The 56,655-nt window shown below is 50.5% G+C and overlaps 1 protein-coding gene and 1 long non-coding RNA gene across 5 annotated transcripts; one reads left to right on the forward strand and one right to left on the reverse strand.

The window, feature by feature from the left end:
• Positions 1–7,152: 7,152 nt before the first annotated feature.
• USP36 (ubiquitin specific peptidase 36) lies at positions 7,153–51,846 on the reverse strand. Of its 4 annotated transcripts, none has more exons than XM_023211650.2 (21): positions 51,684–51,846; positions 49,539–49,702; positions 46,445–46,706; positions 45,632–45,853; positions 41,246–41,356; positions 39,278–39,380; positions 33,322–33,389; positions 32,058–32,128; positions 30,990–31,072; positions 29,702–29,813; positions 25,209–25,349; positions 24,541–24,641; positions 23,588–23,729; positions 17,855–18,532; positions 17,047–17,177; positions 14,335–14,928; positions 13,250–13,461; positions 11,154–11,255; positions 10,397–10,512; positions 9,880–10,031; positions 7,153–9,379 (listed from the first exon to the last, which is right to left on the reverse strand). In XM_023211650.2, the coding sequence occupies exons 3-20, from the start codon at positions 46,695–46,697 to the stop codon at positions 9,900–9,902; spliced, it is 3,372 nt and encodes a 1,123-aa protein (XP_023067418.2). In that variant the 5' UTR covers positions 46,698–46,706; positions 49,539–49,702; positions 51,684–51,846; the 3' UTR covers positions 7,153–9,379; positions 9,880–9,899. The 4 variants fall into 4 exon arrangements, with proteins under 4 accessions (XP_023067418.2, XP_023067417.2, XP_023067419.2 ...); XM_023211649.2 differs by having other exon boundaries at positions 13,250–13,464; XM_023211651.2 differs by having other exon boundaries at positions 13,250–13,464; positions 45,632–45,849; positions 51,684–51,825.
• Positions 9,321–10,844, forward strand: LOC111542344. Its single transcript, XR_002731514.1, has 2 exons — positions 9,321–9,448; positions 10,036–10,844. It is a non-coding gene; the product is annotated as an uncharacterized LOC111542344 (long non-coding RNA).
• Positions 51,847–56,655: the final 4,809 nt, after the last annotated feature.

The following is a 56,655-nucleotide window of genomic DNA, read 5'->3' on the forward strand; positions in this document are numbered from 1 at the left end:
GCCGGGCGAGGTGGCAGTGGCAGGCGCCTCTAGTCCCAGCTACTCGGGAGCCTGAGGCAGGAGAATGGCATAAACCCGGGAGGCGGAGCTTGCAGTGAGCTGAGATCCGGCCACTGCACTCCAGCCTGGGCGACAGAGCGAGACTCTGTCTCAAAAAAAAAAGAGAGAGAGAGAGAGAGATGAGGCTCAACTGGGCATGCCAGCCTTCACTTGCCCAATCACTGTGTAAGTGATTTGTACACCCTGAGACCAAGTGAAAGGGATGACCTCGAGGTAGCAGCTTTTCTAGAAGCCAGCCTCTGACACCTCCCATCCAGGAGTAGGCTGAACAGTGGTTAGACAGGCCTTTAATTCAGGTGTCTTCACAAAGGGAATAAATAGAAGACAGAGGACTCAGCAGCTCTGCCAGGGAGCAAGCCTCCTGGACTTGCTAATTCTGCAGCATAGACCTTGCAGGGAAGGTGGAGCACTGGTGAAGAAGGGGTGTTAATCCCCACAAAAGGCTGCAAAGCGAACTGCTCACACAGGCTTGGATTGGGGTATTGTCTTGCTTTGAAAACCCCCAGATTTTATTTTGCTAAAGCTTGCAATTTCTTCTGTGTGTAAATGGCACTTAAAATCTGTTTGTAATGGAACTTGATTGTATCCAGCTGTCACCAACTGTTCCTGTGCCACCCAAAAGACAGCTGGCCACGTGCCACGGTTTGGGCGTTCACTTTACAAATAGAGGAGGTAGTGCTCTAGTTCCTGCTAGACTTCACCAAAATGTTTTCATTCACGCAGAAAAACAAAGGGGGTGCGGGTAGGGCTCGGGGAAGGCAATGTGAAGGGGAATTAGTGCAGTGTAGACTGTGGAGCCACTGACTTTGGAGGAGGGTGGACTGGCTGTTTTCTGAGCAGGGTCCGAATGCACAGTCACAAAGCATGCTGCCTTCAGCAGCTGCTCCAGTTCACTCATTCAACAAATATTTACTGGGTGACTGGTAAGTGCTGGGTCTTGCCAAGAGTAACTGTGTAGCCACATAAGACAGAATATGGCAGAATAATACCTTCTTTTTTTTATTTTTTTTGAGACGAAGTCTCACTCTGTCATCCAGGCTGGAGTGCAACAGCACGATCTCGGCTCGCTGCAACCTCCACTTTCCAGGTTCAAGTGACTCCCCTGCCTCAGCCTCCCTGAATAGCTGGATTACAGGCACCCACCACCACACTTGGCTAATTTTTGTATTTTTAGTAGAGACAGGGTTTCTTTTCTTTTTTTAAGATGGAGTCTCACTCTGTCACCCAGGCTGGAGCGTAATGGCGCAGTCTCGGCTCACTGCAACTTCTGCCTCCCGGGTTCTAGTGATTCTCCTGCCTCAGCCTCCCAAGTAGCTGGGACTATAGGTGCCCACCACCACACGTGGCTAATTTTTGTATTTTTAGTAGAGTTTCGCTATGATGGCCAGGCTGGTCTTGAACTCCCGACCTCATGATCCGCCTGCCTCAGCCTCCCAAAGTGCTGGGATTACAGGTGCAAGCCACTATGCCTGGCGTTATTATTATTATTATTATTATTTGAGATGGAGTCTTGTTCTTTTGCCCAGGCTGGAGTGCAGTGGCACGATCTTGGCTCACTGAAACCTCCGCCTCCCAGGTTCAAGCAATTCTCCCTGCCTCAGCCTCCTGAGTAGCTGGGATTACAGGCATGCGCCACCACACATGGCTAAGTTTTGTATTTTTAGTAGAGATGGGGTTTTGCCATGTTGGCCAGGCTGGTCTTGAACTCCTGACCTCAGGTGATCTACCCGCCTCAGCCTCCCAAAGTGGTAGTATTCCATTCGTGAGCCACCACACCCAGCCAGAATAATACATTTTAAAGGGGGAGGGGAAGTACATTAAACACTGATCATTTGTAACATAGTAACAACAAAAAACTACATGAGATACATTTTAACAATCTCAGCTCTTCCCATGGGATAATAAAGGTAGACATGCATTTTATTTTTATTTCTTTTAAATTTTTTGTAGAAGCTGGGCGCGGTGGCTCACACCTGTAATCCCAGCACTTTGGGAGGCCGAAGCGGGTGGATCACGAGGTCAGGAGATGGAGACCATCCTGGCTAACATGGTGAAACCCCATCTCTACTAAAAATACAAAAAATTAGCCAGGTGTGGTGGCGGGCACCTGTAGTCCCAGCTACTTGGGAGGCTGAGGCAGGAGAATGACGTGAACCTGGGAGGCAGAGGTTGCAGTGAGTTGAGATCACGCCACTGCACTCCAGCCTGGGCGACAGAGTGAGACTCTATCTCAAATAATAATAATAATAATAATAATAATAATAATAATAATAATAATAATAATAAAATTTTGTAGAGACAGGCTCTCACTATGTTTCCCAGGCTGGTCTCGAACTCTTGGGCTCAAGTAATCTTCTCACCTCAGCCTCCTAAAGTGCTGGGATTACAGGCATGAGCCACTGTGCCTGGCCAACAAATTCATTTTAAAACGGCCTTAAAAAAATCATTGGTTTATGTAAAATAACTTGAATTCCCTACACACATTTCACAGCAAGTATTTGCCATGTACTTAGACCGTGTGTTGAAATCTGGTCTCATGATGGTAAGAAGCTACCTAAATAACTAGATCCTACTTAAGGGACTGGCAATCTTGTGACCAGTTTTTCTCACTCAATGTCTAATGGATATTTGGCAGCTGCGTCCTGTTGCTTCCTCTAATCAACACCCTCCTAAATGAAGCAGACAGGGAGAAAACCAATGAAAACACACATGCAAGACATGTATCGTGAGCGTGACAGCTGACAGTCATGATTTGAATCTAATCTGCATTTTAGAGGAGAAAAGCAAATTCATGATGCTAACTCATGGCAGACCCCTTAGAACACAGGTCTTGATCCCAATCTGGCTTTCTGTGCTTTTCCTTTTTTTTTTTTTTTTTTTTTTGAGCTGGAGTTTCACTCTTGTTGCCAGGCTGGAGTGCAGTGGTGTGATCTCAGCTCACCGCAACCTCCACCTCCTGGGTTCAAGCAATTCTCCTGCCTCAGCCTCCCAAGTAGCTGGGATTACAGACATGCGCCCACGACACCCGGCTAATTTTGTATTTTTAGTAGAGATGGGGTTTCTCCATGTTGTGTCATGCTGGTCTCGAACTCCTGACCTCAGGTGATCCGCCTGCCTACGCCTTCCAAAGTGCTGGGATTACAGGTGTGAGCCATCGCGCCTGGCCCCGGCCGTCTTTCTATAGGAAGTCATGCTTCAAACCTGACTCCAGCCTGGCCCTACTTTAATCCCTTTAAAGCAGGAAAAACATACAGCAGTTTCCCCTTGAGAAAGCAACTTGCATAAGCAACAATTCAGGACAGATTCTGCTAAGAACAAGCACATTTTAAATCTCAGGCCCCTCTCATGGGGCAATGTCCTCAGTGCCTGGAGTGCTTTCTGAGATCCCAGAACAATGGGCCGGACAGCTGCCCAGAGGCCTCCAGGGGGCTGTGGACGGCTGAAGAGGCAGGGGGATCTGGATCGCAAAATAGAGGAGACTATGTTCTCTGAACAGGAGTGGGAAACCTTATGTCACGAATGATTGGATTCTGGTTTCTTGCCTTAAAAGATTGTCCTTGAGGCTGGGCACAGTGGCTCACACCTGTAATCCCAATGCTTTGGGAGGCCAAGGCAAGAGGATTATTTGAGGCCAGGATCCTATACTGAGGGGCACCACTTTTGAGTGTCTACAGTAGACATCCCGACACAGGGTGATTGGTCGACTGTTCAGTGGGATGTGTTGACTGGATCAGCTGATTCTGGGCTTGATCTAGAGTGTGCATCAAATGCAACCGACTCACATCTTAGAGGAGCTCTCTGGGGTGCGGAGGTGAACAGTGTCAAATCGTGGCAAGAAGTCGGTGGCAAGTGTGGGAATTAGGTCACCGAAGAGTGATGATGGCAGAAGCTAGACTAAGAACCACGGAGTCAACACAGAGCAAACTGTTGACTAAGGGAGAGGGTGGCTGAGAGGGGACACAAGAAAACGCAGGCTTTTTAGGACGGGAGACACCTGAACATGTTCCTAAGGGAAGGGAAGAGTGAGACACGGGCACAGACAGGGTAATGAATGGAGCAAGGTCCCCAGGGTGGAAGAGGTTGGCCTCAAGTGCACAGGCGGGGTGCCAGCATACACAGAGGGGGCACCTCATCCAGCATCTCCAGTAGAGGTCCCCAGAGGATGGAGGAACAGCCCCTGTACTACACTTCCTTCCCACTCTCCCACACCAACCACCCAGCCCCTCTGGGAGGCATCAGATCAGAACAGTGGGTCTGCCCAGCAGCAGCCCTGGGGCCTACTGGACACGCACATTCTCAGGCCTCGTCCCAGACCTGCTCAATCAGAAGGCCGGGGAAGGAGCCCGGAAACTGGTGTGTTAAGAAGCCCCCGGCAATTCTGGTGCTCACTGGAGTTTGAGACCAGGGACCAGGACCGCAACTCTCAACTCTGCTGCTCACTACGATCCCCCTGGGAAGGTTTTAAATGCTGATGCCCAAGCCTCACCCATAGATTCTGATTCTACTTCTGTCAGTATCGAATGCCTCTCCCCAGGTGCTCCTGCTGCCCCACGAACACTGAGAACCCTGAGGTAAGAAGGAGAAGGGAACAGAGGGAGAGGAGATGGCTTTAGCTTTGGTTTTCCCATGTTGTTTAATTTTGGGGTGGGATGAGAATTCTTGAGGTAGCATCGGAAGTCACCTGCCAAGAGTAGTGGGCACGTACACGATGAGACAGCAAAACAGTTTTGCAGGGATCACTGAAAAGAATGGGAGAGACAGGAAGGAGGTGCCTGAAGACCAAGGGCAGAAATCCCAAAAGGCAGGCAGAGCCTAACGAAGAAGGGCAGCCAGACAGCCCTGAAAGCCAAATCCATGGCACCCGGATGATCTTCGCCAAGGGGCATCCCCAGTCCGGATGTGGAAGGAGCAGGGGGCCGAGCCAAGCCGGGATCTGCACGAAGCAGCAGCAGGGCCACCTCCAGGCAAGCGTGTGAGCTCCTGGGAGTCAGCTCAGGTGATAAGACACAGAAAGCTGCCCCCCTGCATGTCACGTGACCTGTGTGCCCACAGTTCTCCTTTACCACCACCCCCTCGGTGTACTCATCATCCTCATCTACTCACAACCAACTGAGGTTGTCCAAGCTACCAAGACTCGAGGCAGCAATTCTCACAGCACCATCCAGTGTCAAACTGGCCTGAAGGTCACTGTCACAGTTAAAATGAGCCCTAATAGTGTGTTAGAGACAAATGGATGCCCACCTGATTGCCCAGTGTCCGGACACCTGGGTTTTTTCCGAACTGGAAGACTCGGAGCTCACCCACTGCCTACTTCCCATGCCTAGGATCCTCCCTGGGTTCCATTCTGGTAACATGCCAACACGTCAACTGTGTCAGACGGAATCTCTCACCACCTAAAGGCCTTCCTGAAACCATCAGTGAGCCACCTGCTTCCCTGGCTACCACTTGGCCTCTAAACCCAACTAACCAACCCAGCAGAAATCATCTTAAACTCCACCCAGAACCTTCCACCGTATCTGTCACCTCACCTCGAGTCAGTCCATCTCCTGAATATCCAAGTGACCTCACTTCTAGCCTCTGCTACTAATGCCAATCTCTTAGCTCTAGCCTTAGCCACTTCTCAGCCAACCTAGTGGCTGGTCATCCTCACCTGCTGTCCTCTGCGCTCCACCGGCCGCCTTTCAGGCCATCAGACATCCTGGAATCCACTATCAGCCTCAGGAGTACCTTGGTACATCAGATCTTGGTAACCCTTCTTGCCCAAACTGTCAACCAAAACCTGCCCTGGACTTTTGCATCTGACTTATGGTTAGCCAGCTGAGTCCTGCTGGCCGGCTCCCACTTCCAACCCCCTTTCAGAATGTCACCTCACCCGACGGTGCTTCACGCAGAGCTCATGACAGGCTCCTCATGGCCTCCCGGCATCTCCCTAGCAGTGCCCGCCCTGCCGTGGAGCCGTCAGTCCTGCCCGCCCTGCCGTGGAGCCGTCAGTCCTGCGGTGGGACTCTGCGTGTGTTCACTTTTACACTCACCCAGAAGTGGCCCTAGCGTTTGGTAAATGGCAGTTAGAATGGAAAAGCCTGTCGGGCGCGGTGGCTCATGCCTGGAATCCCAGCACTTTAGGAGGCCGAGGCGGGCGGATCACGAGGTCAAGAGATGGAGATCAGCCAGGTGCAGTGGCTCACGCCTGGAATCCCAGTACTTTGGGAGGCCCAGGCAAGCGGATCACAAGGTCAGGAGTTAGAGACCAGCCTGGCCAACATGGTGAAACCCCGTCTCTACTAAAAATACAAAAATTAGGCGTGGTGATGCGCACCTGTACTCCTAGCTACTTGGGAGGCTGAGGCAGGAGAACTGCTTGAACCGGGGAGGCAGAGGTTGCAGTGAGCGGAGATCACGCCACTGCACTCCAGCCTGGGCAACAGAGCTCGGAGACTCTGTTTGGGAAAAAAAAAATAATGGAAAAACTACAGCCTCACCCATGTAACCACTGCACCCAGCGTTGGTGTCAGATCACCACCTCTCCAAGCCTCAGAAACCCCTCAACCGCTGCCCAGACTACAAGGCAAATGCCTTCAGATACAGCCTGGCTGGCAGGAAGGCCTCTGGGTCAGCAGTGTGCCCCACTCTGCCACCCCTTTGGTTTGGGTCCAGGAGCTGCCTCACCTCACTTGCTCTTACTTGGCTGTCCTCATTTTGGGGTGTCCAGCCAAGCCCCTAAAAATACGCGAAAACATGATGCCCTGTGTTTGCTGGACACCCTGGGGTGGAAAAGCTTGCTTCCAAGTTGCTGAAGGGAGAGGTGGGAAGCCACACACATCAGGGAACAGAGCTGCAGAGCGGCATTCTCAACAGGACCCGATGCACTGCAACCCTGCAACCCGCCTGCGCCCCGGGGGCATTCGGCCTCCTGGTCACCCATTCACTAGGGCTGCTCTTGCCAAATGTAACCTCGTGGACACTGGGCTCCCTGCAGGGACCTACCTGCCCCTCCTAGCCCAACCTCAACTTCCAGGACAGGTGGAATCAGCGAGACCCTGGTGGGGATGTACCTTTAAAAAAAAATCAAATGAAAAAACAAAGACCCAGAACTCACAAAAACAGAGTGTTTTATTGCACCAGCATGTGGGGCTCCCAGGCCCCTGGAGAGGAGGTGCAGAGGATGGGACACAGACCTCTGCACATAGACAGGTACGGCCATGCAACCAGGACACAGGGCAGGTGAGTGAGAGGACCCCGGAGAGGCAGCTGCTCTACGCAGGCCCCACTCCCTCCAGCTCCCTTCCCAAGCACAAAATTAAACAGACCCAGATCCTAAGTCAACCAAGTGACTGCTACGATATAGGCTTGGGTTACTGATATTTACTTACACACGTGCACATGACCTAGAATTTGAACTCGTTTTCTGGGCCTCACCTTTCCCTTCCCTATCTGGTTGATGACTTCTGTGGAGGGAAGGGACGTGACTCTACCCGACACTGATAAACACTGCAGAAAGTCGTCTCGTGCTCACCACTGCCCAAGAGTTAGCGAATGTATGTTCCTCAGGAAAAAGTTTTACAGTTATCTAGTGGAGAAGGGAAGAGACTGATTTGGAGGAGAGAAGAGAAAGAAAAGGAGACAAATTCCGTGCTAGCAGACAACTAACATTTTCAACTGTAGAGCATCACATGAAAAACACGGCAGAGGGAACAGTTCACACAGGAATGCAAGTCACCACCCCGAGAGGAAAAGGAACGCACCCTGCCCGTGAACGCATGTGCTTTCCCTCCCAGATAAGTTACGAAGCCAGAGCACGGAAGTCAGGCCCTCATCTTTAACATTCAGAGATCGGTCTGCAGGAGAGCAGAGGGCACCCTGACCAGCTCAAGGCAGACCTCCACTCACTGCTGCTGGGACAGAGGTGGCCACAGGAGCTTGATTCTCTCCTGCCCTTCTAAGAAAGTGAAACGTAAAAACAGAAGAAAATCCAAAGAGACACCCACCCACATGGAAAAAAATAAATGTATCTTCCCATATGAAAAAAGCAATCCCATCTACACAGCAGTAACCACCCAGGCCCCGAGCACGAAGGCAGGACGCAAAGCTGCCCCTGGGAGAGGAGGTGCAGACAGTGAGGCAGCCACCCAGGACAGCAGGACGCCTCTGGCCCAGCAGAGCCACATTGAAGGAGATGTAAGTCCAACACCACGTCCATCTCCACCTGCGACGACTCCAGGAGGAAGGGACGGGGACAGACCCAACAAGGAAGGATGTTCACGGTCACCTTCACACTTCCCACTACTATGAGGGCATTTGTCTTTTTCTTGAAAATATCACCTTCTCTGAGGATTTCCTGTATTTATTAAATTACAAGTTAGCAGGCACAGCTTAAGCAAGATAGAAAAGTAATCTTCTTGACTTATACAATCATTTAAATTCCAAAGCACTCACAAAATTGAGCAAACAAAGCCACTATTTGCATATTTGGGAAAGGAAACATATTGCTAATGGAAGCCACAGGACTGGTCAAAAATAAATGTTTTGTATTAAGTAGTAAAATAAATGGAAAACTCTAGCCCAAGGCCTCCACCTCAGAAGACCTGTGGGGTACTGCAGCTGCAAGGGAAGCTACAGCACGGTCGTCTCAGAATAAATAGCAGCCTGGAAAGCAGATGTATTTGCAGGTAATACCGAGGGCTCCTCCAACCCCAAATAGCCTCTGCTCTCCAGGACAGTTGAAAGTTACTCACAAGGAAGGGGTGCACAGTAGGGCCACCCTCTCAAGTTCCATAAAAGGGAGAGCTGGCTGGGTGGAGTCGACTCTTCCTTTCTGAGGACAGGTAAGGCCAACAGATGAAGGGGCCCCACTGAGGAAGCAGGGGAGGGTGGGCTCAGACACAACGGTGGTGCCAGCCCCGAGGAGCAAGGGATGGCTCGCCAAGAGCCACCAGCCATGCACCAGGAGATCACCTGGGGGACGTGTGGCCACCGTCCCCCACTCTCTCGATAGCCCCAACCAGGGGGGGAGCAGCCTCTGCCAGCACAGACCACCGTCTATGAACACAAGAAGGCACAGCCCGGCGAAGATGTCCAGCAGGCGTGCAGCCACCTCTGCTCACACACACACTGTCGTTTCTCTTGCAGGGCTGGTCAGGAATGTCACCAAAGAGGTTCCGATATAGAGAAGCCTCAAAGCCTCTACGTCGGGTGGTCTGTGGACACTGGTACCGGGAGAGCTCCTACCATGGCAGGCTCACAGCGCAGCAGAGCCCACACAGAGAGCTCCCTCAGGTCCAGACGGACAGCTCCCAGGAAGGGACACCTTGTCTCCAGGAGGCTGCGGAACAAAGCACGGCAGTCCTGACAGACAGAAACGGGACCCCAATCTTCCCACTGCCATCCTTGGGTATGAGTCCAACCCAGGAACCCAGTGCGTGACATCTCGATGCGGCTGGCAAACCCCACACGCTTCTGCAAGTGACTAGGACACGTGCCAGATACATGCACTGCCCACATCCTCCACACACCCCACATATGCCCTTCTCCAAGTAACCAGGACACACGCCACAGATGCCAGGTGTACACACCCCACACCCAATACACACTACACGCACCCCCTTATACACACGCATCCCACACACACCCTTCTCCATTCAAGTGACTGGGAGACACACCACAGACGCATCCACACCAGACACACACCACCCAACACACATGTACCAGATACATAGCCTACATGCATCACACACATGCATGCCACACCCCACCACACCCCCATACACAAACACGGCACACACACCCCCACCTCACCCTCACACCCACGCCCTCGGAACCAACCTCCTTCCACAGGGGCACAGTCAACGGCGATAGCTGAGGCTGGCAGCCTTCGCTGGGTGAGTCACAGACCAGAAGTTCCGTCGAGTCTGAAGTTTCTGGAAGGCGTTGAAGTTTCTCCTCTTCTCTCTCTTAAATTTTTTAATTTTCTTTTCCTAGACCAAGAATCGCAGGCATCACAGTTCCCAAAAAGGGCTCTTTCCTGGCCCACGGGGCTCCATACTGCATGCAGGCCACCAGCTTCCTGCACACAGGCCAGGCTCCCGCAAGCTCTCTGGAGACCCACTCTTCACAGTGACCCCTGCGCACGGCGCCCTGCTGTCCCCCTACTGATGCAGGGGAGGAAGCTGCAAGGATGCATTCCCTTTCCATGGCCACATGCCCGGACAGGCCTGGGCAGCCTGGCTCTTCTCGCGCTTGGCCACTTCATGCCACTGCCGCCACCTCCAACTGCCCCGGCCCTGAGCTGAGCCACACCGCCCTGCTCCCTCAAGCCTGTGGTCAGCATCACGCATCATACCTTCCCTCGGTCAAACTCTTCATCCCAGTCATCAACCACGGTCTCAGTCTGGGCCAGTCTGCTGTCTTCAATAGCATCCTGACTGACCGCCGACATCTTGCCATCCCAGGTCAGAACTACCGGGCAGACACAGGGCTCAGCATGAGTGCAGGTTCCCAGGTACCCTGTGGCTTCACCTCAAGAGTCATTTACCAACTAGTCTACCCATAATTAGTCACCAATTTTGAGTGCCACCTCGTGGTGAACAGAAGGACAAGAGGAGGACGGCTCGACGTCCGAGTGTGGTCGGTCAGCACGGAACCCCCAACACCACCCTCTTAGCTAAACGCTAAACCATGGCCACAGACTTCAGTTCTCTCTAAACCCATGCCCTCGTCTGAGAAACAAAGATGTCATGTTTGGCCTCGAAGTCTGAATAAAAACATGCTCTGAGTAAGAAGTGACATTACCTAGGTTGGAAGAGCTTGGTCACTCTGCCCCTTCCCTACCCAAGACCCAGAATGTGTTGGGTTCCTCACCCTGCCCCAACCCTCAGACGCAGCTGTTCTGGATCCTACCATGGACAGAAGCCACCTTCGTGCCACGGCCGAGGGTTTAAAGAGGATTCCAGCCAGTCTTGAGATTCCTCTTCCCATTCTCAAAGCCGAGCGATGCCCGCCCTCCACACTCCCAGTACACCAGGATCCATTCCACAACCTTCCCTCCTCCAAAACCAACCAATCAAAGGCAAACGGAAGTCCTGTCTCCAAACCAGTACCTTTTCTCCCATAAGCTTTATCAGATGAGTATCTGAGCAGTTCCTGGACCACATCAGACTCTCGCTCTCCATTCCAAGACACAGGAGGGGCCTGGCCCAGCCCTGCAAGAGGAGGAGCCAAGAAACATTTACAAACGTTTAATATAACCCACTGGGGAAGCAACCACACACCTTAAATTATAGCAGAACTTACAGTAAGTGGATGCCTTTTTTTTTTTTTTAAAGACAGGGTCTCACTGTGTTGCCCAGGCTGGTCTCAAACTCCTGGGGACTCCTACTGGCCTCCCAAAGTGCTCCCAAACTGTAATCCCAAAGTGCTGGGATTACAGGCATGAGCCATGGCACCCAGCCTAAATGCTTATTTACTAATGCTTACATGCCTAATTTACTAATGATCTCACACAGTAGAGAAGGCTGTTGTCCAAGTCAATTCATAAAAAAGAAAACATGGAAAATAACAAAAAGCTAAAAAGCAAAACAAACCCTCTAAAACCCCTTTAACCAGCAGGGTAAGTCCTCAGTCTGACAGAGGGAGGGACGAAAACTAGATCTAAATGGAACCCTCTTTACCTAAGGAAGAGGCCCACGCCCCGGAACCAGCCTGACACCTGGACGGCCACAGGGTTGAGGGGAACGGCCAGGCTTGGCTGCTGCCATCAGGGACCCCAACCTCTTAAGCCCTGTCCAGGGGTAACCTGGTCCACCCAGCATGTCGGGACCAGGAGAGCACTCGCCACCCTCATCAGGTTCTAGAAGCCCTTTCTGAACTAGTCCTCTGGCCAGCTAGCCACATAGCCCCTGGAATATACTCACCTCCCTTCACACAAATCTGACCTCATTTATCCCTGCCTCCAACTCCTCAGTGAGCTCCAAGCTAAGTGTCCCCTGCCCCCGCACAGTGGCTTCCATAGCTCCCGTCTCATCCACAGCCCAGGGACCTGGCCATGCAGAGTAGCCCGCCTGCTCCCAACATGCTGCGTGCGCCTCCTGCCCTTGGGCCTGGTACCCTGCTCATGTAGCCACTCTCCTCAGGTGCACAGGACTGAGAGTGTATGGGGCCAGGTGCTCCCCCCGAGAGCCCATGCAGCCCCCAGTGCGCAGTGCAGGGCGCACTGCTCAGGACACACAACTAGCACCTGGCATGGACCCTGCTGCACTGCAAGTGCTCAAGTGATGTCCCTTGAATTCCTGCATTAACAAGCCAACTCCGCTTTGCTCCAAGGATGGCACGGAGCACGGCTCTGGCACCATGTTAGTGTAGTACTTCTGAGAGCATGCTGGCCAGCAAACATGGTCGGCACTGGCTAGCACCCGCATTTTGCAATTTGTTTCATACTATTTCATTTTTATCGATAAATTCCTTTCTTAAGAGATGGATAAATACAAATTAGTCTCTAAGGTCTTGCTGGCCCCTGGATGCACTGCCATCAGACCTTCCAGACTGCAGCGGAGGCCTCACTCAAACTCGGCCCGCTATACCAAGCAGCCAAGACTTTCTTCCCTTCACTTAACAAACGTGTTCTGTGGCAGGTGCCTGCCAAGGCATGCCCCAGCCAGCCCTAAAGAAAACAAAAGACCCTCCAATTGGAGGGTGGTGCCCAAGGACAGCCACAGCACACAGGTCCCCAACAGCAAGCACACCATGCTATGTTCTGAAAGGCCCAGCTACATAGAGGGAGAGGAGGATTCACTTTTGAACCCAACTCTTCTAAGTTCAACTGTCACAGAAAAAAACTCAGGCTGGGAGTTGAGGGAGTCATTCCATGAGAAGCTGTAGACAGGAACAGCTTTGAATCGGAAGATCCACTGGCGTTCACAGAATGTTTTAAACCTCATTGCACTGTAACCTCTCCCATGGGGTTGTTTCAGTCAAATGTTTTTGACACATGAGGAAGCTTCAACCCCAGCACCCAAGGGAACAGACTCGTGGGCGGGGAGTGAAGGTTGGCAGGGTCCCAGGGACCTCCACATCTTCTCCCAGACCCTCCCAAGCTCAGATGCAGGAGGCACTGCTCTCAGCCTGTGCACTCCCCAATACTACCCCCCTCGCCCAATGCATACTTATGTGGTCCTGCACCCCCTCCCCTGGTGCATACCCATGTGGTCCCCAGGACACCAGCCATTCACAGATGGCATGTGGCTGCTGGACTTGGGGACAGCAGCATCTCGGGGCTTGGCGTTCCTCAGGCCTTCGAGATGCCCATCCTCTTCTACCGCCTGCTGTGGCTCCTGCTTCCTTTTTTTCTTTTTCTTTTTCCTTGGAGACTCTTCCATGGTCTCTGGATCACCATCACCCATGGGAGAGCAGCTGCTGGGAAATGAGACACAGCAGTCAGCTCTGAACAAGTTGGAAGGGGAGCAGAAGCTCACAGACTCCCGCCTGCAACATGGAGAAGGTGCCACCCCAGCTGTGACCCAGTGCACGGAGCTCCCTGCAACATTCTTCCCCCAACACGCATTAGCAGATGCTCCACACGCAGCCATGGAGACGATGGAGGGAAAACCAGTCACGTTTCTCATCCTAACTGAGCCAAGCCCATCGAGGCCAATGTGCAGGCTACTGTGACCTGATGAAACTGCAGAGCCTGGCCTGGCCTGGGTCACCTGATCCAGCATCCTTGGATGGCTTTGCACATACAATGATGGACACTACTGTCCATACCACTGTCACTTCAAGGACCAATCCACTGGTATTTATCAGAGGAGTTTTTTGTGTGTGTGTGTGTTTTTTTTTTTTTTTTTTTTTTTTAAGACAGGGTCTAGCTGTCACCCAGGCTGTAGGGCAGTGACGCAATCTCAGCTCACTGAAACCTCCGCCTCCTGGGCTCAAACCATCCTCCCATCTTAGCCTCCTGAGTAGCTGGGACCACAGGCATGTGCCACCATGCCCAATCCATTTTTGTTTTTGGTAGAGAAAGGGCTTTGCCGTGTTGCCCAGGCTGGTCTCAAACTCTTGGGTTCAAGTGATCCGCCTGCCTCAGCCTCCCAAAGTGCTAGGATTACAGGTGTGAGCCACCACAACTGGCCAGAGGAGACATTTGCTCACATATTCACATTTTAGAAAACCACACAAGCAGACTACATTTCCAGATCATACCTACGTGGGGTTAGAGGTAGATTTTGTGGTTTTGCTTTGTTTCTTGGCAGAGGTACACAGATGCCACCTTGCTCCTGCCCTTACCTGTGCCAAGGTGGGTCGTGGTGCAGGCCGCCTTCTTCACCAAGACCCTCTGCTCCCTTCCTCCTCCGCTTCCTGCTGCTCGCGTGGTGGCCGTCCGCAACACATCCCACCTGCTGCCCGTTCACCTGTGGCTGTGTGCCGTCTTCCTGCCGGCTGACAGCGGGCAGCTGGGCCTGGCCCTCCCTCCTGTGCGTGGGGCTCCCAGGCTGTCTCTGTGTCTGCCCCTCCTGCAGGGCGGTGGCAGCTGTGTCCCCTAGGTGCTTTTTCTTCTTCCTCTTCCTCTTCCTGTGGGGAGCCGCAGTGGCCTCCCTGATGTGCTGTGGGCGGTGCGTCTCTGAGCCTAGCCTCTGGAGCTCTCCCAGGAAGGTCTTTTTCCTCTTCTCAGAGGGGCTCCAGGGCGGCTCGCTGGCCTCTGGCAGCTGGTGTGGAAGGGACACAAGGTCCTCGTTGACCTGAAGCAGGGCCGTCGAGAAGGAGGAGCAGCTCCGTGGTTCTGACATCCCTGGGGGCTTGGGGGTACTGGACAGCAATGTGGGGTGGGGGCTGAAGGGGGGCTGCAGGCGGCTGGATGATTGGGGAGCAGGTGACACAGCCCTGTAGGGACAGCCAGGAAACAGGGAGAGGATGTTCTGAAAGACCCAGAAGAGCTGTTCCCTCTGTTCACCCTCACTCCCCTCCTTTTCACCTAAAAATCTGAAAAGGCTTTTGCCTTGCAGTTTTCAGATACACATTAAGTTACGCTAAGTTTGAAAGAAAGCTAACAATTAATTCGACATCTATTTAAATGCAAAGTTGGCCGGGCACAGTGGCTCATGCCTGTAATTTCAGCACTTTGGGAAGCCGAGGTGGCCAATCACCTGAGGTCAGGAGTTTGAGACCAGCCTGGCCAACAAGGTGAAATCCCATCTCTACTAAAAATACAAAAATTAGCCGGGCGTGGTGGCACACGCCTGTAATCTCAACTACTTGGGAGGCTGAGGCAGGAGAATCGCCTGAACCTGGGAGGCAGAGGTTGCAGTGAGCCGAGATCGCGCAATTGCACTCCAGCCTGGGCGACAGAGCAAGATTCCGTCTCAAAAAAAAAAAAAAAGCAAAGTTACCTACGTGGTAGGTTAATAGGTGCAGCAAACCACCATGGCACCTCTGCAACAAACCTTTACACGTAACCCAGAACTTAAAATAATTGATCCCTAAGATCAAAAAAAAAAAAAAAGGCAAGCCAACACATGATTTTAAAAGTCAATTTCTTTTTTTCTTTCAATAAGGCAAAGTAATAAGAATAGTTCCATGCCTTAGTTTCTTGTCACCAAGCAGTTCAGATATTTTTGCGAGTGCTAATGTTTTAAATCTTTAATACAAATGTGTTAAGGGAGGAAGCCTTCACTAAACAATAAATGGTGAGAAATAAAAAAAGATCCCGTGAAGATTTATTTTCCAACCTCCGAAAGTCTCAGGGTGTTCCCAGGCGGGAAATGAGCCTCATAAGGCAGGCAAGTGTTGAGTCGGTCCTAATGACACCTCCACATTAGCATCATTAGGACGCTGCAACCGGGACACAGATGTGTAGAGCAGAATCACGAGCAAGGCATGTCCGGGACAGGATCTAGCGCCAAACCCGGTGAGGCTCTCTGAGCTCCCTCTTGCCAGCTATGTGTCCCTAGGAAGATTAACTTCCCACTCTGAACCACCATGTTCTCCTTTGTCAATGAGCTGCGACCACAAAGCCCACCTCCCAGGGTTCCTGAGGAAAACGGGACCCCCATCATCATCTAAACCAACGAAAAGGGTCATGCCACCGCATGACATTGGACTACCCTGTCTTCTGGAATCTTTTCAAAAAAAGCTTGTAAGGCAAGAAACGAAAAACACCCAAACATTCAAGGCCCTCCCACGCACACAAATCTTACGCTAGGTATAGGGGAGAAGTGTGTTTGTGTGCATGTGGGAGGAGAGTAAGGCAGAGGCTGTGGGTGACGTACAGTCATACCTCACCCTCATGCAGCACTGGAGATTCTAGAACTGGAACCCAGCACCAAGGTCACCAGTACAGTCCCCACAGGCCGCCTCATGGCTCACCCCATCTTTCACTGCTTCCTTCCCCACTCCCACCGGCTTCCAGACAGCCATTGACCAGTGACTCTCAACTTCCTGCCACTCGAGGCACCCAACAGACGCAGGCAGCCCCTGCAGATCAAGGCCCATATGCAGAGGGAAGGGGCTGCATCTCCGGCAGGTGTGTGCAGAGGAGCCCGAGAGCCCTGAGACAGTTCTTAACCCACATGACGCTAGCAAGCAAGACACCCCAGAAAAAATGCACAGGACTCTGAGCTCACTCAAGGCCTCTCGCCAAGGCCTTACCTCGCCTTTCTCTTCGACTGGGAAGTACTGTCATGGGGCTGGTAGGGATACAGGACAGGTCAGTTCCCAGCACACCACGTCATCACATGGATGTTGCAGACAGACCACCAACAAAGACAGAACTAAGACATCAGGACTGCAGAGGCTGAACTGCCTTCACCACCCAAAGCTCCCTTACCACAGGGGAACACAGAAGAGGGGAACCTCGGTCGGTGACGTCCCCCGTACCTCCTGGCTGCCCAGTGCTTTGTCAGTCCTGTGAGGCTGGCGATCCGTCCAACTCCTCACCAGCCAAGCACACGCAACCACAGGGAGAACCAGTCGGCACCCAGAAGGTCCCGGCCCGAAGCTTACCTGGCTCTATGGACGGGCCAAGTGGAGGCAACGACGGGGTGAGAGGTTTTCATGGGGTGGGTGAGGTCGGAGGATGGTGAGGGGGGAGGTGGACGGAGGTCATTGCCGGTCGCCCTCCACAGGGTGCTGGCCTGCAGTTATCGACATAAATAAAAACTTGGTGGTCTAAAAAAGGTTTCCGTGAGTGAAGAGGGAAAACAAAAGTAACAAAAAAATGAAAATAAAAAACAAAAGAGCCCAGAAAGAAAGATGAGGGGACAGAAGAAGACAAAAAGGGGAGGTGAGGGGCAGGGGAATGGTAGAAGAAGAACCAGAAAAGTATTTTTGGTTAGAAACAAAAAAAAGGAAGAAATTTTAAACAAAAATCTCAGCACAATAATCACATCCTCGTGCCGTGGCTGCCTTCTGAGCTTCCTGCTGCAGAGGTGCGGGCACCCCCTCGGCTCTGCGCTTCCTGCCCGCCCCACCCCTGCTAGGGAAGCGCGCTGGTGGGGCTCACCCTCCCTCGGGTTCAGTCAGGATCTTCCGCCTACTGCGAAAACAGGGAACTGCTACCTTCCCCAAACCTCCATGAGTCACATGAGTATCAGTAGATCATCAGGGCTCTCTCAGCACCCCACACCGCCTTCACCCCAGCATAGCCGTTCTTTAATTGCAAATGGTTGGGAATAACTAAAAGACACTTTGTGCCTCTGACATGAGGGATGCCAGAGTCCCTGGACAATGTTCTCACTCCCTCCAAACCCCAACCAAGCAACTCTTGGAGTTCTCCTGACACACAGCAGTGGCGAGACCCCCACACACCCACCTTCTTGGCAGAAAGGGCCAGTTTTTTGGCTGGTGGAGGAGACATGGTGCTTGCAGGCTCAGCGGTGGTGTTGCTTAGGACAGGGGACTTCAGCTTCACCGTCTTAGAATCTGCTCCACTTGGCGGCGTTTTGGAGTGGCCAGCGGTGGAACAGTTTGTTTCCTGAGAATCGCAGAGATGGGCCGCTCCACTCCTGGCGGTCTGGGGGGCCTTGGTGGAGTCGCTGCTGGCCGAGTGCTCTGGGCTGGAGCTGCTGGAGCCCCTCCTGTCGAGGCCAGTGCTCTCGTCATTCCTCTTCAACCCATGCCCGTTGGCAGTGGCTGTAGCCAGGAGCTTAGGTGAGGTAGAGAGGACAACATCCCTGCTGTCCCAGGAGCCCTGCCTTTGGCTCCCAGATCTGCTGCTACTCGAGCTGCTGGCCCCAGGCAGCCCCTGAGCAGTTCTGGGGGAAAAGTGCTGTGGAGGAGCTGGCTTCTTCACCTTCTTTCCAGGGTCATCTAGGATAGTCGGGATGTGTGTGGGTGTCTGGGGGAGTTTGGGGGAAGGGGATCCTGAGGGCAGCTTTGGAGGAACATAGTCGTTCTGGGACTTCAGGCCCAGGGTGGAGCCGTTCCTGGAAATGGGCACGCCAACCTCTTCAGTGCTGTGCAGCTTCTTCATTGCCCCAGAATCCTGTCGCTAAGGAGAGCAAAGCAGAAAACACAACTAAGGAAGCGACAAGTCCCAGTTGGGCCACGCCTTCATAAGGCCACAACGCATCTTAGCAGTGGGCATGGCCTCTGATTAGCATGCTCAAGACAAATTATTTATGTGGACTCTTGGTAAAGACATTGTGGCTTCTTTGAACAATTCTGGTGTTTTGTGACATCCCAAGGAACTGGGACCACAGGCGTGCACCACCACACACCGCTAATTTTTGTATTTTTGGCAGAGACAGGGTTTCACCATGTTGGCCAGGCTGGTCTCAAACTCCTGGCCTGAAACAATCTACCTTCCTCAGCCTCCAGAACTACTGGGATTACAGGCATGAGCCGCTGCGCCCGGCCTGAATACATATCTTTATGGCCATCTTTACTATAAAACCAGTACATTTTCATCAAGATTTGAGAAAGAGAAAAAAGTATAAAGGAAAAAAATTTAGCAAAGTCCCGTCACCTAAACATAATCATGCATTAACATTCTAGTGCTTTCTTCTTTAAGTCTTTTTTCTTTCAAATGGTTCTGTCCTGAAGAGTTATGTCCCAGTTTTACCTTAATGCTATTATCTCAAGCATCTTTATGGGCGATAACTCTCAATAAATGTCTTTAAGACAGGGTCTTGCTCTATTGCCCAGACTGGAGTACAGTGGTGCAATGATGTCATCATAGCTCACTGCAGCCTCAACCTTCTGGGCTCAAGAGATCTTCCCACTTCAGAGGCACAAGTAGCTAGGACTATAGGAGTAGGCCACCATACCTGAATACTTTTTATTGTTTTGTAGAGATGGGGGGGTCTTGCTATGTTGCCCCGGCTGGCCTTGAACTCCTGAGCTCAAGCAATCCTCCCACCCTGGCCTCTCAAAGTGCTGGGATTACAGGCCTGAAAAACTGCAACCTGCCTGTCGGCCGTCTTTGACATTTTACTATATAAACTATATATTACTGATATATATTAACTGTACGGTTAATTTATATAAGCCATATTGTCTCCAACTGTTGAAATTAACAATACAGTACAGTATATGTGTGTGTTTCCTTTATCCTTCAGAGCACTTATTACAACTGCTTAGAAATAACTTATTCTGTATTTAGACGCTGAATGTCGAGCTTCCCCTGGTTAACTATGAGGCTGTACCCTTCTCTCTCTTGGCAACTTAAGGGTCTGGTATATAGTCTGTACTTAAAAAACATTTGTTGACCTTTTCCTGTACTTAGTACCCCATGGTGATTTTCTGGAAATGGAATTACAAGGCTATAAATATTTTCATGAAATCTGATGCAAACTGCCAAACTGCTTTTACTATACTCCAGCGACATCTATTTTTCAAAACATTTGCTAATTTGACACTTGTTTGGGCTATTACCACTTTAACATTCATATTCTCTGCATGTGCACTAGAGTGATCTCCATTTGAATGAGATCTTATGTTTACAAATGTTAACCTTTTGTTGACAATATTTATTGTTTCATTTGTATTTGTAATAGGTTATGTACAAAAATGTAAATCTTAGTCGATTCATAATTTTTCTATATTTTATCCCTCAATTTTAAGCATACAAAGTCTCCTTCGCACTAGCAGAGGTTAAGAATTTACCTCTATTTTCTTCTGAGTTTTGTTTTGCTCCCTACATTCTATTCTTTAATACTGTTTTCTAAAAGGAATTCACTTTCCACTGCACCGCAAAGCCTTTTCACTGGTTCAACATTTCCATACACACTAGAACGTGCACCATGTCATTCAGAGTAAAATGGCTCTTGTCTGCTTGCAGTGTATTTGGAAAATCACGTTTGTAATGAAAATGCTCATGGTCAGTGAAGCGCCCCTGCAGGTGTGCCTGACACAGGGACTCTCGAGCCAACCTCCACCCTCGGGCGTCACTCTGCCCATGGAGTTCCTGTGGCAAGCGAGGCTTCCTTTATTTTGGGGGGTTTTTTTGAGACAGGGTCTCATTCTGTTGTCCAGGCTGGAGCGCAGTGGCACACTGATGGCTTAATGCAGCCTCAACCTCCTGTGCTTAAGCGATCCTCCTGCCTCAACCTGCCAACAGCTGGGACAACAGACGTACACACCACGCCTGGCTAATTTTTGCACTTTTTTTTGGAGATGGGGTCTATGTTGCCCAGGCTGCTGCTTTTTTTTTTTGGGGGGGGATGGAGTCCCACTCTGTCACCCAGGCTGGAGTGCAGTGGCACAATCTCAGCTCACTGCAACCTCCACCTCCCAGGTTCAAGCGATTCTCCTACCTCGGCCTCTTGAATAGCTGGGATTATAGGCGCACACCACCAAGCCCAGCTAACTTTTGTATTTTTAGTAGAGACAGGGTCTCAACATGTTGGCCAAGCTGGTCTTGAACTCCTGACCTCAAATAGTCCACCCACCTCAGCCTCCCAAAGTGCCCGGCACCCCTTTTCTTTATTTTTTAAGACAAGGTCTCACTCTGTCACCTTGCCTGGAGTTCACTAGCGTGACACACAGCCTCAACCTCCCGGGCTCAAGTGATCCTCCCACATCAGCTTACTGAATATTCTCTATGGAGATGGGGATCTATGTTGCCCAGGCTGCTTTTTAAATTTGTTTTGAGACAGGGTCTTGCTCTGTTGCCCAGGCTGGTGTGGAGTGGTGTGATCACGACTCACTGCAGCCTTAATCTCCCTGGCTCAAGTGATCCTCCCACCTCAGCCTCCTGAGTAGCTGGGATTACAGGCACAAGCCATTTATACCTCGCTAGCTTTTGTATTTTTAGTAGAGACAAGGTTTTGCCCAGGTTGGTCTCGAACTCCCGGGATCAAGTGTCTTCCCACATCGGCTTCCCAAAGTGTTGGATTTAAAGACATGAGTCACAGTAACTGGCCCAGGCTGCTTCCTAACTTCCTAGTCTGGGCTACAGTGACCACCAACTTTACAATTATATCATGTATTTCACTGCTACTTCAATTCTAATGCTTCTAAGTTCAGCTTCTATTTTCTTTAATGTGAAGGGAAATACAGACGTATGTAAATGACCAAGACCCCTGCAGACTGTGAAAGGCCCTGACTGCCTGTGTGTGCGGTTCAACTCTTCATTCTAAAGGGAGAGGAAGATGATCCATCAAAAAGAGTCATCCAGGCCGGGCACGGTGGCTTATGCCTGTATCCCAGGACTCTGGGAGGCCAAGCTGGGCGAATCACTTGAGGTCAGGAGTTCCAGACCATCCTGGCCAACATGGTAAAACTCTGTCTCTACTAAAACTACAAAAATTAGCAGGGTGTGCTGGCAGGCACCCATAATCACAGCTACTCAGGAAGCTGAGGCAGGAGAATCGCTTGAACCCAGGAGGTGGAGGCTGCAGAGTGTCAGAGGCTGCAGTGAGCTGAGATGGCGCCACTGCACTCCAGGCTCAGCAACGACAGAGCGAGACTCTGTCTCAAAAAAAGAAAAAGAAGAAATAGTCATCGAGAGAGGGCTCACCCCACTTCAAATGATCACTGTGTTCTAATGAGGAAAATGCCATGAATTCACTAGTGAAACTGAATTCTTAACACTTCTAGCAGTGAATGTCAAACACACACAAGGGTAACTTAGAGGGGAGTTCCTAATGGTTAACCTGCAACCACATAACCTTTATCATCCTCTCTCTGTATGTGTATATATGTGTGTACATATGTATGACTATATATGTACGCACATACACATATTTCTACTTCTGATCCACTTGAGTAAATTGCAGACATGATGTTCTTTTACCCCAAAATATGTCCATGTGTATTTCCAAAGAACAAAGACATTCTCTTACATAACCACAGCAGAATTACCCAAATCAAGAAATTAACATTGGTACAAACAATTCACATTTTCCCTGTTAAAATGTGAGGACAGGCTGGGCACGGTGGCTCATGGCTGTAATCCCAGCACTTTGGGAGGCAGAGGGGCGGATCACGAGGTCAGGAGATCGAGACCATCCTGGCTAACACGGTGAAACCCTGACTCTACTAAAAATACAAAAAAATTAGCCAGGTGTGGTGGCATGCGCCTGTAGTCCCAGCTACCCGGGAGGCTGAGGCAGGAGAATCGCTTAAACCTGGGAGGTGGAGGTTGCAGTGAGCCGAGATTGCGTCACTGCACTCCAGCCTGGGTGACAGAATGAGACTCCATCTCAAAGAAAAAAAAAAAAAGGATATTTTTTCCCACATGCTTATGGTTGAGTTTGCTTGGTGCCTATAATCCTGGCACTTTGGGAGGCCAAGGCAGGAGAATCACTTGGGCTCAGGAGCTTAAGACCAGCCAGAGCAACATAGTAAGGCCCTGTCTCTACACAAAACTTAAAAATTAGCTGGGTGTGGTAGTGCACTGATAGTCCCGAATACTAGGGAGGCTGGGGCAGGAGGATGGCATGAATCCAGGAGCTCAAGGCTGCCCTGAACCATAAGTGTGCCACTGTACTCCAGTCTGGGTAACAGAATGAGACACTGTCTCCAAAAAAAGACTTTACTTGGCATTATAAAGGAAATAAAAAGAGCACACACAGAAAGTTTGCTTGGCACACCTGTCATGACACCTGTAAGTGGTGCTGGTCTCATGAGTAGAACAGATCTGTGAATGACAGTTCTAATTTGCTGGGTCAGGATTTCCTCATTCATGTCTCCTCTTTCTCTATACTCGATGTCAGCTGATGACCAGTTTAAGAAATAACATAGGCTGGGCGCGGTGGCTCATGCCTGTAATTCCAGCACTTTGGAATTACAAAAAAAATTAGCAGGGTGTGGTGACGGGCGCCTGTAGTCCCAGCTACTCAGGAGGCTGAGGCAGGAGAATGGCGTGAACCCAGGAGGTGGAGGTTGCAGTGAGCTGAGATTGCGCCCTGCACTCCAGTCTGGGCCAGAGCAAGACTCCATCTCAAAAAAATAAAAATAAAATAATAATAAAAACCCATCAGCTAGAATAGTGCAAAACTGCCTGCAAACTCCTTCCACGGTGGCCAGCTTCCCAAGCGTGAGGAGGTCTGTGGGGAGCACCAGGACCAGTTGCTTTGGCCTCCATCATTCTCACAAATACCTTTCCAGTCAGCGGGGAGGAAACAATCCCATTGCCGATGTTCTTCTTGGAGTGATCTGGAACCACACTCGGGCGGCCGGGAAGGGAGGAGGAGCCTGTCCTGGAGATGAGGCCCTCAGGACTTTTCTTAGAGCCTGGAATTCTGTCAAAGGAAGAAAACAAGTCGGGAATTCTCTTACTAAAGCTGAGAAGGCATTACAGACACGGAGAGAATCAGAATAAGTTAAGGTCAAGGTCATAATTATATTATTTTTAAAGGCAGGGCAAGGCAGAAACACGGCCTGGGGAAACGCTGCCACTCCTAACTGCTTCTCTCGAATCTCCCTTCGCCTTTCATCCACCATGAGGCTGAGAGATCAGCCCCAGGTACCTGCTGAATACAAGCAGAGCAAGGGCAAATTAGAGTCAGAATTCCTCCAAGATCAGAGTTAAATGCACCAGAAAGCAAGAGAGACCCCTCGAACACCTCAGTCGCACTCAGTGGAGATGTACGAAGCCGTGAAAATGCCTCAGTTGCCATGGTCTCCAGCCTCCAGGTCAGTGACAGCCAGTTCCGGGAGAAGGCCCCTCCAGAGGAGCTCTGCAGCAGCATCCCCACAAACACGTTCTTCCCAGCCTGGCCCTACAGGGGCAGCTTCCCTACAGGGGAAGGGGCATCGGCTGGCTACCATCCAGGGAGCAGTACCTCTAATTTAGGGCAATACTATAAATGGTGACTTTCCCATTTACATTCAAAACAGCATTAATGGGAGGGCAGAGGGAATCCTGTCCTGATCTTCCCCGAGGCTCTGGCTAAAAAGGGTCCTTCCCCATGGACCGTCTCCATGACACATGACGAACCCCTCCAGTGGAACTCCCAATTACTGTCAAACAAAAAAAGGTTAGGGAGGCCCATTGGTATAAGAAAAGAGCAGAGGGAGTGAGCTCATCTGGGGAGGGGGTGAGTTTATTACCGCAGATAGAACAGCACGTAGGCCTGCTGGTTCAGAACCACCTTGACGTTGCTGGAATGGACCAAGGAATCATTCATCTGGTACCACTGTCCATTGCTTGCCTGAAGCAGCCAAGGATTTTGCAGAAAACAAAACAATCAACAAGCATCCCATTATCCTCACTTTTTAAAAAGAGAATGAAAAATCTGCTACTTGCTATACTTCCAAATGCTATTAATAATCAACCATAACAACTTCCTACTAAAATGTGTAATATTTTCATAACTCAGAATGGGACCCCAAAGTGTGCTTTGAGTCCCAGTTCCTTCCTAGTGCCCCAACAGATAGCAACTGTCCCTTCTAAAGGACATTCAAGCAGTCTCATCACCATGGCCATCTCCCTCCTACATTTGGCTTTCACCAAGATTTTGCCAGGGTTCCAAGGATGGCACCAGAAGTGGCTGCCTCTTCTGTGTCTCACTGCAAGTCTGAGAACAGTAGGTTCTGGTGCAACACTTTTGTAAAGGCATCTTTTCACTCCACACACAGAGGCAACAATGAGGACTTGAATACAACTACAAAACATCACTACTTTTCACAAAGAAAGTGTTCTACAGAGGCCACATCTGGATGTGCATGGGTGCTGAAACCTGGCCCAGGAGGCAGCTGCACTGACACAAGCCTCTCACCTTCACATAGCAGTAATAGTGCCCGGCATGGCAGCTGTAGCCCGAGTGCACCAGGACAGCATAGAGTCCATACATGACAGGATCACCATTATTCTGGGACATATACGGACGTATGTTGAGGAATTCCGGATAGCCTACGTCCTGTTTGAAAAATCAAGGAAAAGGCAAATAAGATTCACTTTGAGAGTAAAGATCAATTTGCCCTTCCCATCCACAACCACACAAAATGCCCGACTTGGCTGGTCTTTAATAATTTGGGGGCCGGATGCAGTGGCTCATGCCTGTAATCCCAGCACTTTGGGAGGCCGAGGCAGGGGAATCACTTGAGGAGTTTAAGACCTGCCTGACCAATATAGCAAAACCCCACTTCTAATAAAAATACAAAAAATTAGCTGGGCATGGTGGTGCACTGCCTGTAATCCCAGCTACTCAGGAGGCTAAGGAATGAGAATCACTTCAACCCGGGAGGCGGAGGTTGCAGTGAGCTGAGATCGAGCCACTGCACTCAGCCTGTGTGACAGAGTGAGACTCTGTCTCAAAACTGCACTGCCACAAAAAAAGAAAAAAAAAAACAATTTGGGGCGACTGGGTGTGCAGCAACACTGTGCAGGAGCTCCCCCAGGCAATGATTAAAAACCAAGATGCTGGCCAGGCGCAGTGGCTCACGCCTGTAATCCCAGCACTTTGGGAGGCCAAGGTGGGTGGATCACAAGGTCAAGAGATTGAGACCATCCTGGCCAACATGGAGAAACCTTGTCTCTACTAAAAATACAAAAACTAGCCAGGTGTGTTGGCACATGCCTTGTAGTCCCAGCTACTTGGGAGGCTGAGGCAGCAGAGTTGTTTGAAACTGGGAGGTGGAGGTTACAGTGAGCTGAGATCGCACCGCTGCACTCCAGCCTGGCGACAGAGCGAGACTCCGTCTCAAAACAAACAAACAACAACAACAACAACAACAACAACAAAACACCAAGATGCTGAGAAGTGAGTCTTTTCAACAACAATACACCAAGATGCTGAGAAGTGAGTCTTTTCCAGTCAGCCTATGGGAAACTTTATTGTCCCATCAAGCGATGTAGAATCTGTTCTTGTCTTTGTCAAGCATCTACATTAGTTCTCTCACCACCTGCTTCCCAACGATCAAATGAGAAGAGTCACTCCTTTTCTTTCCCTCCACTCTACAGGAACATTGTTGGTAGGAGAAAAGGCAGAGAATGCTGGATTTTAGCTCTTCAGGAACAAAAGTGCTGAATTAACACAGCCAACTGCTACAGCAAGTTAGGCTTTCTTTTAATGAAGTGGATCAGAGGAAAGGTCATGTCAAAATGTGTTCCCAAAACTGACAATTTTTCATACAAAAAAAGATACGCATACATATATACATATATGCACACATATACAGACCTTATACATACATGCACACATATATACACATACATACATGTACACATATACACAAACATGCACACACGTATACATGCACACACATATGTGCATACACATACACGCATGCATGCATATATACATACATGTGCACATACACACACATATCCATACATGTACACATATACACATACATGCACACACATATATTCTTGGCAGTAATAGTGCCTGGCATGGCAGCTGCAGGCTGCGTGCACCAGGACAGCACGGAGCCCACACGACGGGATGGCCATCATTGTGGGGCTATACAGATGTGCGTTTAGGAACTCTAAAACATATAGACATACTTTTTTTTTTTTTTGAAACACAGTCTCGCTGTGTCGCCCAGGCTAGAGTGCAGTGGCACAACCATAGCTCTGTGTAACTTCGAATTCCTGGACTCAAGCAATCCTCCTATCTCTACCTCCGAAATAGCTGGGACTATAGGCACATGCCACCATGACTGGCTAATTAAAAAAAACGGTTTAGGCCAGGCGTGATGGCTCACACCTATAATCCCAACACTGTGGAAGGCCGAGGTGGGTGGATCACTTGAGGTCAGGAGTTCAAGACCAGCCTGGCCAACATGGTGGAACCCCGTTTCTACTAAAAATAAAAAATTTAGCCAGGCATGGTGGTGCACTCGTGGTCCCAGCTACTTGGGAGGCTGAGGTAGGAGAACCACTTGAACTTGGGAGCCTGGGTGACAGAGTGAGACTTCGTCTCAAAAAAAAAAAAAAAAAAAACTCAAAAATTTTTTTGTAGAGACAGGGTCTCGCTATGTTGCCCAGGCTGGTCTTAAACTCCCAGTCTCAAGCAATCCTTCCACCTCAGCCTCCCCAAGTGCTGAGATTAGAGGTATCAGCCATTGTGCCCAGCCTAAATCATTTTTTTAAACTGAGTTGTGGGATTTATAGAAATGCACAGATCTTCAGTATACAGATCAAAGAGTTTTGACAAGTATATACTGATGGACATGCAGAACATCAACTAGAAAATTCCCACATCCCAGTCACTGCCCCCATCTCAAATATCCACTGTTCTGATTTCTGTCATCATTAATTTTGCCTGTTCTTAAAACATCACATCCATCAGTCATGTGCCACATAACCATTTTTCAGTCAATGACAGACCATATATACAACAATGATCCCATAAGATTATAATTCGGCATCTTCACTGTACCTTCTCTGTGTTGAGATACACATATACTTCCCATTGTGTTGCAACTGCCTACAGTATTCAAGACAGGAACAGGCTGTGTAGGTTTGTGGCCTAGGAGCAAGGGGCTATACCATACAGCGGGCTCTGTCATCTACCTCTGTGTACGTGCACTCTATGATGTTCACACAGGGACAGAATTGCCTGGTGACATATTTCTTAAAACGTGCCCTTGTGGTTACACAACACGAGTCTACAACATAAAGAATCTGCAAACACATTTGGGAAATGCTGACCTAAGCAAGCCCCCTACCAATGAGGAACCGGAGGCTCAGCCTAGGGGCTCGTTCCAAACCGCATAACCAGGCTCTCAGAACAGAACTTGAGAATGTTATGAACTACAGCCATCAGCTGGGAGCAGTGGCTCAGGCCTGTTATCCCAGTACTTTAGGAGGCTGAGGCAGGTGGATAACCTGAGCTCAGGAGTTCGAGACCAGCCTGGCCAACATGGCGAAACCCCGTATCTACTAAAAATACAAAAATTGGCCAAGCGTGGTGGCAGGCGCTTTAATCCCAGCTACTCTGGAGGCTGAGGCAGGACAATCACTTGAACCCAGAAGGCGGAGATTGCGCCACTGCAATCCAGCCCGGGCAACAGAGCAAGACTCTGTCTCAAACAAAAAAAAAAAAAAAAGAAAAGAAAAGAAGAAACACGTTTTCTATTAAAATGCCACTATAGGCCAGGTATGGTGGCTTACACCTGTAATCCCAGCACTGTGAGAGGTCAAGGCAGGCAGGTCACTTGAGCCCAGGAGTTTGAGACCAGCTTGGGCAACACAGCAAGATCCTGTCTCTACAAAAAACTTTTTAAAAAATTAACCAGGCATGGTGACATGTGCCCACAGTCCCAGGTACTTAGAAGGCTAAGGCAGGGCTATCGCTTGAGCCTGGGAGGTCAAGACTGCAGTGAGCTGTGATTCCGCCACTGCACTCCAGCCCAGGTGACAGAGTGAGACCCTGTTTTAAAATAAAATTAAATTAAAAAAATAAAATGCCATCGTGTCAAAAGTAGTTTTTAAACTCCATATTCCATAAAAAGCCAGAGCATGCAATGGCACCTGTTCCAGACATCAACAGGACACAGACGATGCGAGTCCCACCACCCAGTGCTCATCACACTCATCTGGAGAACCCTGAGCGTCCCTGCCAGGACCAGCCCAAGCACAACCAGAAGCTGGGGTAAATCCAGTAAGACAGTGGCCCTGGAACTTGACTGTGTATAACAAGCATTCAGGGATTTTGCAAAAATGCAGATTCCTGGGCCCTATCCTCCAGAGACTCAAATTCACTAGCAATGGGATAGAGCCAGAAATGTCTATTTTTCTTTTTTTTGAGACAGAGTCTCGCTCTGTCGCCCAGGCTGGAGTGCAGTGGCACAATCTCAGTTCACTGCAACCTCCGCCTTCCAGGTTCAAGCCATTCTCCTGCCTCAGCCTCCTGAGTAGCTGGGACTACAGGGGCCCGCCACCTCGCCCGACTAATTCTTTGTATTTCTAGTAGAGACGAGGTTTCACCACGTTAGCCAGGATGGTCTCGATCTCCTGACCTCATGATCCGCCCGCCTCAGCCTCCCAAAATGCTGGGATTACAGAAGTGAGCCACCGCGCCCAGCCAGAAATGTCTATTTTTAAAAAGCATCCCAGGTCTCTTCACCTCTCTGTGCCTATTTTCCCGTCCTGGGCAATGGTGAAACTACAGCCCCTACTTCACAATATGTGTAGAACCTTTAGAACAGGGACAGGTACTATGTAAATGGCAGCTATCAAACTCATGGCTATCACTTTCTTTGTGTCATTCTGATGCCGACTGTGGCCCACGGAGCTGCCTGAGATGGCATTACGAGCGCTCACCTTGGTGATCTTCCCCCCGCTGAAGTTGGCAAAGCGCTTTAGGGAAAGGGTTAAGACATTGGATGTTCTGTGGATGGTGAAGCGCTTGCTGGCTGGAACCTTCTTCTTGCATCTGTGAAGAAGGTGATGAGAAAGATTAATTAACTGATTGATTCACGCTCTGAAAAATGTTGTCTTAATGCTAAGTTAACAGCAGCAACAACTGCTCTGTAATAACGGAATCTTCATCAACTAGATTTAAACCTTTTGCTCCCCTAAAAATCACATTAAGTATGCCTCAAGTAAAGGAAAGCTACCACAGGGAAACAAGACTATAGAAAGTGGGAAGATCCTAAAGCAAAAAAATAAAAGTAGTGTACCCACCAGGAGACTAAACAAGATACAGGAAAACAGGAAAAAGTTGCTTTGGGGCAACACAGGAAAGAGCAAATTAAAGCAGATGTGGCTAAGTGATAAAATGGGCAGGCAGGAAGTCAACGTAAGCAAAGCCAGAAGATGCGCAAACGCAGGGAGAGAAAACAGAGGCAGAGGCGTGCAGCTTGGAGAGCTGCAGGAAACAGACATAAAGAGGAGTAAAGCAGAATTAAGAATACATTCTTTAGTGCCTACAGCTTTACAACGACCTAGATACAAAGACATTCAGCTGCTGTAGTGGCACGATCCCAGCAGTAGTGGCACGATCCCAGCACTTTGGGAGGCCAAGGCAGGCGGATCACCTGAGTTCAGGAGTTTGAGACCAGCCTGGCCAACATGGTGAAACCCTATCACTACTAAAAATACAACAACAAAGTAAGAGTTCTATCTGCAGAAATGGAAAAACATCCAAAACCGGTTAAGTAAAAAATAAAAGCCACAGAAAACACTCCTCAAGAAGCCAGAGAGCAGCTGGCCGGGCACAGCCCCTTGGGTGGCCGCCCAGTGTGAGCCAGTGTGAATTGATGTGAGCTCGTGTTCTGCCGCGTCCTCTCGGTGTGGCCTCAGGCCTGGTCACTTCACTTCTCTGTGCCTCAGTTTCACCATCCCTGGCAACGGGAAACCACAGCCCCTACTGACAATACATGCAGCATCTTTAGAACAGGTACGGTGTAAACTGCAGCTATAAAAATCACAGCTATCGCTTCATGTGTGTTATTTAGAAGTGTGTGTTTTTAGGACATACATAGGTTCCTCAAGAAACACGAGCAGCGTCACCGCAAAGGAAGAGAGAGGGTGGGTACAGCACTGTCAGGTAAGGTGACTTATTTCTCATCTTGTGTCAGGCTTCCGCCACGAGCAACGTGAAACTTACTTAGCACACATGTAGGCATTCTCTCCACTCAGGACATCTGCTTTCACGAAAAGTTCAAGAGCACGCACAATATTTGCAGCTTGCTGAGGAGGACAAAAACAGGGAGTAAAATACACAGCAGAAGAAAAAGGCTGATTCAAGAAATGCCAAATTTAAGGTCTTTTTTAGGCTGAGGCAGCAAATCACAAAACTTGACTCGCATAAAAGTTTTCCCGCTAGCTGCCAGACTGGGACACCTTCTCCAGTGACAAGGAATGACAGCAGCCAGGAACAGCAGCTCACGCCTATAATCCCAGCACCCTGGGAGGCCGGGGCAGGAGGATCACTTGAGGCCAGGAGTTTGAGACCAGCCTGGACAACACAGCAAGACCCCCATCTCTACAAATAAATTTTAAAAATTAAGCAGGCGTGGTGATGCATGCCTGTAGTACCAGCGGTGTGGGAGGATCACTTAAGCCTAGAGGTTAAGACTACAGGGAGCTGTGATTGCACCACTGCACTCCTGCCTGGGCCACAGAATAAGACCCTGTCCCTCGAGCCCCCATAAAAAAGAAAAAAAGAAAAGAAAAGAAATGACAGCTGCAGGTCTGCCATGAATCAGTCACTTTTATCAGGATGGTCTTGCAGCTGGACCTGCTCTGGAGCTTGGGTTGGTCCAGCGCAGGCAGGCCGGCCTCCCGCAGACTGTAGCTGGAGCAGGGCGTGCGTGTAAAGCCAAGGCTGCTCTCCCAGGTGAGGCCCACAGAGCCACCAAGCTCCAAAGGCTGCACGCTGCCCACAGCACACAACATACTCTCCTCAAGCCCTGGGGACAGTGCTGTTCCTGTACATGCTTCAGGACACAAAACTCCATTTTACCATTTTTTTTCTTTAAATAAAACGATATGCATTGGAAAAACTCTAGAAAGAAACAGGTAAAGACAATGGTCTGTGCTTCAAGGCAGCAGGGAGCAAAGGAGTTTTCTCCCTATCTACTTTGATCTGATGCCTTCACTGTTCTGCTGGTTCTGTTTCACCCTCTGGCCTCACTCTCCTACTGCAAATGTGAAGGGCAGCGTAAGTCTGTACCCGGATCTCCAGCGCGACGTCCAAGTAGGGGTCGTAGGTGTCTGAGACGCTCTTGCACATGGAGCACTTCACTGCAACAGAACAGAGGCAGTGGAGCAGGGGCGGCCTGGCAGAGGCACTCCCAGCTCCCAAGACCGAGACCCGGCAGGGAGGCAGACTCTCAGCAGGGCTTTGGCCAAAAATGAGATTCCCACGAGTCTCTGAAGAATCCTGGTGTCTGGACAGCAAGCTCTCCTTCCCCACTGAAGTTCACAGAGATGGATGTCAATGCCTTTGCACTCACAGGACCCTCTCTGCCTGGACTGGCAACCACCACGTGCGGTGCTGTTCTGCTGAGGGAGAGCGGAGGGAAGACCGCCTGCTCCCTATGTGCGTGCACAGCACTTCTCTCGGACTTCCTCATGGGAATATACACACACATGCACATATATATACATATATATATTTTTTTTTGTTTTGTTTTTTGAGATAGAGTCTTGCTCTGTCTCCCAGGGTGGAGTGCAGTGGTAGAATCTTGGCTCACTGCAAACTCCACCTCCTGGGTTCAAGCAATTCTCCTGACTCAGCCTCCCAAGTAGCTGGGATTGCAGGCATGCACCACCGCGCCTGCCTAATTTTTGTATTTTTAGTAGAGACAGGGTTTCACCATGTTGGCCATGGCTGGCCAGGCTGGCCTCGAACTCCTGACCTCAGGTGATCCTCCTGCCTCAGCTTTCCAAAGTGCTAGGATTACAGGCAAGAGCCACCACGTGCGGCCCTCATGGGAATATTCTTTTTTTTTTTTTTTTTTTGAGACGGAGTCTTGCTCTGTCGCCTGGGCTGGAGTGCAGTGGCCGGATCTCAGCTCACTGCAAGCTCCGCCTCCCGGGTTTACGCCATTCTCCTGCCTCAGCCTCCCGAGTAGCTGGGACTACAGGCGCCAGCCACCTAGCCCGGCTAGCTTTTTGTATTTTTCAGTAGAGACGGGGTTTCACTGTGTTAGCCAGGATGGTCTCAAACTCCTGACCTCGTGATCCGCCCGTCTCGGCCTCCCAAAGTGCTGGGATTACAGGCTTGAGCCACCGCGCCCGGCCCTCATGGGAATATTCTAACAACCGCTCCAGTGGCCAGGTGGGCCAAGGGTCTCAGAGGAAACCATGGCTCAAGACCTCAGAGACTGACCTGCACAGTGAGGAGAGCCCCAGCCTGCATTCCAAGACTTAGGGTTTCCTGGGTTCATGTTCTAATCCTGGCAAGAAGCAGTAGAACAAATGTCTCCACTTACCACGTGATCTGAGATACCCTCCAAAAATCTGATGGACCAAGGTAGTAGCCTGCGTTTGACGATCCAACCTGAAAAGGAGGCCACAGCCTTTAAGAGAAGGACTCGGCGTGATGACACGAGGGATGGCCCCATCCCAGCACCCCCATGCCCACCAATCACCAGCTCAGGTGAGGCTGGGAAACCCCACCCCCTACCCGAGTCACCACAGACCCTCAACCTCCATCATCAGCCCAGCGGCCTGGCCGTCTCTGCAGAGCTCTGACCTCCTCAGGGACCCACTCCCCACAGTAGCCATTTCAAGCCTTCACAATGCCCACCGCCACCCACCTCACAGAAAATAAAAGCCCTGAGAAACGTACGTGTATCCTCACCCATTGTTGCCTTTTTTTTTTTTTGGTCTCAATAAAAAGTAAGTACCCAAATCTGGAGTGAGATGGGAGGCCAAACACCCCCCCGAGCTGGGGCGCCCACCCCTCCATTTCTCTGCTGGCCATCAGACGGCTGGTCCCCAATCTGGGAAGAGGGGTGGAGGTGGGGACAGAGGCACAAACAGGACCAAAACTCCCCGGCTCTGTGCCCTTTTCAGAGAGGACAGCAGAGTCAGCCGTAGGCTTCAGGGTCGGAGCCCTGCACTCACTCATGCCCCCACACCGCTCACTAACTGGGATGTGAGGCAATCCGAGCTGGGGGGCCTCTTCTCACCCAGCCCCAGGGCTGCCCGGTGCCTCCCACGCCTATGTAGCCATATGGTAGCTACTCACGCTGGGAAGATTCTGAAACAATACACCACATCCAGTTTCTGCTCCTGGTTCTACTTGCAACCCACTGCATCTGGTCCTGACTCACTGCTCTGGAACTGCCTTCCTCAGAGTCGCCCAAGGCCTCCAGGCATGAGGCCAGCTGGGTCTGCAGGCCCTTTACTAGGAGGCTGCGCAGTGTGCCCGTACACCCACTCCCTCCAGATGAGCTTCCCCTCTCTCCAGGCTCTCCAGCCCCGTCGCCCCAGCTGCTTCCCCAACGCCTCACTGGCACAAAGCAGGGCTGTTTCCAGGGCTCCCTCCACATTTCCCATGGCCACCCAGACCATTCCACACCGGCAAGCCACACCCCCCCCCCCCCCCCCCCCCAACACGTCCACCTCAGCCTCTCATCTGGCCCGTGAGACTATTTACCATCGCACTTCCTGGACTCTGGGAGCTCTGAAATATTTGGGGGACCAATACAGGATCACTCAACTTTTATTCTGCAAAGTTAGAAAATGAAAAAATCAACTGCCACCACCTACTTTCCCACCATTCTTCAAAAGTGACCTTTTAACTGCAAACACTAGCAAGGACGGAATCTCTGCATGAACTGAGAACTGTGGGTAGCTGCGTGTGATGGTGGCTGCCAAAATCCAGACCACCCCCACAACCCCTCCGTCGTCTAGAAGCCCACAAGCACCAGAGCCCACAGGGCCTCAAGGAGTCCCCTCTTGCATAACCCAAAGCAGAGGTAGCACAACCATCACCTGACCCAGGAGGAGGAAAGCCAAGCTGAGTGGCAGCTCCCACAGGCACCCCATCCCACAGGCACCCCACTGAGCCTGGGGAGAAAGGGCAGTGGGGAACAACTGAGCAAGAAGGGAGGAGGGGGCAGGAGGTGGCCCGAGAGCCACCGCAAATCACGGCTGCAAGGGGTGTCCTGGAGAGGAGCGCTGAATATGGGGTCTCACAGGCGTGCAGCTGGAGTGGCAGTCTCCACAGGCATGGGCTGTCAGGGGCAGAAGGCAAAAAGGCAGGTAGGTGTCCTTAGAAGGGCAGTGAAGGGCAAGAGAGGCAAAAGGGGAAACAGGTTCCTGAAAAAAACTCAAAACTATCCTAGACTATCAACCCTTCTGCCGCCAGAGGAAAAGCCGACCATTAAAGTGCCCTGCACGCTGCAGACAGAGGAGGCACTCTGGATTACGAAATCTTGAAAAGCAGCAGACCCACAAGATAAATGAAAGCAGGCCCCGTCTACGCAAAGTGCTTCAAGCACAAAGCAGCAATGAACAAGAATCAGAACACCTCATGGAATGCAAACTAGCTCCAGAAAACAGGCATGACACTGAAGACACAGCCACCAAAACTCCAAGCTGAACATCCTCAACACAGTGAGAGTGGCCTCATTTCTGGAACCAGAGTGCCATACACAGCTGCCCTCCTGGAGGAACTTATGAGAGGACGGGCTTCACCTAGCCAGGAGCACGCCAGAGGTGCCACTGGAGGGTGGGCAATGAGCAATGGGAAGATGTAACCATAACCTAAGGCTGGGCAAAAAAAAGGTACCACCTTATAGGTGCCAACAACAACAAAAAAGAAATCATGCACACTAAAATGGCAAGAGAGAAGAGCGTAAAAGCGGTAGGAAGTAAAGGGCACCACGTGGACTGCCAAACCAGACAGTGAGGAGTGGGAAAACGGGACCAGGTGCATTTCAAAAGGGCGTATGAAACAGCAGGTAGGGTGGAGCGTGCCTGCAGTTCCAGTCACCGGGAGGGAGGATTGCTTGAGTCCAAGAGGTAGAGCCTGCCGAGCGGAGATCGCACCACTGCACTCCAGCCTGGGAGACAGAGCCAGGCCCTGTCTCAAAAACAATGGCTTAGGTACAAAGGTAGCCATTAAAGCAAAAACGCATATCTTCCTAATATCCCAAGAAATTTGATGAATAAAGAAAAATCAGCCGGGCACAGTGGCTCAAACCTGTAATCCCAACACTTTGGGAGGCCGAGGTGGGCAGATCATGAGGTCAGGAGATCGAGACCATCCTGCCTAACACGATGAAACCCCCGTCTGTACTAAAAATACCAAACATTAGCCGGGCGTGGTGGCGGGCGCCTGTAGTCCCAGCTACTCGGGAGGCTGAGGCAGGAGAATGGCATGAATCCGGGAGGCGGAGCTTGCAATGAGCCGAGATCGCACCACTGCACTCCAGCCTGGGCGACAGAGTGAGACTCCATCTCAAAAAAAAAAAAAAAAAAATCTGAGAAATAAGCACAGTAAATATGCTACCTATAATTACTATAAAATACACAAATACAACACAATTCAGACCAAATTTTTCAGTCATAACAGGAAATGTGAAGGGACTTAACCTGCCTATTAAGAGATGGTCAATTTCACTTACAAAACAAGACCAAACCTTAAGAACGCCTCTAAGGGAGGGTTTGGAAAGTGACAGCAAGGGGCCAGTGGAAACCCTGCACAGCAGGGGCCGCAGCATGATGCTGGCCAGGGCGGAATTCAGAACAAAGCCACTCCATGTGACAAGCGAAGACACTCAGAACACTAAAAGCAACGATCCTCAATGAAGACATGACCGTTACAAACATCTCACCACAATCACCTGTATAGAGTAAAACTAGAGGAGATGCAAGGAGACAGACACCACCAGAATTCCAATAATCATGGACTTAACACACTATTACAAACAGATGAAGGAGACAAGAGCACATGGACGGAGAAAATGAAAACAGCATCATCAATAGACCCATCTACAGACAGAGGAGCAAACCAACACCCCGGCGGTCTGAGCACCCACCATCAAGTATGCAGGAAACATTCACAAACGCTGGTCACCTGTCATCACAGAGAAAACAACAGGAAGTTCCATGAAGTAGAAATATTATCAACACACTCTGATCATAACGCAAGTAACATCAAAAGTCATTTACAGAAGCAAAAGATGAAAAGGCCCCTCCACCTGCAAATTCAATGGAATAATTTGCTTTATGAGAAGCTCACCGTTGGTGTCATGCTTATTTTTTCTCCACATTTCACTGCAGATCAGTGAAAGCTCTCTCATGGACCGGTATCTGGTGAGCCTTCATCTCTCCCCTGGCAATGCCGGCCACCTGACACCTGGCCTCCCTCTTCTTTCCACCAATCCTGGTACCCACGAATGGCTCACCACCTCCCACCCCAATGCCCAGACCACAGACCTGCATTCCTCCCATCCCACAGCCCCAAATCCAAACCGTCATTCATTCTACCTCCCATCCCACTCCTCACGAATTTCTTCCAGCTGCAGACTCTGGTTAACTGAACCCACAGAAGCCCAAGAGTCAGTTTCTGTCCTAAGAGCGCTCCAGGTGGCTGCACCCTGTGCCCAGAGCCAGGGCCCCTGCTATAGGCTCACTGCATTCCCCCTGCAGGTGCTGGGGACACCGCAGCCCTCCTCCTGGGGATACCCACTTGCCTTTGCAGGCCCTCAGGGGTCACTTCTCCCAGGAAGCCGCCTCTGGGTGAGGTCATCTCCTCTATCACAGCACTTCCCACACATCACTGCAAATGCTGCTGGGGTCCCGTCTTCCCCAATTACACCATGGGCTTCACAGACTCCAGGGCCATGGCTTCTACCTCTCAGTTCTCAGTGCTAGATATGGGGCCCAGCACACAGGGAACAGCAGTTCAATTATCCAGTTCACTGAAGGGCAGACCCAGGATCATATAGGGAGCAGGGAGGCTTGAGCCCCTTCAGGGGAAAGGGAAGAACACGTGACCAAACCCTCAGAAGAGACAAAAAGCATCCTAGGAATGCAGTGAAAGTTGCCTTCATATAAATGATTTAAGTAAGTTTTCTTAAGCCAGGAATGGTGGCTCATGCCTTTAACCCCAGCACTGAGAGGCCAGGGAGGGCAGATCACTTGAGGTCAGGAGTTGGAGACTAGCCTGGCCAACAAGGCAAAACCCCGTCTCTACTAATAATACAAAAATTAGCCAGGCACAGTGGTGTGGGGCCAGCTAGTGCACTCCAGTCTGGGTGACAGAGCAAGAGTCCTGTCTCAAAAAAAGTTTCATTCTCTAAGTCTTATTTACGTAAGAATATCATCCACTGAGGCCGGTGGTTTTGCCATTTCACTCACTCATTGCTACAACTCAACTTCTCTAAAGAACATTCTAGGTATACTTCCTAAACTATTTAAAGTATTTCTATGATCCTAAGCTGAGGCAATAAAAGGAAGTCCTGAGCATTTCCTGCCTGTTTTCTTTGGTCTGAACCTATGAACTCAGGAATGCCACAAAGACAATTTGTGATGGCGACCATTACATATAAGGGCATTTGTGGTGCCAAACAACTGCCTGGCACCACACCAGTGTGAATAAGAAACGGCAGCCAGGCACAGTCAGATCCTAAGTTATAAACTGCCTCATGTTAAAGCTCCGTTTGTACATATACATGTATGTATAAATTATACTGCAGATACCTAATTCCTACCACCCCATCTTCTTTTTAAAAACAACATGATTGGCCGGGCGCGGTGGCTCAAGCCTGTAATCCCAGCACTTTGGGAGGCCGAGACGGGCGGATCACGAGGTCAGGAGATCGAGACCATCCTGGCTAACACGGTGAAACCCTCTCTCTACTAAAAAGAAAATACAAAAAACTAGCCGGGCGTGGTGACAGGTGCCTGTAGTCCCAGCTACTCGGGAGGCTGAGGCAGGAGAATAGCGGGAGCCCGGGAGGCGGAGCTTGCAGTGAGCTGAGATCCGGCCACTGCACTCCAGCCTGGGCGACAGAGCGAGACTCTGTCTCAAAAATAAATAAATAAATAAATAAATAAAAACAACATGATTTTTAAGAGACTGGAAAAGTCCATGGTAATAACTGAACACCCCTAAGAAGGTCTGCTAACGTATTTCCCCTTAACTGAACTGCTGAGACACAGCTACTGCCACCACCACAGCCACCCGATCCTACCAAGCCGCCCGGGATCAGGAGGACGTAGCCGGAGTCAGCCCTTTCCTAGGAAGCAAGGGCAATCCCCTATTTGGGCTCCAGCAGGCTGAGTACCCAGAGGCAAATTCTGCCACATCTACCCGAGGGCAGCCTGGGTAGAAAGTAGCCAGGCTGGCTGTTGCCCTAGGAATGTTCTGCTGCCACCATGTAGAAAAGGCGTCCAAAGCCCGGGGAAGGCAAGTGGGGAAGCACGCACTTGGCGCAGCCATTCAGGCAGGCCTTCTGCATGGCATCGATGGTGTACCGCAGGAACTCATGCGCGTCCTCCTGGTTCCCAAAGCGGAAGTGCCGGGCGATCTCTAAAAGAGGAAGAGGAAGAAACAGGGAGGGAAGAGCTCATGTCTTCTCGTCAAACAGCCTGGGGCTGCTTTCCCGAGTATCCATTCCTGGCTGTTACAAGGGGAAACTACTGCAACTTTTCAAAGGAACAAGTTAGGAAAACAAGAGCTCTACATGGATTTTCTATATCCCAATCACAATTCATCATGGCAACTACTTTCTCAGTAAGATCTGAGGCTTGAACCTTCACTACTTCACAGACAAGGAAGAACATCAAGCCCACAAAAATGTAAAATGCCGGCTGGGTGAGGTGGCTCCCGCCTGTCACTCTAACACTTCAGGAGGCTGGGGTGGGAGGATCACTTGAGCCCAGGAATTCGAGAGCAGCCTGGGCAACATAGGGAGACTTCATCTCTACAAAAATAAAAAATAAAAAAATTAGCCAGGCATGATGGCATGTGCCTGTAGTCCCAGCTACTTGGGGGGCTGAGGCAGGAGGATGGGTTGAGCCTGGGAGGTTAAGGCTGCAGTAAGCTATGATCTCACCACTGCACTCACAAGCTTGGGCAACAAAGCAAGACTCTTATCTCAGAAAGAAAAAGAATAAAAAATGTAAAATCTGGCTGGGTGCAATGGCTTATGCCTGTAATCCCAACACTTTGGAAGGCCAAGGCAGGAGAACCGCTTGGAGCGGGGAGTTGGAGACCAGCCTGCACAACATGGCCAGACCCCGTCTCTACAAACAATACAAAAACAGCCAAGTATGGTGCACCTACAATCCCAGCTACTCAGAAGGCCAAGGCCGACTGCTTGAGCCCAAGAGTTTGAGGCTGCAGTGAGCTGTGAATGCACCACTGTCCTCCAGCCTGTGTAAGAGCAAAACCCTAGGCCGGGCATGGTGGCTCACACCTGTAATCCCAGCACTTTGAGTGGCCGAGGTAGGCGAACTGCCTGAGCTCAGGAGTTTGAGACCAGCCTGGGCAACACGGTGAAACCCCGTCTCTACTAAAAATACAAAATTTAGCTGGGCGTGGTGGCGCGCGCCTGTAGTCCCAGATACTCAGGAGGCTGAGGCAGGAGAATTGCTTGAACCCTGGAGGCAGAGGTTGCAGTGAGCTGAGATCACGTCACTGCACTCGAGCCAGGCAACAGAGGGAGACCCCATCCCAAAAAAAAAAAAAAAAAAAAAAGCAAAACCCTGTCTCAAACAAAAGAATGTAAAATCCACTGAGCATCTCTGTAAAAGCCAATATAAAACACAGGTGAAGAAGTATTTCATAGTGCTACAATTTACACAGGCTTCAAAAACCGGTCATAGGCCTCTTCTTTCTGCCAAGTGAATGGGAATGAGACTTTTTTATAGGCTAGGCAACTGATTCCTGATATTCAGAAAGGAATTGGTACATTCCTCAGCCATTCTTCCTCCCACTGCTCCCTCAGGCTCACTCGCCTGCCCCAAAGACACAGCAGCCCCACCACCTGGCCAGAGGAAAAGCTACCTGTCCTGACCTGCCCCCACTGACAGGCTTCCCCACTGACCCCAGCCCAAGTCTCTAAACTGCTATTCTTTGAGTCTGTGCCGCCACATGCGGGGCTGTTAGCACAGAGGGATTCCCAAGACGTCATCCATGACTCACTCTTCTCTCCCTTCTACCAACTCCCCAGCACCTCCTACAGGGCGAGCACTTAGCAGGCCTTCAGTAACAGATGGAGAATGGCACAGTGGCTCGTGTCTGTAATCCCAACACTTTGGGAGGTCAAAGTGGAAGGACAGCTTAAGGTCAGGAATTTAAGACGAGCCTGGGCAACATAGCGAGAACCCCGTCTCTACAAAAAATTAAAAAATAAAAAAACCACAAAAATTTTAACATGGATTGATGCTTACTTTTCAGGTCTCGGATGAAGGAGACGGGCTTGATGGCGTTGCCGCTGTTGGCGAAGGCCTGGACGATGTGGTTCTGCATGACACACAGCATGCAGAAGCTTCCCTGGTGGCCTGCCAGCATGGAAGGAGGAGCAATTTTAAGACAAGAGCTTTCAAAAAACTCACGGTGAGGTCCCCACCCCAAACGTAACACAGACAGAAACATAAGCAGGTAAGAGCAAACCAGGCTGTGAGAGAATGGATGAGCCAGAGATCCCAGACCTCTGCTGCCTGCGTGACCACCAAGGAAGTGTTTTTCTCTGCTGGATGGTGTTTGGAAGCTATGATCCATCCAAAGCTGAAACTCTTAACCGCCTCACAACATCACCCCATGTTAACGCTGACCTGTGCATGATTCTTTTCACATTTCATTAGTATTATTTACTTATAAAAAGACTAAGGCAGGTTTTCAAAATGAAGCTTAAAAGATGTCTTCTCGAATTTCTAAGTTGCATCACATGGTCAATAGGCTAAAATATTTTAGGGCTGACAGCCCCTTAGTCCCTCAGACATGGGACCATCTGTTCCACTGCTTCTAGTAAACACCACGCTAGGATATATCTGGGGTTGAAAATGTTTTCTGGGAAGATCCAGATAGCAAATCCTTTCTGATCTGAGGACTATACAGTCTAGTCACAACTATGCCCCTGCATTACAGAGAAAGCAGCCGCAGACAATATGTGAACAACGGGGTATGAACGTGTTCAATAAAACTTTATTTGCACACACAGACAGTAGGCCAGATGAGCCTGCCCACCACTGCTCTACATAAAATGCCTCACTAGACATTAGGCTAGACAGTGGTGCTGTTTTTTTTTTTTTTTTTTTTGAGACAGAGTCTCACTGTCACCCAGGCTGGAGTGCAGTGGCATAATCTCGGCTCACTGCAACCTCCGCCTGCCGGGTTTAAGCATTTCTCCTGCCTCAGCCTCTTGAGTAGCTGGGACTAAAGGTGCGTGCCACCATGCCAGGCTAATTTTTTGTATTTTAATAGAGACGGAGTTTCACCATGCTGGCCTAGCTGGTCTCAAACTCCTGACCTCATGATCTGCCTGCCTGTAATACCAGCACTTTGGGAGGCCGAGGCGGGCGGATCACGAGGTCAGGAGTACGAGACTAGCCTGGCCAATATGGTGAAATCCCGTCTCTATTAAAAATACAAAATCAGCCAGGCATGGTGGCACGCACCTGCAGTCCCAGCTACTGAGGAAGCTGAGGCGGGAGACTCACTTGAACCCAGGAGGTAGAGGTTACAGTGAGCAGAGATCGTACCACCGCACTCCAGCCTGGGTGACAGAATGAGACTCCGTCTCCAAAAAAACCCCACAACATGCTGCTTCATCTCAACAATGTGCACTATGTCTTGATAATTAACCTTTGCTGCTATGAAGCCATTGCAATTAGCAAGACCTTTACAAACACTTCCCACTGCATGGCCATCTTGCGTCCTTTTTTTTAATTTGTTTTTTCTGAGATGGAATCTTGTTCTGTTGCCCAGGCTAATGTGCAGTGGCGTGATCTCAGCTCACTGCAACCTCTGCCTCTTGGGTTCAAGCAATTCTCCTGCCTCAGCCTCTCAAGTAGCTGGGATTACAGGTGCGTGCCAACACGCCCAGCTAATTTTTTTGTTTGTTTTGAGACAGAGTTTTGCTCTTGTTGTTCAGGCTGGAGTACAATGGCGAGATCTTGGCTCACTGCAACCTCCGCCTCCCAGGTACAAGCCATTCTCCTGTCTCAGTCTCCCAAGTAGCTCGGACTACAGGCGTACACCACCACACCCAGCTAATTTTTTGTATTTAGTAGAGAAGGGGTTTCACCATGTTAGCCAGGCTGGTCATGAACTCCTGACCTCGTGATCCGCCCGTCTTGGCCTCCCAAAGTGCTGGGATTACAGGTGTGAGCCACCGCGCCCGGCCAGTAGCAGTCACTTACTTCTACAGCGCTCCCTGTTTGCCGGCTGCTACTCCAGGCACTTGACTCACTCAGAATTCATCTGAACCTCTGGCCGGGTGCGGTGGCTCAAGCCTGTAATCCCAGCACTTTGGGAGGCCGAGACGGGCGGATCACGAGGTTAGGAGATGGACACCATCCTGGCTAACACGGTGAAACCCCGTCTCTACTAAAAAATACAAAAAACTTATCCGGGCAAGGTGGCGGGCGCCTGTAGTCCCAGCTACTCCAGAGGCTGAGGCAGGAGAATGGCGTGAACCCGGGAGGCAGAGCTTGCAGTGAGCTGAGATCCGGCCACTGCACTCCAGCCTGCGCGACAGAGCAAGACTCCGTCTCAAAAAAAAAAAAAAAAAAAGGGAATTCATCTGAGCCTCACAAAACTCTGTAAGGAAGACAGTCTCGCTCTTCCACAGACCAGGGGCATTCTCAAAAACTCAGTAACTAAGGGGCAAAGCTGGAAAGCAAACCCTAAAGGCCAGGCTCCGGAGCTGTGCTTTCAACTGCTCTGCTCCCTCCAGAATCCTGCCTGGAGACTTTCTGCGACAAAAACATCCTGCATTCCTAGGATAAACATAAGTTGCTTACAGTTTTTTAGAAACTGTGTCATTTGGGGCCAGGCGCGATGGCTCACACCTGTTAAGCCCAGCACTTTGGGAGGCCGAGGCAGGGGGATCACAAGGTTAGGAGCTCAAGACCATCCTGGCTAACACGGTGAAACCCCTGGGCATGGTGACGGGCACCTGTAGTCCTAGTTACTCAGGAGGCTGAGTCAGGAGAATGGCGTGAACCCAGGAGGCGGAGCTTGCGGTGAGCCAAGATTGCACCACTGCACTCCAGCCTGGGCAACAGAGCAAGACTCCATCTCAAAAAACGAAAAAAGAAACTGTGTTATTTGGTAGTATTTTCCTACAATTCTTATATCTATGTTTGTGAAGAAGTCATGGTTATCCATTTTCTTTCTCGTATTTTCCTTATTATTGTCACCCGAGTTACAGGAACTTTACAGAATGAGCTGGGAAGGATTCTCTCCTTCTCTATTCTTTGGAAGAAAGTGTAAAGGACTGGAATTGTTTCTTAAAAGTTACACAGAAATTGGCTGGGCACAGTGGCTCACACCTGTAATCCCAGCACTTTAGGAGGCTGAGGCGGTTGGATCACCTGAGGTCAGGAGTTCGAAACCAGCCTGACCAATATGGTGAAACCTCGTCTCTACTAAAAATACAAAAATTAGCCAGGCGTGGCAGCACGTGTCTATAGTTCCAGCTACTCGGAAGGCTGAGACAGGAGAACTGCTTGCACCCAGGAGGCTGAGGTTGCAGTGAGCCGAGATCACACCATTGTACTCCAGCCTGGGCAACAGAGTCCATCACACACACACAAAAAAGTTACAAGAAATAACATTGTCCCTGCTTGGGGTTTCTCATGGGAAGATTTTTAACCACTGCTTTAATTTCTTTAATAGTTAAAAGACTCTTCACTTTCTATTTCCTTCAGTTTTTGGTAACATATCTTATTTCACCTCTATTTTAATCAAATAGAGCACACCACCACATCCAGCTAATTGTTTTGTTTTTTTGTGTGCGTGAGATGGAGCCTTGCTCTGTCGCCCAGGCTGGAGTGCAGTGGCGCAGTCTTGGTCGGCTCACTGCAACCTCTGCCTCCCAGGTTCTAGCAATTCTCCTGCTTCAGCCTCCCAAGGAGTTGGGATTACAGGTGCACCCCAGCACGCCTAATTTGTATATTTTTAGTAGAAACCGGATTTCACCATGTTGGCCAGGCTGGTTTCGATCACTTGAGGTCGAACTCCTGACCTCAAGTGATCTGCCTGCCTCTGCCTCCCACAGGTGTGAGCCACCACACCCGGGCTTGATTTGTTTTTGTAGAGATGGGATCTTGCTGTGTTGTCCAGGCTGCATGTTTTATAATATATATAAGATACACTGATACAATAACAGATGCATAAAACAAAAGGGCCAGGCATGGTGGCTCACACTTATAATCCCAGCACTTTGGGAGGCTGAGATGGGAGGATCACGTGAGCCCAGGAGTTCAAGGCTACAGAGTTGTGATGGAGCCACTGCATTCCAGCCTGGGTGACAGAGCAAGACACTGACTCTAAAAAATAATAATTGAATATACAGATTTTGGAAGTATCTTTTGAAAATCTTTCTGTCTGGGTATTTACACAAAAGCTTGGCGAACACAGGCTCACCTGAGTGATTCACCTTCATGGCCCATTCTGCAGCAGACACGATTCAAATTTAGGTTTCATCAGTTACTACACGTTATGAACTGCCCTCCTAAATTTGAGCCAGACTGAGAGCAGCAGTGCCACAAGTGCACGGGCTTAGCTAATCCAGACCCACAGCCACCCCACTGCTGCAAACCCACACTCACAGCTGCGAGCATGCTCCTTGGAGAGCAGGTAGTTGGCCAGAGGTGGTGTGTAGGTCAAGCACTGGATGGTGGCATTGAGAAAGCAGGTGTTGCCAAGGTTGTGGAGTCCTGCACCCACGCGGAAGACCCGCTCCCACCTCAGAGATAGTCGCTCCGTGGGGAAAAGCACTTTCTGCGGGGCTGGGACTCCATCACCACAGCTCTCGTACGTGTGCTCACTGCCTGAGGAAGAAAGGGACAAGGGAAGAAAAGAGGAAGACATAAGTCCACACACAGGTCAACCACAAAAAGAAACTCATGAGGCATACACTTAGCATGTAGTGACTCGGTACACGGCACCAGAGAAGAACTGGTATTCTGGTTTACAGGACATTCCTGGAAAGCTCAGGAGTAAACCCAGTCATCCCACAGACCTCCCAGGCTGCTTGGCTCTAGAATCCTAGGGCCCTGCTACAGATGGAGGGCATGGCTCAGAGACTGAGCGGTGGAAGGAGCCAGGTCCTGGCACTCTGCACCACACTGTGCCCACATGCAGCCCACCCCATTTCTCTTTCTTAGTTCCAAGCCTGACTTTTGACTGTATTATACTTGGGATGGGGGGAACAGCAACTTCCAAGGACTCTCCAAGTACACAGATTTCCTTGCTACCAACCCTGTATCATTACTTCTGTAACGGAAATCCACCCCACACAAAAATTCATAACTCTTTCACCACATTCTGTTGTTTTTCCTACTAACTAGTCAACATTTAAGTCCATCCACTTCATCACCCCGGAGCGAGGGCCTCTCTGCCAGCACAATGCACATGTGTACCCTGTCTCCTGGCTGGTGGGTCATCTCCACTCTTGCGGCGACTAGCTCCCTCTGTTTTGGGGTTGAGCAACACATATTTGCTCTTTAAGGACTCTAGCTGGTAGGAGAAGCTCTTGCTGGCTGGCTCGAACTCGATCTTCTGTAAAAGGACCTTCTTGGCAGAGGAGGCAAGAAGCTTCCCCAGTTCTCCATCATCAGCCGAGTCCTTCCGGCCGGGTTTCAGGGCCTCCTTCAACTTATCCACTATTGGCATGGTGCATCACTGTGGGGACAAGAAGCGACACAGAGCCATGGATAACGAAATCCCAGGACAAAAATGTCTCTTAAGATCTCCTATTTGGTCATTACGGATGCTAGCCACCACAAAAGCTCCCCTGGAATCTGCCAGCCCTACAAAGGAACTGTGAAACAGGGAGACCCAGCACGAATCACCTGGACATATACATTCACGTTTCCCCACAAAAAGATAAGATGCTGCTACAAATAGAGCTGAGCAGACAACAGTGGCCCTGAGGCAGCCAGACAGCTCCTGCCATGTGCATCTCTTCGACAGATACTCATCAAGTGGCTCTAGATATCACTCTTGGTGCCATTTCCTTTCAAAAGGCCATCATGTGGTCCAAATGTCTGCTCCAAAACAGGGGGACACTATTCTCACATACAAACTGGTTATACACACACACCCCCCCACGCAATAAACGAATTAGCATGCAGGTCAGATAAACATGCATGTCTGTACAGACCTGCACTCTCCAATATGAAGGCCACAGGCCGCACGTGGCTACTGAGCATGTGAAATGAGGCTAGTCCAGGTTGAGAGGTGCTATAAGTGTAAAATGCACACCAGATTTTGAAGAGAAATACATACTAGTATAAGACGAAAATGTAAACCATCCCAGTAATTTTTAGATCAGTTACATGTTGAAATGGTAATATTTTATATATATTGGGTTAAATAAATTATGAAAATAAATTTCACCTGCTTCTTGTTAATGTGGCTACTATAAAATTTTAAATTATATTTGTGGCTTGTATTATATTTCTATTAAACAGTGCTTATACAAATTATCTTTTTAAAAGTGAGGAAGGAGAAGAAGAGCAAGTAGCAGGCCTAGAAAACAGTATCCATTGGACACCTAAACTTAAGCAAATGTCTTCCCAGGACACTTATCTAAAGAGAAGAAGAAAAGCAAAGTGGGAGAGTGGGTAGATCACAGGCTTTGGAATGTGCTGGCCCTCAGGGGTTCTATCACCCTTAGCTATGAAACCCAGGGACAACTAACTACTGTGACTTCTCCAAACCTCCTATTCTACTGTAAAATAGCAACAAAAACAATAGGCTTGGGAAGTGCTTTAGAGCTTGCTACATACTACAGTCCCTAACAGAGGATCCATACTATTGGTGCAGCTACAGAGAAACTGTAACCAAGAAGAGACCCTGCACCTCTCCAATCGCTACCTTTGTATCGACCACTTGCCTTCCCCTACCCACCACCTCTCAACTTAACCTTCCCAAACACAGCACAGACTATCTCAGTCACAATTTCAAAAACATGTCTCTTAAATTGCTCACTCGCATCAGAAATATGACGACTTCCTCTGGTATTCAGCACCCAGCCTGCCCTTAGAGAATCAACAAGTCAAGTGTGCCCCAAAATTCTGGTCTAGTGAAAGTAAGGACCTCCTCCAGCACCTCTTATTAAGCCATTCAAATTTATCACTATGGATCATCTAATTCTATACATGGATCAAGTATCTTTTTTTTTTTTTTTTTTTTTTTTTGAGACGGAGTCTGGCTCTGTCATCCAGGCTAGAGTGCAGTGGCCAATCTCAGCTCGCTGCAAGCTCCGCCTCCCAGGTTAACGCCATTCTCCTGCCTCAGCCTCTGGAGTAGCTGGGACTACAGGCGCCCGCCACCTCCCCCGGCTAGTTTTTTTTTTTTTTTATATTGTTTTAGTAGAGACGGGGTTTCACCGAGTTAGCCAGGATGGTCTCGATCTCCTGACCTCGTGATCCGCCCGTCTCGGCCTCCCAAAGTGCTGGGATTACAGGCTTGAGCCACCGCGCCCGGCCCTAAGTATCTTTTTCTATAAAAACTTCTGTAAAGGAAAGCCAGGTGCAGTGGCCTGGACCTATGGTCCCAATGCTTGGGAGACTGAGGTGGGAGGATAACTTGAGGGCAGGAGCTTGAGGCTGCAGTGAGCTGTGATTACGCCTGTGAATAGCCCGTGCAGTCCAGCCTGGGCAACATAGTGACACTCCATCTTTAAAACAAAAAAAGAAATTGTGGCTCACGCCTGTAATCCCAGCACTTGGGAGGCTGAGGAAGGTGGATCAGGAGGTCAGGAGTTCAAGACCAGCCTGGCCGAGATGTTTCCTGTCTCTACTAAAAATACAAAAAAATTAGCTGGGCGTGGTGGCAGGCGCCTGTAATCCCAGCTACTCAGGAGGCTGAGGCAGAGAATTGCTTGAACACGGGAGGCAAAGGTTGGAGTGAGCGGAGATCGTACCACCGTGCTCCAGCCTGGGCAACAGAGTGAGACTCGGTCTCAAAAAAAAAAAAAAAAAAAAGCCTATAAGAATTGTGTGGGGAAAAAAAAAAAAGCTTCTGTAAAGAAATTTTAGAAGCTTTTTTTTTTTGAGACAGAGTCTCGCTCTGTCACCCCGGCTGGAGTGCAGTGGCGCCATCTCGGCTCACTGCAAGCTCTGCCTCCCGGGTTCACGCCATTCTCCTGCCTCAGCCTCCCGAGTAGCTGGGACTACAGGCGCCCGCCACCACGCCTGGCTGATTTTTTGTATTTTTAGTAGAGACGGGTTTCACCAGGTTAGCCAGGATGGTCTCGATATCCTGACCTCGTGATCTGCCCACCTCGGCCTCCCAAAGTGCTGGGATTACAGGTGTGAGCCACTGTGCCCGGCCAGCTTTTTTTTTTTTTTAAAAAACCAGCATTATAACTTGTCTGATTTGAGAAAATAAAAGAGCCTTTTCTCATGAGAATTATCAAAGATTTCTCACCAATTGAACAATCACTGCTAGGTCACATGCAGACAATTCAGTGGAATCAAAAAATACACAGAAACCTGGCAGACTCACCTGGCATGTGCAGACTTGGGCCCGCTGTCCTTCTGCAGCATGGAACCAGGATCTTAACGGAGGGCTGAGTTTGGTTGGGCAGCTGCTAGACAGAGCTCCTGAAAGTAAGTACTCCTGGGCTGTGGCCTGTTAAATCACCAAAGCCACAGAGCGGGCGTCAGAGCCTGTGGGAGGGACAGGGAGACCATCAGTGGAGGCGACTCTCTTCCTGCACAGTCTCTTCAGCTACTTCCCAGGGATGCGGCGCGCACCGGCAACCCTCTACCGTGAAAAAGCCGTCCTAAGCTCAAGGACCATCCACGCGTGCACTCAGGATGAGGCGGAAGGATTGTGCTACCTCATCACCAGTCGCTGTAATGCACACGACATGAACACCTTAACCTTGACACCTGATAAGCCCAGAGAACGAAACCCTCCCCAACACCCGCCAGTCAACTCCAGTCTCATCTCAATTCCAAAGGGCAAGAGGTAATAAATCCCCAAGTTCTGGATTTAATGAACCAGTAAAACTTCAATAACAACAACAAACCTGGGGGAGTAATAGGACTTACCAAAATTTTGCTTTGCTAAGTGTGGATTTTCTCTTTCATTACCATCTACGATTACTATGATTACATAAAATTAAGGTCTGTAAAAACAGTTTACAGTGAAAACATTCAAACACACAAACGGAGAACGGCACAGGGAGCATATGAGCCCCCCTTACTCAGCCTCAGTAATTACGTCTGACCCATCCTGAGTCACCTCCCATCCCCAGGTAACTCTGCAGCAAATCTCAGACCTATGATTTCATCCATAAATAAAAGTATACCAACTCCTGAAAAACGTGTAAGGAAATGATCTCAGAATAAAAGACATCTATAAAGTGAAGACATCCAGTCGTATTAAAAAACTCCCACGATAACACTGCTTTGTGTCAGGACTCACATCTACCCTGGAAGGTGAGAGCTTTGTCATGCACCACAACCAACGCTTGAGAACCACTTAGGGGAGGGGACAAACCAAACTTGGGAGATGTAACCCAATGTCACTCGAGATAAGTTAACTTTAAACTTAACCCACTCCTTAATGTAGATGCAGAGATTCTGAACACAATTTTTCAAGTGTGACAGGTCAATCTCTACTTCACCAGTTCCACCTAAAACATTAAGCAATAACCTAAACAACGCTCGCTCGCTCTCTGAGATGTAGGAGCCGGAGACAAGTGTTCCCGTAATCACTAGTAAGCCCTCCGACGCACACACCATCAACCCTCTACCCAACTCAGGGAGGATGCTCTCTCTGGTCCAGGGACAGCACAGGCCTCATCCATATTTCCACCTGCGCGAACCCCAGCCAGCACCATTTAGGCTCATTCCCTCTCCCACCGCCGTCTGAAGTCACTTTTCCAGGATGAACTGCAATGGACGCTCGCCGAGTCAGCCACGTGCTGGGGAGACGAGCCCACGGAAGAGCGGCCTCCTGGGGCCCAGCGCCGCGCTCCAGGGGCCTCCCGGGCGACTCCGCAACGCCTGCCCCGAGCCCGGCCGCGGACGCAGCGACCTGAGCACGTCTCCCCGAGCCAGGCTCCGTGGCGAGAGTTACGTAAACTGGGGCGCGCGGAGTCTCCCCTCGCGTGTGTCTGGGTTTGGCGGCCGCCAATCCAGCCCCAAGCCCAGGATGCCCACGCCACCCGCCAGGAGCAGCGGTATCGGAATCGCACCCCGCCCCGGGCTCCACGGCCTCCTCTGCAGCCACGAGGAAGGTGCCCGCCCCGGGGCCGCACCCGCCCCACTGAACTCTGCGGCCGCACGCGACGCCCTCGCCCTGATTCCGACCTCAGTCTCTCCGGAGTCGACCTGGATCCTGCGTAGACAGCGGGCACCGGCGGCCCCCACCCCGGCCCGGAGCCCGGGGGACGGCGGAGAGCGGCGAGGACAGCCCAGTCCCGGACCCTCCTCGGGAAGACCCCGAGCTCGCGAGCGGGCGGAGCATCCCGGGCCGTCCTCGGGGACTGCCGAAGCCCTGCGCGGACGCGCGCCCACGTCCTCCCTGAGCGCCCCGGCTGTGCCCCGCCAGCCCTTTCCACGGCCCAGGCCTCGCGGAACCCCCAGCCCCGGTCTCGTCCCCGGGCCTGCGCGCTGCCCGGACCCGACTCCAGCCTACCCCGGCCTCTCCGCGGGCGTTCCACAAGCCTGCGCAGCCCTGGCGTCTCCTTCGGCCCGCTGCCCTACACGCGCACCATCCGGGCCTCCAGCGCCTCACACACGTGTCACGGCGATGCTTAAAGGCGCCGCACCCAGCGGCTGCGCTGAGCTAACACCGAAAGGGTCGGGAGGCTTTAAGAGGCGGGGCTAGATTCGGCTCACTCCCTGTCCCCGCCCACCGCCGCTTCCGTGTCGCCTACGTCACCTCCCCATCACGGGACCCCCCGCCAGCCTACGTGATGACGCAAGTGCGCAGAGCCAAAGGCGCTCCCGCACCTGTGCTGCGGCCCGGTGACGTCCCCGCAGCTTACTTGAGGTGCCGCTACTTCCGGGTCGGAAGAGCGCACCTGGGGCTGTTGTGGACGCCTCAGGTGTGACAGTGGCGCGCCCCCTCGCCCCAGAACGGGGACTCGAGACCCTCTGCCCGCCCCTGCAACAGCGCCCCTGCCCTGTGTCCCGGGCAGGGAGAAGACTGGGCTCCCACCTGCTCCCTGCCCGTCCTGTGGCTGTAGAGAAGCGGAAGCGCGGGCGCTCGGCCTTAACCTCCCGGGCTCTGGGGCCATCTGTGACTTCCACACGCGAAGCACCTGCAGTTTGGGGAGGGAGGGATCTGGGAGCCATCGGCCAAAGCCTGGGGCTGCCGAGGAAATGGCTCTTTGGAATTAGGGATCTTGAGAGCGTGAGATTTGACCTTTGAAGTCTGGCGGCCGCTGCGCAATCCCTAGCTCCACCCACCCGCTCCAAAAGTTTTGTCCTCTGACAACTCTGCGAAGGTTTTAGCTGCGTATTTGTAAGCACGTATTGCTTTTGCAGTGTTTTTAAAAATCCTTTTGATCTGAGGCAACTTCGCTGGCTTCCTCCCCGTTCCCCTGGGCAGGTGGAGAGAGTGTTGGTTTCTGGCCTGACCTCAGAAACTCAGAGAAGCACTGGATGGGCATAAACTACTTTATGCAAAAGGCAGAACTTTATAAATACAATCTATCTGCTGTGTCTTTTTTGACGTAAGTAGGAATGATGAGTAGGGTAAAGTCACAGGTAAACAACCCAAAGCGAATCTCCAGGCCCTCCCCACGGATCCTAAAGCAGGGACTGGAGATGGGGAGAGAGGCTAGATGTACTTGAAACAAAATTCGCCTTGTATTTATTACTTGGGCGCTGGTGTTTTTTGAAAAAAGCAAACAAGGAAACCATATTAGTCTGATGCTGATGCTGAAACTACGCCCTATCTGTAAGAATCCTTGTCCTGGGCGCGGTGGCTCACGCCTGTAATCCCAACACTTTGGGAGGCCAAGGTGGGCGGATCACCTGAGGTCAGAAGTTCAAGACCAGCATGGCCAACATGGCGAAACCCGGTCTCTAATAAAAATACAAAAATTAGCTGGGTGTGGTGGTGTGCGCCTGTAATCCCAGCTACTCAGGAGGCTGAGGTACGAGAATCTACCTTGAACCTAGGAGGCGGAAGTTGCAGTGAGCTGAGATGGTGCCTCTGCACAACAGCCTGGGCTACAGAGAGAGACTCTGTCTCAAAAGGAAAAAAAAAAAAAGGTCTGGGCACAGTGGCTCACGCCTGTAATCCCAACACTTTGGGAGGCCAAGGCGGGCAGATTACTTGAGGTCAGGAATTCGAGACCAGCGTGGCCAACATAGTGAAAACCCGTCTCTACTAAAAACACAAAAATTAGCCGGTTATGTGGCGCATGCCTGTAGTCCCAGCTACTCAGGAGGCTGAGGCAGGAGAATTGCTTGAACCCAGATGGTGGAGGTTGCAATGAGCCAAGATCACACCACTGCACTCCATCCTGGGCAACAGAGAAATACTTGGTTTAAAAAAAAAAAAAAAGATGCAACGTAGGTTTCTCCTGAAATTAGCCCAAATCTTCAGCCATCTTCTACAGACTGTGAAACCAGGAGAGGAGTTGAGTCCGTCTTACCTTGACCTTCCAGGCAGGGAGCCAATAGGTAATTTTTGGGTGACAATATAACTATTACGTTAATGCACCTTTTTCTTGAGATAAGTTCTAATGTGATTCGTTTTGGTTACAGCTTTCTATAACAGAATATTTTATTCTTTCATCTTTAATGTTTCTCTAGTTTTCTCTCTTAGGATTTAGAGATCATTCAATTGTCTCATCTCAAACATTTCAATTTCCATGTGGTTCTTTCATACATATTTATCCACAGTGAGCCTGCCCTGCATCCTTTCGGTGTGGCCGACAGTTGCAGCCACCCTTAGGTCTGCGGGGGTTGGCATGTTGCCCCTGAATTGCAATAGCAGCATTTCTCTCTAGCCTGGCAGGGGAGTGCAATCGTGGACCTGCTCTTCCACCCACTGGGGTTGCATTTCATGGGTGCCGAGTGCCTGGGGAACCCAGGCCATTTTGAATGAGGGTTTCCAGCCCAGATGTCCCTCCTGCTCTAGGGGAACCCTTCACATCAGTCAGGTGACTTGCTGGACTGATACAGCCTCTGCCATCAGCCTCCAATGCAAAACCTTTTCTCAGGTGTCTGTGCGGTCCACGGAGACCTGAGTTCCCAGGTTTGGGAGGGATGCCACTTTCCTTAGGAAGAACAGCAACGCATGTCATCCTTCCCGTCCGTGCAGATGGGACAGGGCTCTCAGGAAATCTGTAACTAACATCACCCCAGAAGATGCACAGGCACAGGCAGCTGCTGGGCACAGGCGCTTAGGGAAGACAGAAGCCATGACGCCGCGCCACCTGTTGGTACGCAAAGGAAGTGGCTCTTCTGGCTGCTTGGCACCATTCTTACGACCCTTCCATTTTGTTTCTAGTCTCAGAAGGGGTGGAGAAAGTCATCCTTCCTAAATGGTGTGACTCTCAGACATCTGACCGTGCCAGGAGAATGGCTGTGCACGGCGGCAGCCCAGGCCCGGGCAGGTGGCAGCCAGGGAGCTGGGACCACAGAGGGCATTAGCAAGAGCAGCAGCTACTCCAAGATGCTTTGGCACAATTCAGAATACATATTTTGTAGTTTTCCCTTGTCTTTTATTTTTTTGAGGTGGAGTCTGTCGCCGAGGCTGGAGTGCAGTGGTGCAATCTCAGCTCACTGCAACCTCTACCTCCCAGGTTCAAGCAATTATCGTGTCTCTGCCTCCAGAGTAGCTGGGATTACAGGCGCACTCCACCACATCCAGCTAATTTTTGTATTTTTGGTAGAGATGGGGTTTCGCCATGTTTGGTCTTGAACTCTTGGCCTCAGGTGATCTGCCCACCTCAGCCTCCCAAAGTGCTAGGATTACAGGCCTGAGCCACTGTGCCCGGCCTCCCGACCTTTTCTCTTGTTTTATTTTGGTAAACTGTATTAGTTTAATACCTCTCCCCCATCGATGGTTGGAATTCCCAACCTCAATCATTTTGGGGGCTTTCTGCCTCCTTTGAATAGGACAGATCTCCAGGGGTTTACCCAGGCTCCGAAGAGCCACTCCAGGCAGCCGGCTGTTTGGGGAGGTGCACCCTGGTCTTCTAGGCTGCGGATTCCTTGCATTGGTCCCCTGGTACTGCTCTCAAGCTCAAGGGGCACCTCAGCCAGATGTGCCCTAGGGTGGCAGAGCCCTTCCCGCTGAATGCAGCTGGGCAGGATGCTACCCTTTCCATAATGTTTGGTCCCAGGGATTCCCCCAACACACACACACATACATTCTCTCTTACATCCTCACACACACACACCCCACCACACTCACACTTTCAAAACCCACCGATTCTCACACTCACACTTGCCAGCCCTTCCCCTTGCTCCGTCACCTCCCTCCAAGTCCCAGCCCAACGCAGCCTCCTGCGGTCCCAGCCTGCTTGGTGCCAGCCATCTCCCCCAAATATCCACACTTCTGGGTTCCTTTCTACCCAGAGGGACCTGAAGTTTCCCTAGGAAGCACTTGCTAAGGGCCCCAGCCCCCTACTCCTAGGGAAGAAGGCTCCAGGCTTCTGCCACACAAAGCCTTCACTGTTCTTTTGGGGCTGGCACCCCTTCCTGTGGCACTGTGGCACCAAACAAATTGATTCGTCTAGCAAATATTTCTTATTTACTCTGTTCCACATGGTGGTGAGCGAATCAACCCTGGACTCTCCCCACAAAGGACTTAAGAACACGCAGGTCATAAACAAGTGAACACATTTGTGTAATTATTATTACCAATGGTGACCAGGCCAGGAGCAGGATGAGGTGAGGGAGAATACCTTGGCCTGGGGCACTGGGGAAAACTCTTGTGAGGATGTGCTACCTCCGTTGAAAGTGGGAAGATGAGGAGAGGCTGGCTGTAAGAGGAGCAAGGGAAGGAGGTTTTGGAATGAGAACAGCATGAACAAAGTGCCCGAGACAGGAGCAAGCTTGGCACCTTTGAGAAAATAAAGAGGAGAATCACTGAACCTGAGAGGTGGAGGTTACAGTGAGCCAAGATCGCACCACTGCACTCCAGCCTGTGAGACAGAGTGAGACTCCATCTCAAAATAAAAAGAAAAAAAAGGAGGCCATTGGGCGGGCTGAGGCTGGAGGGGTGGACCACGTGCCCCACAGGCAAGAGGTCCCCACTATAGATGAAGCACTCAGGCTGCAGACAGGTGAGCGGTGCCTCGGGTGAGAGGTAAGTTTGTCTCCATAGGTCAACCTGCTACACGGAATTCTCCAGAATCCCCTGCAAAGGTGTAGATGGGCTGGGCACAGGAGCTCACGCCTATAATCCCAGCACTTTGGGAGGTCGAGGAGGGTGGATCACCTTGAGGTCAGGAGTTCAAGACCAACCTGACCAACATGGTGAAACCCTGTCTTAACTAGAATACAAAAATTAGCCGGGCATGATGGCACTTACCTGTAATCCCATCTACTTGGAAGGCTGAGGCAGGAGAATCGCTTGAACCCGAGAGGCGGGGCTTGCAGTGAGCCGATATTGTGCCACTGCACTCCAGCCTGGGTGACAG

The sequence above is a fragment of the Piliocolobus tephrosceles genome, chromosome 16 (assembly GCF_002776525.5).
Source record: "Piliocolobus tephrosceles isolate RC106 chromosome 16, ASM277652v3, whole genome shotgun sequence".
Classification (NCBI taxonomy): Eukaryota; Metazoa; Chordata; class Mammalia; order Primates; family Cercopithecidae; genus Piliocolobus; species Piliocolobus tephrosceles.

Bases quoted from the DNA above. Each gene is read 5' to 3' on its own strand.
- USP36 (XM_023211649.2), bottom strand. From the start codon at position 46,697: ATGCCAATAGTGGATAAGTTGAAGGAGGCCCTGAAACCCGGCCGGAAG. The intron at 39,381-41,245 runs GTAAGCATCAAT...TTCCTCTTTTAG, and splicing joins CTTCATCCGAGACCTGAAAA to AGATCGCCCGGCACTTCCGC. The intron at 18,533-23,587 runs GTATTTGTGAGA...TGCTCTCCTTAG, and splicing joins CCTCCCCGCTGACTGGAAAG to CGACAGGATTCTGGGGCAAT.